Consider the following 72089-nt stretch of genomic DNA (forward strand, 5'->3'; position numbering starts at 1 on the left):
GATTTCCAAACACCAGTGTGATCCAGGGCAAACACGCCTGGAGTAAGCGTCTGCAGCTTGAGGAGCTTTGGCTTAGAGCTATTAAGCTGGAAGCTGAACTGCAGACACTAATGTGCATCAGGGTGGGGGAAAGTAGCCTGGACAATGGTCAGGGACAGGATGGTGCGATAGCGAGTCAGGCGGGTAAGAGGACCCAGCAGGTAGTGTTGGAGGAGCCTCAACCCTGACTTTGTCCAACGGGTATGAAGTGCTTGCTAACTGTGTGGATGAGGAGAAGGACTGCAAAATGGCTGGGCAGACTGGCCATGGTACTATGGTGAAGTTGGGAAAGCGAAGAAGAATGTGGTAGCATTAGGAGACAGAGGAGAAGCTTTGATAAGACACAAGCAGTCTTGAGTCACAGAGGCAAAGGCCCATGTGTACATGTCTCAATTCTGATTGGATAGTGTAACCATATATATGTGCCTGAATGTAATTGGCTAGTGTAATCATGTATAAGTGCTTTGAAAATGATTGGATAGTGTAATCATGTGTATATGAGCTCAATTGGGTAGAGATAGTAGAGTATGAAGTTTGTCCATTACTGATTTGGTGTATTCAAATGTACTGTGATAAGAAAATAGTACAAAAGTCGTGGAATGTAATCAATTGATGAGCTTGCATGCTATTTTGTGAATGGGTGTGGCTCCCCTGCATATGCTTCAATAAAACTGGTGAAAAGAAGTTTGAATCTCATGTGGTTGCTGCAGGATTGGAGGGTGTCTGAGCTCCCTTTTAAGGTGACGAGCCTCTGGACCCGGTCATGTCACGGTTGCTGGAGCTGCAAAGGCAAGCTAGGAAACATGTTTGCACACGAACAGGGTAGACAGCTCATCCTGAGTGAGGCACAGCCAGTGTGGGTATTGGCAATTTGGTAGAAAGTGGGAAATCGGTGCATTGGGGATGAGGTGCTCTTTGCATTTTTTCCGTACTATCCAACTTCTTAAATCTTCAGAGCATGGGTCTTGCCCTGCTGCAGCAGTAGAGGCTACAAGGGAAAGGAATCACTGGGAAGTAGTGGGTAAGGTATTAACTACTTTAATCGCTTATAGTTTAAGGTCTTTTTGTGGTTTATAGTTTGTATATTCTACAGTAACGAGGATCAGGAAAGGAGGGCCCTAGAGTAATTGACTTAAAAGGTTTAATTTAAAGGGATAAATCATGGCGGGAGCGCTCAAAGCCGTGGTGTGCTCCTCGTGCTCCATGTGGGAAGCCGGGGACATTTCCAGTGCCCGGGACCAGGAAGTGTGCCCAGCTGCAGCTCCTGGAACATCAGGTTTCAGAGCTGGAACAGCGGCTGGGGCACTGTGAAGCATCCGTGAGTCTGAGAGCATCGTGGATAGCATGTTTAGCCAAGTGGTCACACCGAAGATGAAGGGGCTTGAGGAAGGAAGGGAATGGGTGACCACCAGGCAGTCCAAGAGAAACTGGCAGGTAGTTCAGGAGTTCCCTGGGGTCCCGTTCACAAATCAGTATTCCATTTTGGAGGCTGATGAGGGCACTGGTTCCTCCAGGAAATGCGGACAGAGCCAAGCTTCTGGTACCACAAGCAGCCTGTCTGTTCAGGAGGGGAGGAAGGGAAGAAGAACAATCGTAATAGGGGATTCTATTGTCAGGGAGACAGATTGGCGCTACTTTGGCTGTCAACATGACTCCAGGATGGTATGTTGCCTCCCTCTTGCCAGGGTCCGGGATGTCACTGAACGGCTGCAGGGTATCCTGAAGTGGGAGGCAGAGGATGATAAGGCAGAGGTCATGGTACATGTTGGTACCAATGACATAGGTAGAAAGAGGGATGAGGTCTTGCATCAAGAATTTCATGCAGTTAGGCAATAGACTACAAAGCAAGACCTCTCGGGTTGTAATCTTTGGATCACTCCCAGTCCCACGTGCTAGCAAGCTCAATAATATGAGAATAGTGCAGATGAATATGTGGCTTAAGAGTTGGTGCAGGAGGGAGGGTTTTAGATTCCTGGATCACTGGGACCGTTGGTGGGGAAAGTGGGATCTGTACAAGCGGGACGGTCCACATCTGAACCAGAGCGGGACCAACATCCTTGTGGGAGGGTTTGCTAGTGCTGTTGGGAGGAGTTTAAACTAATTTGGCAGTGGAAGGGGACACAGAATGTAAGCAGAATAGGGACACATCATAATACAGTAAAACAATCAAGTCAGAGGGAGTACAGCTGCATTAAGTTTCAAGGGAGTAAGGCAAGGCTGGATGGCCTCTACTTTAATGCCAAGAGTACTGGATGAGTTAAGGTGGAGGATTGACACGTGGAATTGTGATATAGTAGCCATCGCTGAGTCATGGTTGAGGGAAGGGCAGGATTGGCAGCTCAGCATTCTGGGATATAGAATCTTCAGGTGAGACAGCGGAGGGGGTAAAAGAGGAGGAGGCATTGCATTATTAGTAAGGAGTCAGTTACTGCAGTAAGGAGAGATGATATCTTGGAGGAGGCATCGAATGAAGCTTTGTGCGTAGAGCTGAGGAATAAAAAAGGGGCAGCCACATTGTTAGGTGTTTATTATAGACCCCCAGATAGTCAGCGGGAAACTGAGGAGCAAATATGTGCACAATTTGTGGAGGTGTGTAAAATCAATAACAATAGGGTAATTATATTAGGTGATTTCAACTTTCCCAACATTAATTGGGGTAGCCATAGTGTTAAGTGCTTGGATGGAGTGGATTTCTTGAAATGTGTACAGGAGAATTTTTTAGGTCAATATGTAGAGGGTCGAAAAAGGGAGGGTGCAGTGCTGGACCTAATTCTGGGGAATGAAGCCGGACAGGTGGCTGAGGTGGTGCTGAACAAGCATTTTAGCAATAGCGACCACAACATGGTACAGTTTAAGTTTGTTATGGACAAAGAAAACAACAAGTTGCAAAAAAATGTTTTGGATTGAGGGAGAGTGGATTTTAGTAAATTAAGACAGGATCTGGCCAAGGTAGACTGGGAACAGTTACTTGTGGAGAAATCTACAGAGGAGAAATGGGGGGGTGTTCCAAAAGGAAATGGGGAGGGTACAGGCTCAACATGTTCCCTCTAGGATGATAGGAAGGAGGAACAAGCCCAGAGAACCATGGATGACCAGAGATATTCAGGTTATGATGCAAAGGAAAGGAGAGGCTTTTACCAGGTACAAGGGAAGCAAATCAGCAGAGGCATTAGTGGAGTACAGAAAGTGCAGGGTGGAGCTTAAGAAAGCAATTAGGAGAGCAAAGAGGGGATATGAGAAAGCTCTGGCTGGTAAAAGTAGGGAAAATTCCAAGATATTGTATAAGTATATCAATGGGAAGAGGATAACCAGGGAAAGAGTAGGGCCCATAAGGGACCAAGGGGGCAAACTATGGGTGGAGCCAGAGGACATCGTTAGAGTGTTGAATGAATACTTCACGTCCGTCTTCACCCAACAGAATGAGGATGAAAGTATCGAACTCGGGGAGAGAGACCGCGAGGTTCTTAAGCAAATCGATATAGGGAGTGACAAGGTATTGGAGGTGTTGGCATACTTAAAAGTGGACAAATCTCCAGGTCCGGATTATTTGTGTCCCAGACTGCTGAGGGAGGCAAGGGAGGAGATTGCAGGGGCTCTGACCCAAATTTTTAATTCCTCTCTGGCCATGGGGGAGATGCCAGAGGACTGGAGAACAGCTAATGTGGTTCCGCTATTTAAGAAGGGTTGTAGAGATTAGCCAGGGAACTACAGGCCAGTGAGTCTCACATCAGTGGTAGAGAAACTATTGGAGAAAGTCCTGAAGGAAAGTATCTATCTCCACTTGGTTTGATCAGAGATAGTCAGCATGGCTTTGTCAGAGGGAGGTCACATCTAACAAATTTGATTTAATTTTTTGAGGAGGTGACCAGGTGTGTAGATGAGGGCAGTGCAGTTGATGTAGTTTATCTGGATTTCAGCAAAGCCTTTGACAAGGTCCCACAAGGGAGACTTATAAAGAAGGCAAATACACATGGGATACAGGGTAATTTGATAAGGCGGATTCAAAATTGGCTCAGTTGTACGAGGCAGAAGGTGATGAGAGAGGGATGCTTTAGTGACTGGAAGCCAATGTCCAGTGGCGTACCACAGGGATCTGTGCTCGGTCCCCTATTATTTGTCGTTTATATAAACGACATAGATGACTATGTGGGCTGTAGGATTAGTCAGTTTGCAGATGACATAAAGATTGGCCTTGTGGTTAACAGTGAGGTTGAGTGTCTTGGGCTACAGGAAGATATAGACGGGATGGTCGAATGGGCAGATAAGTGTCAGATGGAATTTAATCCTGAAAATTGTGAGGTGATACACTTTGGAAGGAGTAATTTGACAAGGAAGTATTCATTAAACAGCATGACACTAGGAAGTTCTGAGGAACAAAGCGAATTTGGTGTGTGTGTGTCCATTGATCTCTGAAGGCAGAGGGGCATGTTAGCAGGGTGGTGAAAAAGGCATATGGGACACTTACCTTTACCAATCGAGGCGTAGATTACAAAAGTAGGGAGGTCTTGTTGGAGTTGTATAGAATCTTAGTGAGGCCACAGCTGGAGTACTGTGTGCAGTTCTGGTCGCCACATTAAAGGAAGGATGTGATTGCACTGGAGGGGGTGCAGAGGAGATTCACCAGGATGTTGCCTGGGATGAAACATTTAAGTTATGAAGAGAGGTTGGATAGACTTGGGTTGTTTCGTTGGAGCAGAGAAGACTGAGGGACGACCTGATCGAGGTGTACAAGATTATGAGGGGCATGACAGTGTGGACAGGGAGCAGCTGTTCCCCTTAGTTAAAGGGTCAGTCACAAGGGGGCATATGTTCAAGGTGAGGGGCAGGAGATTTAGGAGGGATGTGAAGAAAAACTTTTTTACCCAGAGGGTGGTGATGGTCTGGAATGCACTGCCTGGGAGGTTGGTGGAGGCAGGTGGCCTCACATCCTTTATAAAGCACCTGGATGGGCACTTGGCACGTCATAACATTCAAGGCTATGGGCCAAGTGCTGGTAAATGGGATTAGGTAGGTAGGTCAGGTGTTTCTCACGTGTCAGTGCAGACTCGATGGGCCAAATGGCCTCTTCTGCACTGTGAAGCTGTGATTCTGTGATTCTGTGAACATCAGGAAGGGATGTCCACTGCACTCCTCAGATTGCAAAGCACATTGGAGGAATCTTTCTGCCTTTAGGCTAAGACAATAGCACCTGTGATTCTGTGATTCTGTGAATGATTAAACTTCAGTGACAACCCTCTCCTTACTGGGAAATGAACCATCATAAGTTAAAAAGATGGCTTCATTTTCTTAACCCATTTTACAGTGCTTATCTATAAACTCACACTATTTCATTACCAGATGCATGCATTAACATAACTAATATATATAAGTCCTTGGTATCAACAGAAATCATTTTGATCCAGTGTCCAGGTTTTAAATGTCCAATTTTCCTTTGAGCTTCAAACTCTCGCCAATGCATCTGCAATTAGGCTTTCTCGTCCAGCCACATGTATAATCTGTAGATTAAATGGCTGCAGTAATAAACTCCATCTGAATAGTCTTGCACTTCAGCCTTAAAATTTATCAAGAAACTTTAAAGGATTGTGGTGTGTATAAACAATTATTTCTAACAAATTGTTTGCAATGTAAAGCTCAAAATGCTGCAACCCCAACACCAGGCCCAGAGTCTCCTTTTCGATTGTTGAATATTTTCTCTGTTGTACATTCAACTTCTACAAAAAATACCCTATCAGCTTCTCAATTCCAGTTTCATCTTCTTGTAACAGTAGAGCCCCAATGCCTCTATCGCTTGCGTCAACGGCCAACTTAAATTGCTTGGCAAAATTGGGTTCTGCCAAAACTGGTGTCATAGTCAATACAGTTTTCAAACTGTCAATGCCTCCTGAAACTTCTGTGTCCAAGGACACATCTTGTCCTTTTTCAATAGCTTAGTCAATGGATCAACCGTACTGCTAAAAGTTGGCACAAATTTCTGGTAAAACCCACTCATGCCCAGAAATCTCAAAACTTCTTGTTTTGTTGTAGGTATGGGGAATACATGATAGTCTTGACTTTCACATCTCTCAGAGCCACCTTAACATTTCCAATGATATGGCCTAGATATGTAACTTGCGCTTTTGCAAATTCAATTTTAGCCAAGTTCATCATTAGTGCTTAGCTCCTTGTAATGGGCTAAATAATTCTTCCAGGTGTTGTAAATGCTCCTCCCACGTTTGGTTGAAAACTATTTAGTCATCATTATAAACAGCACAATTGCTCAGTCCTGCAATTATTTTGTTTGTTAAAATGTTGCAGTGCATTTTTCATACCAAATGCACGACTTTAAACTGATATAGTTCATCTGGCATCACAGAACCGGTGTGTCCTTTGCACTGTCCGATAATGGTACTTGCCTATATCCTCTCAGCAAGTCAATCTTTATGATAAACTTTGATTGTCCTACTTTCTCAAAGCAATCTTCCAACTATGGCATAGGATATGAATCTGCTTTTATCACTGCATTCATATTTCCATAGTCAATATACAGTCTTTGTGTTGCATCCAGTTTCAGTACCATCACAATAGGCAAACTCCAGTTACTGCAACTAGACTCAATGATGTCATTTTGAAGTATGATTCCAATTTCTTTCTGTACTTGTGATAAATTTGCTAGATTTAATCTATAAGGATGTTGACTTATTGAAAATGAACCTTCTACATCACATCACATGTAGCTAAATTTGTCCTCCCCAGCTTATTCCCAGAAATAGCTTTGTGTGACTGCAATAGTATCTCCAAATCACTTTGACACTTCTCTGGAAGGTAACTCAATATTATATTTAAATTTTTAAGTACCCCCTCATTATCCAATTTTATTAGAGGAAGGTCAATTTCAGAATCCTTCATTTCTACCCCTTTCTCCTTATTTACCATCACTAATACTTCATTTTGATCTTCTTCCCTGTCAAAGTACTTATTATGCATATTTACATGGCACATCCTCTGCTTCTTTCTTCTATCTGAAATATTTATTAAATAATTTACTTCACTTAGTTTCTTTTCAATCCTGTAAGGCCCATTAAATCTTGCCTTTAATAAGTCACCCAATACTGGTAACAGAACTAATACTCTTTCTCTAGCAACAAAACCACGAGCTGTGGCTCTCCTATCTGCACTCACTTTCATCACTTGCTGCAATGTCTTTAAATGTTCCCTAGCTAACTCACATGCTCTGTCCAATTTTTCTCTGAAGTTTGATACATAATCTAGGGGAGTAGTTTCTGAATTTTGACCCACCAGTTTCTCATGAATCGATTTCAGTGGACCCCGTACCTCATGACCATAGACCAATTCAAAGGGACTAAATTCAGCCGATGCATTAGGAGCATCCCTAAAAGCAAATAACAGAAATATAATTCCCCTATTCCAACCCTGTGGATAGTGCTGACTCTATGCCCTTATCATAGTTTTTAAAGTTTGATGCCATATTTCCAATGCCCCTTGTGACTTGGGGTGGTAAGCTATTGACTTAAACTCTTTTATCCCCAAACTGTTCATTACTTCTTTAAACAGCTGTGACATGAAAATTGAACTCTGATCTGTTTGTATTTCTTTTGGTAAACCATATCGTGTAAAAAAAAATTAGCCAACTCTTCAACAATTCCCTTTGTTGTAATATTTCTCAAAGGTATTGCTTCAGGAAACCTTGTAGACACATATGTTATTGTCAGCAAGTATTGATTTCCGCTTTTAGTCTTAGGGAGACTTTAGTCTTTAGGGAGGGGCACTACACAATCAATCATGACCCTAGTAAAAGATCCTTCAAATGCTTGAATTGGAATTAAAGGTGCTGGCTTAATCATTATTTTTGGTTTCCCTATCATCTGACATGTGTGACATGTTCTACAGCATTTATCTACATCTCTATGCAATCCAGGCTAATAAAAATATTTTTGTATTGTCGTCTGTGTCTTTCTAATTCCTAAATGTCCCCCCAGTAGAATTTCATGAGCTATTCTCAGGATCTCATTTTTATATCCAAATTGTATAAACATCTAATGTACTTCCTTCCAGTTTTAATTTGCTGATACTTGATATGGCCACCATTTTCTCATTAACACATTACCCTTAAGGTAATACATTCTGCCTCTGTTTCTGAGTAAGCTGCCTGATATAACTGTTTTACTTTTGGACCCTTTTTCTATAACTCTACCAACTGTCTTGAGCTAAATAACTCAGCTGCATTATTTTCCATTCTTTCTTCCTGAACAATCTTATCAAATACAGTGTCAGCTAATTGAACTTCAAATATCTTTTCCTTGCCTTTTAACTTCCTGTTCGTCCTGTTTCAACCTGTGAGCTTGTGATCTTGAACCACAATCTGGAAATAACACAGGATTCTCTTTCTACAACACTTCTGATGAAAACTCCTCCACAAGCTGCTCAACTGCCATAGGCATCACCAACATCTGTGATCCAGCTATATCATTGCCTAAAATAAATTGAACCACTGCAATGGGCAATTTTTCGAATACTCCAACAACAACCTCACCTTGTTTTCCACTTACTCTTTGAATTTACCTTCCACAATTCAATAGGTTTAACATGTCCATGAACCCCACTTATTATCACCAGTTCCTGCAATACTCCCCTTGAACAACAAATATCATTATCCCACAACATCAATGATTGACTAGCCCCTGTCTCTCTTCAAATTTTAATAACTTTTTCTACTCTACCCTGTACACATGGAAAGTCTTTCCCTTCACATACAAAATCTATAAACATATCTGCAAACTGCTCCTCAGAACCCCCTTGGGTAAATTGTGAACACATCCCCACATCTTTACCTATCACTGATCCTTCCTATTTTATCTGCACACAAACCATTGTTTTTTTTTCTCATGTGCTGAACCTCAGAGCCCACAGTACTTTTACTTTCAGAACTTCCCTGCATCCCAATAATTCCAACAGATTTTCCCTGTCATTTCCAACACGCTGACTTTGTGTGCCCAACTTTATTACAATGAAAACACCTCATTTTTCGAATGCCACTTCTACCCTCAGCACCTTCCTTTTTATTCTGTGAAAAATCTTCCTGGGAATTTCCACCTACTCCTCTTCCCTGACTACCCGCCTTCCTTTTGCCTTCCCACTTTCTATGCTTCTCTGATTTAAAAAGGTGATGAAAAGATTTTAGACCTATGAACTAACTCATAATTATTAGCTATCTCTGCTGCTTGCCTTGCCGTTTGAACCCTCTGTTCCTCCACATGAGTTCTCACTGCTGAAGTAATTGAATCTTTAAATTCTTCCAAAAGAATTACTTTTCTTAGAGCTTCATATGTTGTCTCTATCTTTGATGCCCATATCCACCAGTCAAAATTACTTAGTTTTACTCTTTCAAATTTGATATAAGTTTGCCCAGGCTGTTTTCTTATAGTCCTAAATTTCTGCTTGTTTGCCGCAGGAACCAACTCATATGCACTCAAATTAGCTTCTTTTTAATCATCATAATCCACTGACATTTCTTCTGACAGTGAAGCATGAACCTCATGTGCTCTATCCACTAACCTGGATCATAACAACAATGTCCAGTTTTCTTGTGGCCATTTCACCTGTTCATATATCTTCTCAAATGAAATAAAGAACACATCCACACCTCTCTCTTCAACCTTCGGAAGAGCTTGCAAAAATTTAGCATCTCCCCACTGGATTTTAGGTTAACGGTTTTTTCATCATCAGGGCTTTTCTCTCCACCTGATGCCTCTTTTTTAAAGTCCAGCTTTTTAAGTTGGCACTCTGTCTCTTTCCTCCACTCTCTCCTCAATTGCTTACTTTTCCCTCTGGAGATCAAGTTTTCACATTTCCATTTCATTTTGAAATAATCTCTCTTTTTCTTTTGTCTCCAATTCAAGGTTTTTCTGCTCGCTTGCTTGTTCAAATTGAATCTTCTTCATTTGGAACTGAAGTCTCACCACCTCCAGCTGTGACTCACTAGTGTCAGGTATCACTTTCAACTTTGAATGCTGTGCTATCACTTCAACTATGTCTGCTTTCTTTACCCCTACAAGTGACCTCAACTGCAACTTGTCCAGCAACTAGGTTAACTTAGCCTTGGATACTTTTTGTAGCCCAATCAGTTATATCTTCTACTTCCAAAAAACGTTTTAGCAATGGATATAGCCATTTTTGTAGTCTCACCAGTTTAAAAATCGCTTACATCATCTCCTGAATTCATAGTGCTTCTCGAAGCCATAATCTTAAGATTCACCAACTCCAAACCGATCAAGAAATTTCAAATATCCTGCAAAGAGCCCCCAATTTGTTATGACGTGGTGGATGATGCATGCCAGGCGGATCAGATCCATGAGGGAAACTTGATCACGCAGTCACAGCAATTTTATAATTTATATTTTATTTCGAGATGCATGCCCTGAATTCAGTAGTAATATGTCCACCAAGACTCTAGAGATTTTTTACAAAACTGAATTAAACATTTATTAACAAAAGAAAATATTTCAAGCACATAGGTCTACAAATTACAACTATAATAACTCCTAAAACCCCTAATTAATCTGTCTTCCAGTTACACCCCTGTTAAGGCAACGGTAAATAAAAAAAAACTTTAAATATATTCCAACCAGTCAACACAATACCCTGGACAGTAGAATTCAAAATGACTTTTCCCAGCTTCGGTTTTTGAGGACAGCAACTTAATGCACAAATACTGGAGGCTTTTCACACTTTGTAGATCTTACAATGCCTTCATCTGACACAGTCTCAATCCTTTATACATGTTTCTCTGTTTTAATGCAAATTCCATTGTTCCCATATGTCTTTGGACCTTAACCTTTCTCATAACATAAATCATTTCATGATGTTAATATTATCACTAACCTTCGGGAAAAATAAACACACCAGCTTCTCTGGCTACCATTTCTTTGAAATTCAAACTACCTTGATTTATCTAAAAAGGCAAATTCTCTTCACCCCACGTTCTAAAAGTTTAGCTGTGTTTATGTATTTATCATTTCAAACAAGCTTATTTTGATGAGCTAAAGCCTCCAAACCAGCCACCTCCAATTCAATTAAATACCACACCCACAGACACACACACACACACACACACACACACACACACACACACACACACACACACACACACACACACACACAAACAAACTATCCAAACTCCACTATTAACCAACTTTTGCAATAAATCACAATAATATTCTAAGAATTATTATACTTTTGTGACACCAGCCTTATAATGATATGCTGATGTATTATAATGAGGCTTCCAAAGTGCAATGGCAGGAAACGTGGTCTGCCATCGATGGGTTGAGCAGATGGTCACAAATTGGTTTCATGACCTCGTGAAACTGATTTTTTGGCCTTCTCACCATATTGTTCGCTCTTGCCACCGAACATGTCTAACACCAGTGAGCATGGATGATTCCATCCATGGTTACAAGGTTGGGAAATCAATATTCCAGGGCACACGATATTTTGGAAAGAAGGACAGAATGACAAAATGGAAGAGTAGCCCTGATAGTAAAGGATGACATAAGGGCTTTAGAGAGAAGGAACCTCGTCTCAGAAAATCATGAAGTGGAATCAGTGTGTGTAGAAAATAGAAATAGCAAGTGTCAGAGAACACTGGTGGGAGTAATTTATATTCTAGGAAGCAGACTTAAGGGCTGGCTCATGTAAAACAAGAGTTATCCCCTTCAAACTAGACTCATTCCAGCTGTGAGGATTCCCACCAATGAGGTGCAGGAGCACTACAATTCATGTCATGTTACCATGAGGTATGTTATTGAGCAAGCCTTTGTCATTTTGAAGGTGCGCTTCCAGTGCATAGATATTCTGGCAGTGGCCTTCAGTCCTCACCAGCGAGGATGTCCAGAATCACAGTGGTGAGCTGTGTTCTGCACAACATTGCACAGCAGCAGGGGTTACAGATAGAGAAGGAACAATATGTCATCAAACTTCTTCAGATGAGCAAAACGTGGAACAAGAGGAGGAGGAAAATAAAGAGAAGGCACCGATCACTGGATCAGCTGCCTGTATTGCTGCCCACAATTTCAGGGAAACCCTCATAGCTAGAAGATGCAGTTAATTATTCGACTAGAACAAATAACAAATGATCCACCAATACTACACACCTCCTCTTCCCCCTCCACTGCCCTTTTCACAAAACAGTCCTTAAGCCACACAACTGCCCAAAGGGTCCTGACATCTATTGACATTCATCATGAAACAAGTGAAAGGCCAAACTGTCACTCAGAGCTGAATAATAGGCAAGATGCGGATATGGTGCCAATCAATAATTTTTACGAGGCGGTATATATACAAATAAAATTTAACAATGTAACAATTCATCAAACACTTGGGTGAATTCTAATTGCTTTAATTTGCACTTCCTGCCAATTCCACATACTGCATCCTGTGTGGTTTCAGCAGAGGTAGATGAAGGCTACTCAGATACCTGCTCTGACTAGAGCTTTTTGGTCTATATCCTCTGCCTTTTAGGAGCTCCTGAGATCCCACCAAAGACTGTTCCATGCGCATCTTTACAGGAGAAGACTCTGTCATTCACTGAGGTGAGAGGGTTACCTGGGCAAGGGGTGTGGGTGAATTGGTGAGAAGTTTTTTGTGGAGTTTGCATTTCCATGACGCCATTCATCACCACCCTTCTCCTGGCTCAGTATCACCCCTACCACTCTGCTGCAGATTCAATCGGTGATGATCAGAGGCATGCTGTAAGGCTGTGGATAAGGCACTTGTCATGGTCTATGTATCTGGACCCTCAAATCTCTTTAGGTCACCATTAGTTCTAGCTAATCACCATTTAAAAAGTACCCTGTTCTATCCTTTTTATGTCCAAAGTAGGATGACCTAGTAATAAAATCCATTTACCACAATTTTATCCAATTCAATCTATGTCTTTGTAATTTTATGCTTCCATCTACACTGCTAATCAGTAGCTTTCAATATGTTATTTTCTATCCCATCATCTAAGTCATAATGAATACCATGAATAGTTCAGTCCCAAACACTGACCCTCCTGGGAAGCTATTAGTTATATCCTCACAATTAGAGTTGCTGTCCATTATTCCCTGCTCTCTGTCCCTTTCCACTCAATCAATTCCCTAACCAGGTCAATAATTCACCTTCAATTTCATCAGCTTCAACTTTAGCTAACTATCACTTCTCTGGAAATTTATCAAATACCTTATGGAAGTCCATATAAATAACATCTATAGACATTCACCTGTCTATGCCTAAGAAACCTCATCAAAAAATTCAATAATTTCGACAGGCATGACCTACCCTTTACAAATCCATACTGGCTTTCTCTGATTAGCTGAAGATTTGCAAAAGCAGGTCAGAGGCTGGGTATTCTGCACCAAGTGACACACTTTCTGACTCCCCAAAGTCTTTTGATCATCAATAAGGCATAAGTAAGGGGATTGATGGGTTACTTTCCATTTCCCAGATGAGTGTAGCTCCAATAATAATCATGAAGAATGACACCATCCAAGACAAAGCAGCCCACTTAATTGTCACCCATTCAACACCTTAAATATTTGCTCCATCCACCACTGGCACAAGTCGGTCTATTTTGTACCTTCTACAAGAAACACTGCAGCAACTCAGCAAGGCTCCTTCAACAGCACCTCCCAAACATACAATCTCTACCATGATGAATGACAAGAGCAGTCTATGCATGGGATCACCACCACCAAAAAGATTCCCTTCAAGTCACACATCATCTCTCCCTAGCAACACTATCGGAGTACCTTCATGACATAGACTGCAGTAATTCAAGAAGGCAGCTCAACACCACCTCCTCAAGGGAAATAAATCCTGGCTTTGCTGGTGACGCTCACATCATGTGAATGAATAAAAATACACAACAAATATCAGTTTAATACCAGTGGGATGATGTAGAGATAGCTATTTTGTTAGCTGTCATCACTCTTTACTTAGGCAAGTAGAGCTCTGCACATATGAGTTCCATACTCTGCTTGCAATGTCCAATTGCTTTGTAATTTTTTAATCCTAGTGAACAGCTGATGGAACTCCTGCAGAATGTTGTCATTGTTGGTTATTAGAAGGGGATAAAGGAAAACATAAACACCTTGCATTAGAAACTAATGCGTGAAACAGCACAGTTGCAACAAACATTCAGCAGCAATATGGTCTGTTCTGGAATGAATGATGTAAGTATACTGTAGCTATATTGACCAACTATGGTCAGAATTTTCCAGCCCCATTGGCATCGGGCATCATGGCGGGCATGAGCGGACAATATGACGGGAAGGCTAAAAATCGGTTTCACGACGTCATGAAAATAGCTTGCGATAGTCAGCACCACCCATCAATGGCGGGCTGCGTTTCCCACCAGCAGACATCGGGAATTTCATTTTAATACATCTGCACTTCATTATAAGCCCTGCTCGCCTGAATCACAACCCCCACCCCCCACACGCTGGATCAGCCAGGCACATTAGTGGGATTGCACGGCGGCGTGTTTCACAACAGCATTTAAAAGGCGAGCTGAACTTTGAGGGGAACTTGGAGGTGAATGCGCAGTAACGCTGAGCAGCATTGGACTCCAAGGTTGAGGTGTTGCATGTTCAGGCGATGGCACAGGTAAGTCAATTTTCTCCAGCTGGCTGACACTGCATTGCTGGGGCAAGGGCTGCACTGTGGTTGGGGCTAGTTGGAGGGGGCAAGGTAGCACACTTTGAAGTGAGTTGGGGGGATACAAGGGCTGCACTGCATCTGATGCAAGTTGGTGGGGGGGGGAGGGGGCAAGGCAGCACGGTCTGATGGTGGTGCACAAGCACATGCAGGGGGAAGCGGCCACACATTAGGGAAACCTGATATAAAGTGACCATTCCTCCACAGCTGAGACAGTTCAGATGCAGCCACATTAATATGATTGGAGTCAGGCTTCTAGCTTATTTGCCCACTCAAGAAATGCAGAGGCATGAAATTGCCACCAAATGCTCCAGAGCTTTTCACCCCTTGGGCACAAAATGGAAACCAATGAGCATTTTAATGGACTGCAGAACAATTGGATGACTGGGAAAAATCTCCTTGCTAAAGCTGGCCATGGAGCAGTCACCGGTGGAGGTGCTCACAGCCCCTTGCAATGTTAGCATCCTGGTTTGGACCAGTCTCCCCCATGGTTCAAGCTAACAATGCAGCCTTGTAGTGCGGGTTAGGAGAATGCCTGTGCCTGAGCTGAGAGCAGAGCATGCAGTCCAATGGGCAAAGCTGCTGTCAATCGGATGGGTGGAGTGGGGTGGAGGTGGATGGGGCTTCAGGCAACCATTCTGTGCACTAAACTCTGGCCTCCAAGTGGTGGCCAGCATTCTCTGAGATGCATTAAGAGCTTTCAGACTTAACCAAGAGAGGTTCTTAATACACCTATGCTAACCAACACATCTCTCTCTTTCATCCTGCAGGAGGAGCACAGGACCATGGAGCCTGGTGACCGAGCTGTAGGCTAGGAGGTGCTGACTGGGCAGAGGTAGGAGCTGCATTCTCAAGAAAAGGGGCGGCTGGGACTCCTGCACATGCCGCTGAAGAACCACAATGAGCTGTTTACTGGTTGGTGCCTAGCTAGACACAGTGTCTATAGATAGCTCTTGTCATTCCTGCAGATGCCTGAGAACCAGTGTCACTGAAGACTGCGCATGTCTAGGGAACTCGTTGGTTACATCTACATCTGCAGGATTTGGTGCCACAGGGACATGGAGGGCATCCACTGCCAGGGGCCGTGAAAGTGAATGTGGCACTCAATCTTTATGCCAGTGGCTCCTTTCAGTCTCCACAGGTGACCTCTGTGGGATATCGCAAGCCTCCACCCACAAATGCATCCAGGAGGTCACAAACACCATATTTGCAAAGACACACAACTTTGAGCATTTTGCCCGGGATCAAGAAAGCCAGGAAGCAAGAGCACTGGGATTTGCACAGATCTCAGGTTTTCCACAGATGCAGGATGCCATTGACTGCACTCATGTGGCACTCAGACGTCTATGACAACATGGAGTTAACTACATCAACTGTAAGGGCTTTCACTCTCTGAATGTTCAACTGGTGTGTGACCACCACAAAAGTATTGTGCCAGTTTATGCAGGGAGTGTTCACAGCTCCTATATTCTCAGTAGGTCTCAGATCCCCGAGATGATCCCTGATATCTTCTAAGGTCCGCAGATGCTGCAGGGTTGACTCCTTGGGGACAAGGGCTACCCACAAAGGATGTGGCTGATAATACCCGTGCAGCAGCCCCAGACTGCAGCAGAGAGAAAGTACAATGAGGTGCATGCTGCAACGTGTTCTTTGGTGGAGCAAATCATTGAAATGTTGTAAATAAGGCCCCAGTGCCTGGACCAATCTGGTGTACCCTTGGAATACAGTCCACAGAGGATGTCATGCGTCATCGTTACTTGCTGTGCCTTTCACAACCTGGTGCTGGAATGGGGAGAGGAGCTGGCTGAGGAGGAGATGGAGGATCTGCATGTCTCCTCCAATGAGGAGGACATCAATAGGGATCAGGATGAGGAGGTCCTTGAAGGCAAGGACGATGGCGATGATGCCATTGCACTCCCAGATGAGGCAGGCACAATTAAGAGGCCCTCATAGCTGCTAGATTCATGGCAGATGATGACGGCATGTAGTGAAGGGACACCATAGATCCTCACATTGCATCTATGAACATTTTCCTCCAGTCTGGCTGATAGTAACACACATACCTTCTGCTATAAGGCTGCTGTCATGGAGACCCAGCAGATGCCCATCATCCCTACATTCTAGGAGGATGATAATGACATGCAATGGAGACACTCGATAGATCCTCACATAGCTTACGTGAATGTTTGACTCCTGTCTGGCTGATGGCACCACGCTTGCTCTCTGTGAACAGGGTCATATCATGGAGATGCAGTGGGGAAACTTTAAATTCTCCTGACACTATGGCATCCTTCGTGAACTCTTCAGGAACACACTGTCACCAGGCACAGATGCTGATGAGATGGGTGGCCAGCCGCATCTCAACGGTGCTGGGAGCACACAGAGAGAATGACAGAACACTGTGCCACCAGCCCAGGACAATCTGGCAGCAATGACAAGCCCCACTGAGGTGCAGGCATGACTGATGTGGCCAGTGACTGTGAAGACACACAATCAGTGTGCTGGGAAGGTTGAACAAAGCAAAGAGTAGAGGTCCTGGACCGAGACCGCTGTCTTCATCTTGTGCAGGGCCCAGTGTTTCACATCTGAGTGTAAGTGGAGGTGGAAGCAGCCTGCTGCTCCGCCCTGTCTATGATTACCGTTGTGGGTGTCCTCTGAATGGCTGAGGCCTAAAGAGCTCTGGCTTGCTTTTGGGGTCCTGCTGTGTGGAGTGGCACCCTCCTCGGCCTGTGGAGCTGGAGTTGCTGGGGTCACAGGAAGAGGGAATTCTGATGGGCAGGCCAATCCCCGAGTCACTTGGGTGGATGGCCCTGGCATGTGCACCTGCTGATCCTCCTCCCTATGGGCCCCTGGCTGACTCCTTGAGGAGAAAGGGAAGCTGGAGTGAGAATAAGCTACCCCGCATCCCTCTAGCATACACAGTGTTGGAGGCCAACTATGGCGTCAACGATGGACTTCAGCCCACTCAATAGTGCAGGACCAATGTCTTGTATCAAGATCTCCATGGCGCTGGCCATCCTACCAGTGTTGACCTCGGTGCATTGGCATGCCGGCTCTATCACCTCAGACTGAAGGTGGACGGACTCCTCCATCATACCTTGCAATCTGAGGAGTGCAGTGGACATCCCTCCGTGATGTTCCTGAGCTTGTCTTTGCATGAGGTATGGCCCGAGTCCAGAGGCTCGTCATCTGACTCAGGCTCAGCAGATTTCTGGTCTCCAGAAGTCCTCAGAATGCTGGAAACCTGGGAAGAACCTGCCGCCGCCTGCTGTGGATCAGGCAGTGCGATGTGTTCACCAGGTTGTGAGCCTGGGGCTACTTTAGATCTAGGTCCCACCGAGGAGTTTGTCTCTGTGCTGGTGGAGGGTGTGTGTAAGCATTGTGATTGGACTTCAATGAGGATGTCATCAGGTTCTTCTTCTGAGGTTTCTTTGGGTCTTGAGTTGAGAACCTGTGTCATGGAACCCCCTTGGCTAATTCCCAAATGTACCTGCAAAAGCAGGGGACTCTGGAACAGGGGACGTGACAGGGGGCATGGATGTCTGATGGATGTAGCACTGCTGGGTCCTCATTTGGTTGAGCACCACTGACCTCACTGTCAGCACAGGAATGGTCCAGATCTTTGCCAGCCAGCTGGATGGCTTTGTTTTCAAAGTCCATGAGGACCTAGATTTCAGGAAATCCTCCACCGGTTAGTTGTGTGCCATCTTGCCCTGCATAAATACAGAAGGAGAGAGTGTAAGCAGGATGCCTGCCAGGCCAGGTGAGAATGATGCCTGGCATGTGTGGGTGGTGAGTGCTGCCATGGATGGGATGAGGACATAATCTGCAGGGAAAATAAAGGTTCATGTGAGGGAGTGAATGGTGATATCCCTTGAACTGGCAGTAAATTAGATCTCTGTGGATGTGTGATGGGTTTTTGAATGTGTGAGTTGAGAGTGATGAGAAGAGTGACTTACCCTGGCGGAACGGAGGATTTCATTCATCCTCTTTTGGAACTGGTGGCTGTTCTCTTTTGCAAGGCATTGGTGCTGACCACCACTGCCATCACCTCCCATTCAGGATTGGTGATCTTTCTTGCTGGCCTTCTCCCAGACCAGTGTCCAGTGGATGCTCGAGGGAGACGCACTAAATCTAGGGGCAGCATGTTTCCTCCCTTTAGCAACCACCAGTTCCCAACAGATTCCTATCCCTTGAAGAGTGTGAGCCCTGTGCAGGGACGGCTTTCAAATATGGTGCCCGGTTTACTGAAAGCCTGGGGTGACAGCCAGTACATAAAACACCCTTTTGCCTGCCTGCTGCTGCACTTAGTGAAAATCTGGGACGATTCCACCCTTTGTCTTTTTTGCACAAGATCAAGTCATTTTTGTTTATATATTATGATATAGACAACTAGCCACAGTTTCATTTAATTTGAAATAGAAATCTAATGCCTTGAGCAGTTGCTTTTATTAACCTGAGCGTGCTGGTGTGTAATATGTTTACTGCTAGGTATCCCTTGTGTGTTGCGCATTAGCAGGCCATGTACTTTCTTGTATCTTATTCTATTGAAAGAAGGCTAACTGAGAGGGTTTCTGAATATCTGTTGCTGATCATGCTGGTTGGTTATCTTTGTGTGTTGCAAGAAACTGTAGGGTCCTATTTGTAATGTTGCCAATTGTAGATTCCAGAAAGAAATACTTGAGCCCACATTTAAAAAAATTATTTCATGGGATGTGAGTCTCATTGACAAGACCAGCATTTTGTGCTCATAACAAATTGCCCTTGAGGATGGGTTGGTGATCCGCCTTCCTGAATTGCTATAGTCCATCTAGTGTAGATTCACTCAAAGTGTTGTTAGGAAGGGAGCTCCAGCATTTTGACCCAGCGACTGTTAGAGAATGGAGATATAGTTCCAAGTCAGGATGGTGTGTGGCTTGGAGCGGAACTTGCAGTTGTGCCTATTGCCCTGGTCCTTCTATGTGGTAGAGGTCGTGGATTTGGAAGGTGCCATTGAAAGAATCTTGGCAAGTTGCTGCAGTGCATCTTGTATATAGTACACACTACTGCCACTCTGCATCAGCGGTGGAGGGTGCGAATGTTTAAGGTGATGGATAGGGTTTGGTCAAGCATGCTACTTTGCCCTGGATGGTGTTAAGCTTCTTGAGTGCCTTTGGAGCTGCACTCATCCAGGCAAGTAGGGAGCATCATATGAAATGTTAATGTTAAATATGTCAATATACAGTCCACATCATCAGTGATGTAATATCGCATGACAACAGAGTATTATGAGAGATAGTTCTATGTGAAGCCTCGTGTTCAGCATTATACTATACGTAGTTAATATGATGATCAATAAAAGATAAAGTTTACCAACGGCTTTGCCTCCAGCAGTGCCTATATATCCAGACCATGGACAACCTCATCTCAGACCCACAACAATGATAAAAAATTGTGGCAGCAGAGAACACAATAAAAAAAGCAACAGGTAAAGACCCCAGCAACTGGAAAAAAACAGCAAGAGAAATGACTGCAGGACAAGAAAAACATGGGAAATTTGCTGACAGAATGTGAGAAAAGGCTACAATGAAAAGAAGCCATGAGAAAATGCTACCTTTCCCAGAGTTCTCTGACCAAGTGGAAGCTCGAGGGAGACGCACTAAATCTAGGGGCAGCATGTTTCCTCCCTTTAGCAACCACCAGTTCCCAGCAGATTCCTATCCCTTGAAGAGTGTGAGCCCTGTGCAGGGACGGCTTTCAAATATGGTTTTGGGGAGTCAGAGGGTGAGTTACTTGCTGTAGAATTCCTAGCCTCTGACCTGCTCTTGTAGCCACAGTATTTATAGTTAAATTTCTGGTCAACGGTACCCCCCAGGACGTTGATGGTTGGGAATTCAGCAATGACCGTGCTGTTGAATGTCAAGCTGATAAGTGGCTGAATTGGCATCATGGGTTTACAAGGTGCAGAACAGTTTCGGGACTAGCAGAGACTAGCAAGGAATAGATAAGTACTCTTCTTCATGCAATAGGCAAGAGTGCAGAAGACATAATGGTCAGACAGGACATACACAAAGAGATGGCGACATACAAAGAGGCTATAAGAGCCTTTGATACCTATTTTAGCTTTAGAAGGAACATTATTATAGAACGTGTGAAGTTCAATAGATATACCCAAAGACCAGGGGAGACCATAGATTTCTTTGATTAACAATTTATATCAACTAGCTGAGAATTGCAAATATGGAGCACTGAAAGGTGAATTAATTTGGGATCATGTTCTTGTTGGAGTCTTGGAGGAGACTTTACCAGGTTTTCTGCAGTCGAGGGAAGATTTGATCATATCGAAGGCTGCGCAGTTAACAAGACAGGCAGAAGTGAGAAAGCAAAATCAAATATTTATTTGAGGCAACAAAGCAATGTCATGGAGACAAATGACTGACACTGCAGTTTGTAGATGACAGAAGTAGCAACGCATCTAATCCAAAACAGGGAAGGAGTGAAGAGGGTACAGCAGCCACCATTACTCATTGTTCTCACTGTGGCGGAGAAAGGCTACATAGGCATTAAGAATATGCCACCAAAAGTGCAGAGTGCCATTCCTGTAAGAGGAGAGGACATTTTAAATCTGTATGCCGTAACAAAAATCGCCTAACACAAAAATTAAAGGAGAAACAACTAATTTCATGCAGCATTCAAGAAGCTGAAGAAAAAAAAGACAATGAAGTGCTATTCTTGGGAGAAATTACAGGATCAAATAGGAACTATTAGAGCGCAGACATTATAGTCAATGGACATAAAACAAACTTCAAATTAGACACTGGAGCAGGAATTTCAAATCTTTCAGGCACAGAACAATGGCTAAAACAAGATTTCCTCTGGCCATTGACCATATGAATCTATATTCCAGGCGGCATTCAACTGAAGTCAATGGACAGTTGCCTGCTAAACTTCAGTACAAAGGAAGATAAATCACTTAAACATTGTATGTGACCCATGGCCAAAGGTTTTCACTGTTAAATCAAAAAGCTTGCACAGATCTACAGCCCATCCATAAAGGAGGCAAATAGGTAAGACAAGAAAAACTATCCAGAGGTCTAGAGAAGCTGAAAACAGCCTATTGCATCACATTGAGACCAGATGCAAAACCAATGGGATTGTTCACCCCAAGGAAGGCTCCACACTGACTTTTACAAATGGCGAAACAAGAAATTCAGTCAATACTTTGGCAGATATAGAGAGATCCAGGGAGAAGGAGGATAAGTATCATGCAAAATCAAACCAGAAACAACCTCATCTAAGACCAAAACAAAGATCACACCCCTGGCTTGGGTCTTGTGAATGGTGGACAGGCTTTGGGGAGTCAGAGGGTGAGTTACCTGCTGTAGAATTCCTAGCCTCTGACCTGCTCTTGTAGCCACAGTATTTATAGTTAAATTTCTGGTCAACGGTACCCCCCAGGATGTTGATGGTTGGGAATTCAGCAATGACCGTGCTGTTGAATGTCAACGGGAAATGGTTAGATTCTGTCTTGTTGGAGATGGCCATTGCCTGGAACTTGTATTATTCAAATATTACTAGCCACTTATTAGCCCAAGCCTGAATGTTGTCAATGTCTTGTTGCATATGGTCATGGGCTGCCTCAGCATCTGAGTGCAAATGATATGAAACGTCATTGATGAAGCAGCTGAGTATGGCTTGGCCTAGGACACTATCCTGAGGAACTCCTGCAGTGATGCCCTGGAGCTGAGATGGTTGGCCTCCAACCATCACAACCACCTTCCTTTGTGCTAGGTATGACTCCAGCTAATGGGCAGTTTTCCCTCTGATTCCCATTGACTTCAGCTTTGTTAGGGATCCTTGAGACAAAACTCGGTCAAATGCTATCTTGATGTCAGGGGCAATTATTCTCACCTCACCTTTTGAGTTCAGCTCTTTTGCCCATTTTTGAATCAAGGCTATAATGAGCTCAGGAGCTGAGTGGCCTTGACGGAACCCAAACTGAGTGTCAGTGAGCTGGTTATTGCTGTGTAAATGCGGCTTGATGGCACTGTCGATGACATCTTCCATCACTTTGCTGAGTAGATTGATGGAGTGGTAATTTACCCTGCTTTACATGGACAGGATATACCACATTGTCAGGTAAGCGCCAGTGTTATAGCTGTACAGCTTGGCTGGCATGCGGCTAGTTCTGGAGCTCAAGTCTTAAGTATCACAAGGCAAATTGGTTCTTGAGCTCAGTCGTCCCTTTCTCTATAAGAACTTATAACAGGAGTTTGATGAATGGATGAAGCTATGCACTCAGGATGGGCCTATTGATTATTTTAATGTACTGGAATAGTTTTTAACCTTTAACTCAATTAAATTTAGACTTTTTACAGTAGTGTAATTTATTTATTTTTATTATTATTTTTCATTTATAAGTAATTTTTAATGAACCAGCAATTTACCTGAAATGAATTTCAGTATGAATAAATTGAAATTGAAATTAATTACTACTGCCGGGATGTTGTCAGGATCCATAGCCTTTGCCATACCCTGTGTTTTCAGCTGCTCCTTGATATCACATTGAGTAAATCGAATGCAGTATAAAGAAACAAAATCTTAACTTTACAATTACCAGTTTTTAACTGTTCAGTACATAATTCCTCACAAGATCACAAAACAGATACGGATGGATGACTATTAGATTTATCTTATTTCAGCTATCCACAGTCTCTCTCTCACAACATTTTTTCAATGATTCAAAGGTTTTCATTTCCATTATCGCAACCAGAAATCCATTCCCTATATTGATTGGTCTTTTTGAGATAGAAGATTTGCTGATATTACTCTAAATTTTTTACAAGCTTTTCTCATTGTTTGGTTTCAAGTGCTCTCCCACATCTGCACTGCTTTACTATAGTACCTTGCAACTTCATAATTTTCCATTTAATATCACATTTAAGCTCTGCAGTTTGGTGCCTAAGCGAAAAATAACGATGACAAATGATGATTGGCATCAACATTTCCTCAGAAACCTAAATATAATTATATTTTGTGCATGTGAATGGCAGGCAAAATGTAAAGAGACCAATTGGCTGTCATGCAGCCTGATCTCTTTTTAAATTGGATAAAAAAATTCCCAGTTCATTTTTCTCAGCTATTCAAAAATATTATGATGGAAAGAAATCAAATGAAGAAAGTAAGCGTGACTTTTAATCCACTGTTTGCATTATTATTCCCAAACTCTGTTCTCCTCTTCAGTTCACAAGATGGGGATTATTTAGGCTGGAATAGGCTGTTATTAATGTGGAAAGTTTAAGCTATATGAATAATAGCTATTAAGCATTCTAATTCATTAAATGAATACGGGTAGTAAAGACCTCAGTGTATCTCTGACATTGCACACAATGGGCACTTGTTCTGTAAGCACAAAAATGATTAAATCACAGGAAGAAGGCTGCTGCCTTCCTGTGCAATTTTACTCCCAGTTCATTTGTTGTCTTCTCCGATATAACTGCAATTCTCTTCTGCTGGGCTCAAACCCTTGTATTGCAGCTGGAGACAGTATAATTAAAGATTGGACTGGCTCCCAAATCTCAACCATCAGCCATTCATCAGAGAGAAAGTGCACATGGGAAAGAGAGAGAGAAAGAGAAAGGAGAAAGTACAAAACAGAAGGTCTGCTGATCATTTCCCAATAACACAAAAAGGCATTTTCCAATCAACATTGTTGGTGACAAATTGGGTTTCCATTAATCTGTAAAATAATTTGCATCAAAATGTATAGGTCATCACAATGATCAGTTTGTTTCAAAAAGCTACAGGGAAAATTCAGGTATGTGAAGCAAGAGTAAGGTAAATTTGGTAATTCATTTCATAGCTTAGTAATCATCTTGTATAGAATCATAAGAGGTACAATAGTGTTGTTGAATTATCAGTGCTGTATTAATAATATAAACCAATAATTAAAGAACAGCAGTTCCTGCAGAGTGTGAGTGAGGCAAACAGGGGAACTGGAGAGTTTATCAATAATTGTTGAGGTATTATATGATTAGTGCAACTGAGGGATTAACATATTAATGGGTCTGCTTTGATAAAGGTAAGTTTTATTATTTTTAAACTTACGTTAATTTTTTCAAAATTATATTGATGAAAACTGAGAAGTAATATACATTACATGGGTGGGATTTTCCAGCCCCGCCCACCGCCAGGATCGTCTGGTCCCGCTAAAAGTCAATGGACTTTAGACTGGGCCGCCGAAACTCCCCCGACGGGTTTTACCACGGTGCGGCTGGAAAATCCCAGCCTCTATCATTGCTTGTAGGTTGGTGTTTTACAGCATACATCAAAACATATACAGACCTTTATATTTTCACTTCAGAAATATGCTTGCTCTGAATGCAATATTTTAATCATTGGAGTCCCATTTTTGGCATTTTTCTTGTGCAAAATCAGGACATCCTTATGTTTTGAGCAGCCAAGTAGAGTGGAAGCAATTTTCATCAGTTTTTTGCACCAAAATCAGTTTTCCTGTGTTTTCTGATGTTATTTAACCCTTGTTGTTATCTGTCCGTTGACTCCTGAAAGTACTTATTCTAATATTTGATAATGAGTGAAATAGCTGCAGCTCCACATGTCCTAATTTTATGTTCACAATGCATTAGCGGTAAGTTACAATGAGAGAAACAAGGTGCAATTGTTGCCAGGGTCAGCTGAGACAGATGGGAAAGAGAAATCTCTTAGACCGAAGAGTTTTAAAAAGTGAGAGGCAATTTATGAATCTGGCAGTGAATTTTCCGTGATAATATTTTGGTATTCTGCGTTTACATCCTTAGATTTGCTTCTCACTAATTTTGGAAATCTGAGATGACTGGGAAATGTTGATCCTTACCAACATCTCTGGAGCTTTAAAGGCAGCCCCTGTGGCCAAACCCTATAACCTGCCAAGATATTTACCTCATGCAATTGTGGCATCTTGAAACTCCCCAATTTTAATCTCTCCTCCGCTGGTGGCTGTGTTTTCAACTGTCTAGACATTAAGCTCTGTAATTCCCTCTCTATATCCCTCCGCCTCACTACCTCATTCCGCTTCTTTAATACTCTTCTTAAAACCTACCTTTTTAAGCATTTGGTAATCTGACCTAATATTCTCTTAGGTGGCAAGCTAACATTTTTTGTTTTATAATGCTCCATTGAAGCACCATTGGATGTTTTATTATGTTAAAGATGCCATATAAATACAAGTTGTTGTTGGGCATAAAAACAAAAAAACTGCGGATGCTGGAAATCCAAAACAAAAACAGAATTACCTGGAAAAACTCAGCAGGTCTGGCAGCATCGGCGGAGAAGAAAAGAGTTGACGTTTCGAGTCCTCATGACCCTTCAACAGAACTGATAGTGCAATTTCTGATAGTGCAGTTCTGTCGAAGGGTCATGAGGACTCGAAACGTCAACTCTTTTCTTCTCCGCCGATGCTGCCAGACCTGCTGAGTTTTTCCAGGTAATTCTGTTTTTGTTGTTGGGCATAGTGTGCTATTACAATGGATCATGAGGAAGAACAGAATAGAGTGGAGGAAAGAGAAGTTAGTCAATATTTGAAAAGGCCCCATCCCACCAGCCATTATTGTCTCCCAAAGGATATACAGACAACATAATTCTAATGAGGGGCCTAGTGAGGAAATGTGAATTAGAAGGGTGCACTTCATCAAAGGGACAATAGGGAGCACTGCCGCCTACTGTATGTGGATCTATCACTACCAGCATCTGCTCAGATTGCTCTCTCTGTAGCTATGAAAGTTACCATCCTTTTCAACCATTATGGCACAGTTTCCTTTCAAGTAGCCATAGGGGTCTCTTTAGCCAGGGTGCCATAGGTAACTCTTTCATCAAGTTAGTGATGCATTTTACAGGAGAGCTACAGAATTAATTAACATTGGCAATATGTCAAGGTAACAATGGGGTAGGACCATCCAATTTTATGGGGTTCCTGGCTTTCCAAGGATTAAAGTACAATGAGACCCAGGTTCTTTGCAAACACCTACTCACAACCGCTCCTGACATCCTTAATAGGAAGAACTTAAATCTGATGAAAGCACAGAATGCATATGACTGTTTGCCAAGTACGAGGCAATGAAAGATATCCCAGAAGTTATCATGATGCATTCATACTTTGAAAGACCCTCCTTGTACTCTCCAAGGAAGAAAGCACACCCCCAAATGGCTGGTGAGTGACTTGGCATAGCACCTGTTTCCATTGGTAATGGCTGCACTAGGAGTGGCCTGAACAGCAGCAGAAAGGCATTACAATGAAGCACTTATCTTTACAAAATTGTTCATTAAGAGTCTTAAGGAAGCACTTTCATTGCCTTGATAGATGGGGCGGGGCTCTGCAAAATGTTGTCGATCATGTAGAGTTTGATGTGCCCTGCACAACTTGCCATTCAAAAAGTGCAGAATTGTTTCTTCCAGTTGAAGTAGCCCCAGTAATTGTAGAGACAGAATTATGTGTAGGAGAGGATCATGATATCCTTCACCCAAAGGGTTCCTTATTGGCTGCTGCATAAGGGAAGTAGAGCACAGATGGTCAGTGCAATCTTTTTGGTTTAACACAGTTGTCTTTATTGGAACTGCTTATTGTCCTTGTCTCCCACCTTCAAATAAACAACTAAACATCAAGCCAATACTTTAGAGCATGAAGACATCAGCCTTCAATCCTTTTATCTGACCATGCAAATAAGAACCCCCTAAATGAATAAATCAGCAGGAAATGAATGCACAATTTTTCATGGAGAACAAAGCATGGTGTAAGTATAGATTCTATTTTAGTACCTGCCAAATTGTATCCTGCATTTAAAACTCCAGCTCATATTCATGGTCACTCCCTTGACCTCACCATCTCTTGGCTTTTCAACTCTCATGGCTTTGCTCAGAGACAAGGCCATTTTCTACTACCTCTTTTATCCCTCACCACGTACATCCTCCTATCCATTGCAACCCTACTTCCTTCTGCAACAGTCCCTGGAATAAAATATCCAAGTTACTTCAAATTGCACTTTCAAACTGCCAACTGCCCAGTTTTAGCCTTCCACTCAGATTTCTCTGTTAAATGCCCAGCTGCTGTGTTGTGTGATTGCTCAGAAGAGCATGTTTCCATGACAATACTGTCAGCCACTGCGTTGCTGTCACACTCTCTGACTTGGAAAATATTCCTGTCTGGGATTTTGAACCTATTGGGCATTTATTGGTGAACCTGTACCATAGGCTTGCCCTATGAGAGAGAAAAAAACAGTCAATGCCTTATTGCAGATCTTCATAAGAAAGAAATATCTAATTTTGCTCTAATGAGAAGTGGATCTGTTCGTACTCCTTGATTATTATCATTGAGTATAAGGCATTTATATCCAGGAGTATCCTTCCTACTGGCAGGTTTTGCATAATTGGGGTCTGTGAATTGCTTGCTGATCTATCCTTCTGATTTCTTTCTCAGTTCACATTCCCTTTGATTTCCCAAGTGTCATTTCAGGTGGGTGGATAGTGCAAGAACTTAAGTGCTATCTGAAACATGATGCTAATGAAATTATCAAATTTTGTGATGCTAACCTCTGATTTGAATTTGATTTGATTTGAACATCTGATTTATCCAGGCCACATAACACATGATTAAAGACCAGTTATGTCCTTACTTTTCAGAGTGTAGCTTCTTAAAGATAAAGGTAATTTTTGATTTCTGTGTAAATTGGGCCAGGAGTGAGCAGGGAGAACATTGCACCCTCCCTACCCACCACTTCACTGAAGGAGTCATCCTGGGGCACTGGCTATTTTGATCATCAGGCCTTCAACTCATTTATTTGCTGAGCCAACATAAAATTCACACCTCAGAGGCAACTTTCAATCTGGCCTTATGGAACCTGGCTGGGTGGTTAATTTTGAAGGGTCTGCATAAGTATTTTAAAGAGAAAGGGTGTAAGTGTCAGGAGTGAAATGAATTGACAGTTTTGAGCAGCAGGTAAGATTTTTCCAGCATGTTCAGCAACAAGGAAGTTGAAAATGGAAGCCTTTACAACACAAAAACTACAAGCAATTGCAAAAAAAATCAATTGCCAAATCTACTTCCAGGATTCTCTGACTGACTGTAACTGACTGAAGATTTCTTTAATATACACTCAAAATAACCACCCCCTGACTTCTTCTGCCCACATGTTTGGAAGCAGGAGCTGGTGGTGGAGTAATCAGATGGGAAGAGACAAAAATAGAGTGTTGGATAGTAATTACATCATTTGACTCTGATTGACATGCCTTTATGAGGCTCTTGCCTATTTCCGATGGATGGTCCAACTGCCAGGATTGAAGTTGTTTCGAGAATTTAAATGAATGGGATCTTGGCTGTATGTCAGTGCTTCAATTATGCATGCTACGTTGGTCCCACTCTTATCCTGCTTTCAGGCACAAAGGGATCATAGGAACATGAAAAAATGCTTGAATTTTGATTGCTGCAACCAGATTTGTGGCAGTGCCTGTAGCACTCAGTGCTCCTGTACCATTAAGGATGAATTTTGGGATACCAGGCAGGTCTTCCTCACAGCAATCAATTTGTCTGTATTCACCTTTATCTATTCAAACACTTTTCCAAATGCAAGTGAAAAGTAGAAGGCTAAGCTACATCGGAGAGACAATGAAGAGTTCATTGTCTCTCTGTTTTGGTTAGCCATCTACTGTTTTGATTTACAGACAATCTCAACACAGGGACTGCAGTGTGATTTGTAACAATGGCTTTTAACTTGCAGCCTACCAGAAGGAAATATAGAAGGAGGCCATTGTATCTCTGCTACACTTTGCTAGAGCAAACCAAAACTAATTCCACTGTGCTCTCCTCACAGTCTTGCTTCTTCCGTTGCTTCATATATTTATTAAATTTCTCCATAAAAGAAGCAACATTTTCTGCCTTCAACACTTGCTATAAAGCATTCCATATTCCAACAACCCCCTGTGTAGTAAAACGTTCCTCATATATTAGTGATAACTTTAAACTAATGAATCCTTGTCACTTAATCCTACCAACCAGAGGAAATAGCTTTTAAGCATTTTATCAAAATTGTTCATAATTTTAAATAAAACCCCATTAAATCTTCTCTGAGTCTTCTCTCGTTCAATGGAAATAGCCCCAGTATTTAAAATCACTTCTGATTACTGTGGATGTCTATCCATGATATCATCTTGGTGCAAAACAAAAGCAAAATACTGAAGAGAAACAGAGTTAACTTTTCAGGTCAATGACCCAAGGGTGACTTTGGGCTTATCAAGGCTCTTAAGTGGCCAATCAATAGCTACATAAGGGCCTCATCCCACTCCCATTGGTGTTGTAATATGAGGTACGCATACCATGAAGGGTTCATATCTTAAACTGCTGTCAATCAATGCCTCCTTGGCGAGATATGATTTAGAGGTCCCATGACTTGTAGTCAATCTTCAAGCAGTAGCTGTAGAGATCAGATGTATGATACATAGTCTCTCAGTTAGCTCTTCAAATAAAGAACACATAATTTTGTTTCACCAATCCTTGTCATGTCATTGGTTTGGTTACATCAAAGAGAGGAATGTAACATGGTGGCAGCATGGTTTTTGAAGATTTGACTGAAAAATATACAATGTGTGGAGCCTCAATGCTCCACACATTGCAGAAGAAAATAACTAGTGTAAAAGTGATACAAGTATCAAGACCCATCAAGTGTAAGTAATTCTACAGATCTCTAGGAATCCTATACTTTGTACCTTGATTCTGGGCCATTGTCACACCTTATCACTAACAGGCTGCTCCTGGTAAGGTTGTTTGAATTTGGGAGAGCTTAATCAGTATCAGTATACCTGCTACAAAGGTTAAGTAGGAACAGAAATTAAATAGCTAACCCTGGAAAGTCTAACATTTAGTAGAACTCACAGACAGGAGAGATTCTATTACTGCTGCTTATGTCCTACAGGAGGTCAGGGGAGGTTAAAACACTGAACATTGGGCTGGGAAGAACAAGCCCATTCAGTAATAGCTCCTAACAGTCATAAGCAGCCATTCTTGCACCTAAATTACTGTTTTGTGGGTGGAGCTTAGAGCTAACCCAGGGGAAAAAAAAAATCAGAAAAATCTCTGCAGTGCCACTATTGCAGTCAAGCAGTAATCTATAACCAGCTAAGGCAAAGGCCATTAAAGGTATTGCAACTCAGGACGACATTAAGTTCCGATTCTTATATTAGCAAAAGTTTGGTACTAGCTGCAATTGCGTAAAAGTTTCTCCAATTATTTGGAGCATGCCTTTAAACCAGAGTCTAAAGAAAGTTCTTAAATCTAGCCTTTTGTCGCTTCTACTAACATGTTTATTTACACTATTTATAGAATTTGCAGATCATTAGGTCTGCTGAAATGGGAAATGTAGTAATGCTCTTGGTAGCATTTATACTTCACTTAAAGGTATGTTCGGCATTGATATAAAGACTGAGGTTTTGCTTTTGATCCCATTACTGTCTGAAAATAGGATATAGGGTTCACAAGACAAACAACTTCAACAAATGCATGAATTTCAACATTGTTCTTGTGATTAATTAATAATTGAGTCTAATGCAGTCCAAATTGGAAGGTATTTTCACTTTATTGTAATAAACCAAATCATGTTCCTTAGTAGCAGAATTCACTTTTCCAATTCTGAATTGATGCAGAATTGTATGTCTAATTAAGTAATATGTTGACGGTTTTCTGGTTAAGTATGCATTTTAATTGCAATAATAAAACACTTTCATATTAATAGTTGTGAGCATTCAAATCAGCAAACGTGGCATTCATTATTGGCTCAGAAAAATTAATTTAAGCTTTATTCACATTCTCTGCCAAAAGCTGACACTTCAGGGGATAACCATCCTGCCGAGTACAGTGTCCTTCAATCTTGCAGTCAAGGTCCTGCATATCCTGCCAACATGGTAGAAGTAAAAGTTCCCACGTTACTCTTCATAAAGTGGTTATTTGCCCTGACTCCCTGCTCATATTTGGTCCAGACAGGGTGGTGTATGAAGTAAATGAGGTCTAAAAGAGAATTGGGAAGCCTTTTTAAAAAAAATCCTAAATATATTTTTTCTAAGATTAATGTAGCATATTTATCTGGGTATTTATGGGACAAATCAAGGTGGTTGACTCTTAGCTGCCCTCTGAAGTGGCCTAGCAAATCATTCAGTTATATGGAACTGCTACAAAGAATAAGAAAAATAAAACTAGGCAGACAACTCGGCTGTGACCTAAGAGTTGAATCAAGACAAAATGAAGGCCTAATTGACCCTGAAAAGTTCTCCTTACTAAAGCTGAGGGCTTGAACCAAAGCTGGGAGAGCTTCAAGCAATAGCTAGTCATAATCAAGATTTTGCCAACACCACCCATGGGTATATCCTGTTTTATTAGCAGGATAGAGCCACCAGGTATGGTATGCAGTTGAAAGTGGACAGGAAGTCTGCAACATTAGGTTTGCAACCTATGAAATCTCCTGGCTTCAGGTCAACCATAGAAAAGGGACCCCCTGCCAATTACAAACAACTGACCTTTATCAGCTGATAGGATGTTGAACTCACTTGCAGAAAGAGCTGAGGGTAGCCAAAGTGCAGGAAATACTCTAGGTGGAACACTGATTTGATTTGGTAATACTACCACTGACCAAGCTAGCGAAGACTTAAAGGACATAGATTCCAAATGGGACTTGCAACTAGAGATAATTAGCATGAGGGAATAACCTACAGTGACCACAAGAGAAGGCCAGAGACTGGGAATTCAGCAGGCAGTAACTCACATCCTGACTCCCCAAAGCCTGTTTACTATCTATAAGGCACAAGTCAATAGTGTGATGGAACACTCTTCACTTGCCTGGATGAGTGCTGCTCCAATAATACTCAAGAAGCTTGACACCATCCAGGACAAAGAAGCCCGCTTGATTGACACCCCATCCACCACCATCAACATTCACCCCTTCCACCACCGATGTACTCCCTCTACCACCAATGCACAGTGGCAGCAGTGTGTACCATCAACAAGATGCACTGCATCAACTCACTAAGGGTCCTTCGACAGCACCTTCCAAATCCATGACCTCTGCCACCAAGAAGGACAAGGGCAGCAGATGTATGGGAACATGACCACCTGCAGGTTCCCCCGAAAGCCACACACCATCCTGATTTGGAAATATATCGCTGTTCCTTCACTGTCGCTAGATCAACAACCTGGAACTCCCTCCCTAACAGCACTGTGGGTGTACCTACATCACATGGACTGCAGCGGTTCAAGAAGGCAGCTCAACACTACCTTCTCAAGGGCAATTAGGGATGGACAATTAAGGCTCGCTAGCCAGTGATGCCCACAACCTATGAATGAATAAAACAAAACTTGATCTCATCCTCATCCATCCATTTGTTGCAGATGCATCTGTCCTTGACAGCATTGATAGTAGTGACCACCTCATAACACTTGTGGAGGCCAGTTCCTGTCTTTACATGTAAGACTCCCTGCATTGTGTCAGCTGGTAGTATAGGCTAGATTATAGGCTAGATTAAGAACACAGCTATTAGCTGAAGGTGGAATTCACGGGGTTCTGTTGGCCATCAGGAGAATCAGGAGAATGATAGACTGCCACAACACAACTTCATGGCCTGGCATATTCCTCACTCCTCCATCACAATCAAGCCATATTCTATGAGAAACACTAAAAAGCATGCCTTGAGCAAGTAACAACAAACTGAAGCTGCAACTTAGGACTACCTGTATATGAAAAAGTGGAAGCAGCATGCTACAGGCAGTACTAAATGACCCCAAAAGTAATGGGCAGAATTTTATGGCCCCCTCCAACCGGCAGGATCTTCTGGTCCCGCCAAAGTCAATTTTTCAAAGTTTTGGATAACTTGTCGCATTTTCCAGCCCCAGCCCCGCCCCCATGCGATGAGGCCATAAGTTTCCGCCCATTGGAGCAGGTCAAAGCTCTGTGGTCCTGCTACATCCAGTCAAGTGGAAGGCAATTAAGCACCTACTGCACGGAGGAAGCTCCACATGACTTAAGCATTTTCAACCACCTTCAGCCAGAAGTGTGAGATAGGTGATCCTTTACAACCTCCTCCTGTAGTCCTGGCCATCATAGATTTGAGTCTTCAACAATTTGATTTGCTCCATGTGATGTCAAGAAATGGCTAAGCTCACTGGGCATGGAAAAGGTTATGAATCCCAACAACATGCCAGCTACAATGCTGAAGATCTATGCTCTAGAACTGGCTGCGCCTCTAGCCAAGCTGTTCCAGGAAACTGCAATATTGGTATCTCCCTGACAATGTTAAAAATGGTTCAGATACACCTTGTGCGTTAAAACTAGGACAACTCTAACATGACCAATTCTGACCCTATCAGCTTGTTCCCAATCATCACCAAAGTGATGAAAGAAGTGCTGTCAAGCAGCACTTAATCAACAATAACCTGATCACAAAGACTCAGCTTGGATTCTGCCAGGACCCCTCAGTTCCAGACCTCAGTAGGAGTAAGGGTGACTGCTTTTGACTTTGAGACAGCATTTGACAGTTTGGCACCAAGGAATCTTAGTAAAACTGGTCAATGAAAATGAGGAGGAAAGCACTCAAATGCTATTATAAAGGAAAATGGTTGGAGATGTTGGAAATTGATCATTTCAGATCCAGGGCATCACTTCAGGAGCTCTTCAGGGTCGTGTCCTAGGTCCAAACATCTTCAACTGCTTCATCAATGACCTTCCCTCTATCATAAGCTCAGAGTGGCTATTGAAATGTAGTATTCAGCTCCATTGCAATTCCCCAGATAGGGATGCAGTCCAGTCCCAACATACAGCAATTCCTGGTCCACATCCAGGCTTGGGCTGATAGGTGGTCAATAATATCTATGTCACACAATGAGCAAGCAATGGCCAGTTCCAATAAGAGAGTGCCTAGGTACCTCTTTTGACATTCAACAGCATTACTATCACTGAATCCCCCTCAATCAACTTCCTGAATGTTACCATTTACCTGAAACTCAATTGCATCCACCACATAAATGCTGTAGCTACTAGAACATATTGGAGGATGGGTATTGGAAGCCACCTGCTGACTCCACAAAATCTCTCCACCACCCAAAAGGCATGAGGTGGTGAGATGAAAAAGCTCTCCACTTGCGTAGGCTAGTACAGCTGCAACAATACTCATGCTTAATACTATCGAGGGCAGAGAAGTTCACTTGATCAGCATCCTATTTACAGGCTCCAATATCCACTACCTGAACTACTGATGCATTGCCACAGGCCACACTATAGCAACTCACCATGATTTCTTCATCAGCACCTTTAAAACCTGTGATATTCACTACCAGAAAGACAATGGCAACAGCTGCATGGGGAACAGCATCCAGTTCCCATGCATTTTACACCATCCTGACTTGGAAATGTATATTCATTGCCTCAATGTCACTGGGTCACAATTCTGGAAGTGGCTGCCAACAATATGTGGGAGCGCCTTCACTACATAGATTATGGCATTTTAAGAAGAATGACCTCTTTTTCAAGACAGATAGTAATGGACAAAAGATGTCAACCTTTTCAGCAACAACAACAATTCCAGCTCCAAGAGAATCCTGCCTCCACAGCACACAAACTGGAAATTCTTGTGTATGCTGCACATGTTTTTCCTGACTGAAATCGTTGGAAAACCATGCATGGGTTGTGATGGAATACCTAATGCATGTTTTATCAGGCAAGGGTGTGCACCTGGAACTTGAACTTGGTCAATTACCTATATGAGTTGTGCTGAAAATAAGGGCGGGATCAGTGCATTAGTCAGGGAGGATCTCAGAACATAAGAAACATAGGTGGAATTGGTTTGGGTGGACCTAAGAAACAGCAAGGGGTAGCAGACATTGGTTGGAGTTTTAATATAGGTCACCAAATAGTAATGGTAATGTAGGGCATGGTATTAGTCAGGAGGTGAGAGAAGCATGTAGCATGGGCAATACAGTAATCATGGGTGACTTCATTCTGCATATAGACTGGGTAAACCAATTGAGCACTAATGCTATGGAAGACCAGTTTCTGGATTGTGTCAGGGATGGTTTTCTAGAGTAGTATGATGGGGAGCTGACTAGAGGACAGGCTATGTTAGATCTAGTATTTTGTAATGAAAAAGAGCTAATTAATAATCTTTAGGGATGAGTGACCACAATATGATTGAATTTTACATGATGTTTGAAAGTGAGATAGTTCACTCTGAGGCAAGGGTGCTAAAGTTGAATAAAGAAAATTGTGAAGGCATGAAGGACAAATTGGCTGAGGTGGATTGGGAAAATACATTAAAAGGTATGACTATACATAGGCAATGGATAGTATTACATAGCTTCCAGCACATATGCATTCTTTCAAGGTGCAAAAATCCTAAAAAAAGTCAGTCAAATGTGGCAAACAAAGGAAGTTAAGGATTGTATAGGATTAAAAGAAAAGGCGTATAAAGTTGCCAGAAGTAGTAATAAACCTGAAGATTGGGAGGATTTTAAAATACAGCAAAGGAAGAACAAGAAACTGGTAAAGAAAGGGAGAATAGAATATGAATACAATCTAACAAAAAACATAAAAACGGACTGTAAAAACTTCTATGGGTATATAAAAAGGAAGCGTTTGGTTAAGGCAAATGTGGGTCCATTACAGGCAGAGTCAGGAGAATTCATAATGGGGAATAGAGAAATGGCAGAGAGGCTAAATGATTACTTTATATTTCACTGAGGAAGATACAGGAAATCTCCCAGATTTAAAGATCCAAGGGACTAGGAAGAATGAGGAGTTGAAGGAAATTAGTATAAGTAAGAAGATTGTATTGGAGAAATTAATGGGACTGAAAGTTGTTAAGTCCCCGGGACCGGATATTCTGCATCTCAAAGTATTGAAAGACATTGCTATAGAGATAGTGGATGCATTGGTGATCATTTTCCAAAATTCTATAGATTCTGGAATGGTTCCTGAAGATTGGAAGGTAGCAAATGTCACCCCATTATTTCAGAAGGGAGGGAGAGAGAAAACAGGGAACTACAGACCTGTTGACCTTACATCAGTAGTAGGGAAAATGCTAGAATCTATTATAAAGGATGTGATAAATGGATATTTGGATAATCATGATCTGATTGGGCATAGTCAGCATGGATTTGCGAATGGGAAATCATGTTTGATGAACTTGTTGGAGCTTTTTGAGGATGTAACTAACAGAATTGATAAAGGAGAGTCGTTGGACGTAATATACTTGGAGTTCCAGGGGGCTTTTGATGAAGCCCCCCCACAGGAGGTTGATAAACAAAATAAAACCCATGGGCTAGGAGGCAATATACTGGCATGGATTAAGGATTGGCTAACAGGCAGAAAACAGAGTAGGAATAAGTAATTCTCACATTGGCAGGATGTGACTAGTTGGGTACTGCAAGGATCAGTACTTGAGCCCCAACTGTTCACAATACATATCAATGACTTGGCTGTGAGGACCAAATGTAATATTTCCAAGTTCACAGATGATACAAAGCTAGGCGGGAATATGTATTGTGAGGAAGGTGTAAAGTGGCTCCAGGAGGATTTGGACAGACTTAGTCAGTAGGCAAGAACATGGCAGATGGAATATAATATGGAAAAATGTGAGGTTATTCACTTTGGTAGAAGGCACAGATGTGCAGAGTATTTCCTAAATGGTAAGAGATTACAAAATGTAGATATACAAAGGGACTTGGGTGACCTTGTCCATAAGTCACTGAAAACTAACATGCAGGTGCAGCAAGCAATGAGGGAGGCTAATGGAGTACAGGAGTAATGAAGTCTTGCTTCAATTTTATAGACTGCACCTGGAGTACTGTGCGCAGTTTTGGTCCCCTTATCTCAGAAAGGATATTATAGCTATAGAGGGATTCAATGAAGGTTCACCAGACTTGTTCTGGGGATGGTGGGACTGCCAGGTTGGGCAAACTGGGCCTTTATTCTCTAGAGTTTCAAAGAATGAGAGGTGATCTCATTGAAACCTACAAAATACTTAAAGGAATAGACAGGGTAGATGCAGGTAAGGTGAGATTGGAGAGTCTAGAACCAGGGGACAGAATTTCAAAATAAGGGCGACACCACTTAGGAGTGAAATGAGGAGAAATGTCTTTACTCAGAAAGTTGTGAATCTTTAGAATTCTCTACCCCAGATGGCCATGGAAGCTCAGTCATTGGGTAGGTTTAAGGTAGAGAATGATAGATTGTTGATTAAAAATAGCTTAAAGGGTTGTAGGCATAGTGTGAGTAAAAGGCATTGAAGTGTTCGATCAGCCATGATCGCATTGAATGGCGGAGCAGTCTCAACGGGCTGAATGACTTTCTCCTGTTCTGATGTTCCTAACATAATGTAAATATAAACATATGCTGGAAATTGAGGTCAAGAAGGTCAGAAATATTTTTAGTTTGTGACATGTCTGTCAAATATTTGAAGAATAGTGCATCTGATACTTTAAATGTAACAAAAATGCCTAAGAGGTTCATAATGCATTAGGTAGGAGCAAAAAATAGACTTCATAGATGCAATGTAGTCTTCACATTGAATGTCCCTACTGTGCCTAACTTCCATTGCCTTGTATATTCAATCCTTGGTGACTTTTACTTGGTTACCGTTTAATTAATATCAAAATGTTTTTTGTTTTGCACATTCTAATTTAGCTGGAAAAAATAAATCTGCTGCGAGAACATATGTGACAGCGAGAACATATGTGACATTATATCTTCATTTATTGAAATGAAGCCTTTTCGATGTATTTTTCTAGTCCATTGGAATCTGCAGCATTTTTCACTTCTTGTGCCTTCATCCTGAACACACTGCAAACTCCAGAGCTGAGAAACCACAATTTTTACTTTTTGATCATGATTTTTATTTAAAAGCAAGAAGTGTTCCACTGGTACTTTCAACAATATATGGATAATTTTCTCAGTTCTCCCTTTGCCTCAGCATTGGATAAGAACAGTGCACCTGGACTCGGTACCTCAGTCTAGAATGAGTTGTGGCTGATTTCAGTGTCATGGCCTGGGTGAGCTCCTTCAGCAACAAGCAGGAAGCTCCAAGGCCAGATCCGATTGAGATTTTCCTTAAGGGTCCTTTTGAGCTCGTTATGAGGCCCCCTCTAATTCCCTGTTCTCAGGAATGTTCCAGTGCTAAACTCCTGCCAACTCCATAGCTGTTGCCTTTTATAAGAGTCCAAGTGCCCGCTCCTCTATCTGTTAACATTGGGTTAGGGCTGGCACACATTACAGTTGCAGATCCAGTTGTGTCCTGCCTCTGCTGTGCCCTGAGAAACCCCATAACCTTGGGGTAAGGACCTACCATAACTGTCTCTATCATCTTTATCTTGGTCTTTTCATCCATAAAGTGAGCATTCCTCGATGGCAATTGCACAAACAATCCACTCCTAGCTATCACATTCTCAAATTCACTCCCTGAACCCCTTTGTGTCTTTATCTTCTTCCCTCTTTCCTCTCTTAGGATCCCCTTTTAAAACCCACCTCTTTGACCAAGTTTTTGGTTACCCATCCTAATATCTTCTTCTTTGAATCGATGGTCATTTTATGGTTTTGTTTAAGTGAAACATCTTGGGATGATAAAGGCGCTACAGAAATGAAATTTGTTGTTGTATCTCTTAAACATATATTCTACTTATTTTTGCCTTGTTCACTATGAAACAAATAGAACAAAAAGTTTTCCAATAGTGTTAAAAATTTATTATACCGATAGATAAGTACCATTGGACACTTAAATTGACATGGCTAAGGCATTTACTACCTCAGATCATGTTTTTCTTCTGCTGAAGTCAACAGAGAAGCTTCTCAATAATGATCTTTTACAAAAGGTATAATACATAAATCTATCTAGTAAATGGACAAGTGAAGCTGTCAGAGATTATTACTTGAATACTAATATTACAACAGTTACTTCTTTATAGCAATCTAAAAATGATAATTGCCTTAGCATTATAAAGTTTACTGAGGACAGGTTGACTGCATATGAGAGTATGATGGACAGTATATGTGAAACACCTGTCAAAATGTGTGTGTCACTTTTGAATGGCCAGAAGCCAAGAAACTGCTTCATTTTTTGATTTTCTGGCTGGATTTCTATTATAATTGTACTTGGAATAGTATGTAATTTTTGGGCTCTTGCACTTGCCTTGGCAGTAGTCCTGATGGTATTCAACATCTTCGTCATTTGCTCATAAGTGCAGTAGACCTGAGAGACTGTATTCAGTTTGTTAATGATCATTACCCTTGCAGCTTGCATGCACTATCCACAGGATGCATTACAATTCCTATAGCAACACCTCTACCAAGCTATTACATAAGATAGGAGTGTTTAGTGCCACGCTTACTGAACACACAATGTTACCAAATCTGTTGCTTACTTCAGCTGAACAGTTGCAAATTTCTTCTTAAGGCCAAGTGGCAACCCTTTAAAGGTGACTGGTTTGCTCAATTGTCTGACTTGCAGTCAACCAACTTCTAGGCCTGGCTCTCTGTACAAGTCTTTCATGCAGAGTCTTTTCAGAAAGGGAGAATCTTGTCTTGCACAATTCATGGAGTCCACCTCCCTTAACTCTCAAGAAAGGAGTGAGAAAGAAAGCAGGAAACTATAGGCCAGTTAGCCTAATATCTGTCATTGGGAAAATGCTAGAATCTATTATTAAGGAGAATACAGCAGGGCATTTAAAATACCACAATACAATCAGGCAGGTTCAACACGGTTTCGTGAAAGGGAAATCATATTTGACAAATATATTAGAGGATGTAACAAACAGAGTGGATAAAGGGGAACCGGTGGATGCAGTGTGTTTGGATTTCCAAAAGGCATTGGATAGGGTGCCACATAAAAGGTTACTGCACCAGGCAAGTGCTCATGGTTTTGCAGATGATATATTAAGCAGGGATAGATAATTGGTTAACTAACAGGAAAAACAGAGTTGGGATAAATGGGACCCATTCAGGTTGGCAAAGTGTAGCTAGTGTCATTTCACAAGGATCAGTGCTGGCACATCAACTATTTACAATCTATATTCATGGCTTGGATGAAAGGACCAACTGCATTGTAGCCAAAATTGCAGGTAATGCAAAGATAGATAGGCAAACAAGTTGTGAGGAGGATAGAAAAAGCATGCAAAGGGATATGGATCAGTTAAATGAGTGGGCAAAAATTTAGCAGATGGAGTATAATGTGGGGAAATGTGTGGTTTGTAGTATAAGAGTGTTCAGCATAGCAAGAGTTAATGTAGTACTGGAGAAAGTACCACCCACAGTGTGATGTAGAGAGACGCAGGATAGTAGACAGGAGACAGAGCTGTACGGAGTTAAAGAGAAGTCAGCATGGAGTTAGCTCCCAGTTTGGGCTATACTTTGTATAAATGTAAATAGTTATGTCTTACCAATAAATACTACTGTTCAAGCTTACATGCTTAGTAAATCCTATTGGTCAAACCCTTGCAATATGGTGGGCACTCATGAATGAACCCAGACTGGAGAAGCTGGCGAAGACTGAAAAACTAAAGAAACAGCATCCTGACCTGACTGAAGTGCACCTGAATGGAAGACACAGCTGGCGATAGCCTAAGAAGGAATTCCATTGCAAAAAGGAGGCTGAATGGCAGAAAAAATATACACTGTGCAGCTAAAGGACTCCACCAGAGCACGCTGAGGTCCATTATGAATCCCCATCAGTTGCAGAGTCAAAGGGCCTAGCATAGGTGTGCAAAAATTCAGTTCTGAGGCTGAAAGAATCTTTAAAAGTCTTCAGGCCATTAATTAGCCAGAGCAGTCAGTTTCATTAATCACCACAGCCAGCCAGAGTTCAGAGTCGGTGTATCAAGCTCCATTAAAAAAAAACTAAGCTCTAAAAATTCAGCCAAAGCTGGGAATTGCCTTTTAATTGCCCTAACATGTTCTGAAAATGTTCTAAAGGGGCCCAAATCTTTGATTAAAGAATTCACTGCAAGAAATTGATCCCTTTGAAGTCGGGTGCACAATCACCACGGGAGCCCGTCAAAACCTGACAAGAAAAGGATGAAGCATTAATAAAAACAGTTACTGCAGTGCCATCTTTAAAAGCAAAACAGTATTTAAAGCTGTAGTCCCCGAGCTGAAAAGCAACTATGGATAATACATCAACCCTACCAGATCAATTTGGGCTGATATAAGAGCCGGACCAGGTGCAGAATTAGGGGGTTTGGTGAAAAAGATTTTCAAGATACATGATAGCTTCAGGTTAAGTTAAGAAGACAGAGGCTAACAAAAGAATGGACTACTGTGCTGCTCAGTAGGTCCTAAAGCCGATGACATCATTGTGAGGCATGGAATAAATGAATCTTCAGATAAATTTGAAGATGTTCTGAAATCCTTTGAGACTTACTTTAACTTAAGAAGTAATAAAATTTTAGAACGAGCAAATAAGTATGTCCTACAGCCTGGAAAACCCGCTGACCCTTACAAATTATACTGATTTCCTGAAGGCTGTGTCTATGGCAACTTTAAGTCAGAGCTCATATGAGACCAATTGGTAGTCAGGGTGGCTAATGATCCCCTTTCGCACATACTACAGGCAAAAGGAGATCTGACTCTAGAAAAGGCCATCCAAATAGTCAGGCAGTCTGAAGTTCACCAACAATACCAGTCCATTTTTCATGGCAAAGTTAAGCCATGGAATATAGCAACCCCAACTGTCCAGCTAATAAAGCAACAAAAGGCCAGGGAGACTCCAGGTCAAGGAAGACAATACCCAAACAGATCACTGGATGGTGGGAGACCATGTCAGCGCTATGAAGCCAAAAGACCTCACAGGCAAGCGCAATGTTCAGCAATCTTTGCGCAGTGTTTCAACTGCAACCGGCTGGGATACTTTGTAATACTGTGCAAGTCGAAGACATCAAGACGTGCTGAGGATCCCAAAACAGTTCACAAAATTGAGGTACCACGCCAAGGAGAATTATAACCATGTTTCTTGGGTGAGATCAAGGATCCCGGGTTCTCCTTTTGAATTATAACCATGTTTCTTGGGTGAGATCAAGGATCCCAGGTTCTCCTTTTGGAATTCTGACATCTCCTATAAACAGTCACCTCACTAATTTCAAATTAGACATGGGAGCCAGTGTTGTAATCCTCTCGGATAAAGAACCATGCTGAAAGACCTCTGGCTATGAGTGATAGACACACCAATCTATAGCACTGGAGGAATCTGACTTTTGGTCATAGGCATGATCCTAGGACTACTCCGGTATGGTGACAAGCAAATATTCAAGACTACACATCATTCAAAACCAATCCTTTTCTCTCTTGAGCAGGGATAACTGTATTGCCCTTAACCTCCTCAAAATGGCAGAGGATGTCAAAGCAACCTCAGTCATCAACAACACGGAACTGCAATTTCCCAAAAGGTCCACTAGTGAAGAGACTCTTGACTGGGGCTTCACCTCTGAATTGTCTTCGCTCTTTGCAGAACCGCTTTATTCAACTCTCTTGCAGGTAGCAGAAGCTCCTCTTTGATCAGACCAGCTAAACCTTCAGATAAGTATCACCATGCTTTGAATGGATGACACACATGAGAATGGCCAGCACCAAATCAATGAGCCCCAACCTCAGGCTTCAATGGCTGCTGTCACACAATATGGCAATGAAATTGCAATTTCCAGCAGAAAGGTGATACTGCGGCAGGAGAGTAGTGACCATCAACTGACCAGAGCACACCTTAGTAAGGTACAATGGCACAGGGAAGAATACAATGTGATGATAAAAGCCAAACTGCAGGTTGAGCTCATAGATGAGGAACATCCAAATGGAATGGAGATACACTGTCAACTCCCAGAAACCACAGAAATAGCAGACCTCATGAGAAAATAAAACCTGTGTTCATAACCTGAAAGAACAAAGTGAACACCACCCCTGGAAGGAATGGAACAAGCCTATGGTGTGCAAACAAAGCAGATGCGTTGTTGAGAAGGAAAAGTACAACTTCAAGGAGCGCAGAAAGTGAATCGGATGGAGAGAACCAAGTGCTGGAAAACAGAATACTACGAGTTCAACTCCAAGCCAACAATGCTTGCCCACATGTGATCATAATAAAATCTGGAAGAATTGTCACGCCTCCAATCCTGTCTAAATTTATAAAGTAATTGACTTGAGGGGGTGAGAAGGGGTAGCATATAAAGAAATATTGTACCGTAAATATGTTGGGCAAAGACTTGGGGGAGGTGTGGCATAAGGGTGTTCAGCATACCAAGGGTTAATGTGGGTCTGGAGTACTGTCCACAATTTGATGTAGAGACTCAAATGACAGTAGATAGGAGATGGCATTGTAGAGAGTCACATGACAGTAGACAGGAGATAGAGTTGTATGGAGAGAGTTAAGGAGAAGTCAGCATGGAGTTAGCTCATAGTTTGGACTATAGTTTGTACAAATGTGAATGGTTATGTGTTACTATTCAACCTTACAAGCTTCTGAACCTCTTAGTGAGACATACTGAACAAACCCTTGCAATATGGTTGTCCAATTTGACAGGAAGAATAGAAAAGCAGAATGTTATTTAAATGGAGAGAGACTGCAGAATGCTGCAATACAGAGGGATCTAGGCGTCCTTGTACATGATTCACAAATGGTTAGCATGTAGGGACAGGAAATAATTAGGAAGCCAAATGAAATGTTGATCTTTATTGCAAGGAGGATGGAGCATAAAAGTAGAGAAGCCATGTTACCATTGTACAGGGCATTGGTGAGACCACACCAAGAGTACTGTGCACTGCTTTGGTCTCCAAAGAGGAGAATATGTTTCCCGTCATGTGGGGTTGTGGGGTGGGGGGAGGTGGCGGAGGTGGGAACAGTTTTTCCCAATCTACTCTTTCCAGACTCATTTGAGCACCTCTAACAAATTCCTCTTAACCTTCTCTTCTCCAAGGAGTACAGCCTCTAAACATCTTGCAGTGAACTGAATGGGCAGAACAGCCTTGTTTCTACCTTTTTTGTGTTCTGAAAATTGCAATGAATTTTATTTTGGCTTAACATAAGAAAAAAACATTGAATTAAAACAGCTAGTGCCAATACTGATGCTACAGAACCAATATCAAAGTTACAACAGAAATTTCCGTGCTGATCTCAGGGAAATAATTGAATGAAATGTTAGATTTGTGCTAAAATAAAGCTGAGTAACGCAAAGGTACAAAGAATCAACACTGGAGCATTGTGCAATTTACAGGCAGCACTGAGGTGAGACTGAGCTACACAAATCTAATTCATTGGATTAGAGATGTGTTACTATGAAGAATTTTTCATAATTATATAAAAATACCATGAGCATGGCAACAAGACAAACTGTTACTTAGCCCTCCAGCGTGATGGAAGCAGCAGGACAGCAGTATTTCATCTGGTCCTAAACTACACAGGCAAAATGACATTAAGTGAGTTTTCACTCTATCCTACAGCCAACAGCATGAGGTTTAATCTTTCTTGCTCACCTCTCTCTCTTGCCCCTCATTTTACCAGAAATTTGAGTATCTTTGGACAGAATCAGGAAGGGAAAATGTAATGGTTGTTCAGTTCTAAATACAATGCAACACCAATTTGCATTTACAAAGCACCCCCTGCTTACAAGTTGTCTCTCATAGCATTTTACAATAAGGGAGAAAAGAATGAGCTGAACACTGAGAATGGGAAAATGGGGGGTGGGGGGGGGGGGGACAACAAAGAGGCTAGGAAGGAGATTGGGATAGCATGGTCAAAAAAGAGGAATTAAAAGGCAGATAGCAAGCTGGTGAGGTGCAAAGAGATGGGCTGTAAGTCCAAGAAAGTGGTGCAAAGGCTGAAAAATGCGACCAATAGGTCAAGTGGAGGGAGAGAGGGGCAAGCAAAAATACATAGTTGGAGAATGACGGCTAATGGGAGCCTGGGATACAGAGAAGATAGGGTGTGGTTATGGCATTTCAGTTGCAGAATGGAATACAGTGGTTGTAGGAGAAAAAGCAAAGTCAAAGATCAGACAAAACATCAATTTTCTACATCTTAAATATGAGATGGCTGCCAAAGAGAATGAAATATAGGGTACATCCAGTCAGAGGTTCAAACCTGCAAATAGGGACTAAAGAGAATGGTCTTAGTTTTGCTGACATTTGTTGGCAACAATGGTCTGAATTTTACCCTTGGCAGGCGCGCGCAATCGGTGGGCCCAGGAGATGTAAGGAAACAAATCGCCGACCACAATTAGCCCCCGGCCGTGATTTCACATTGGCTGGCCAATTAACGGGCAGCCAGCGTGAAACGCACACTGAAAAGCTCAGCACTGCCAGGGTGTGGGCAGGAAGAGGGCAGGTGATGACATCACCACGGGCATGGATGAGAACTGCGAGAAAGCTCCCTGAAGGCAGACAGCTGTCGTCTTGCGTGGTTTTACACCCGATCGGGTCTAGCATGTGCTCACCCGTGGACATAAAATTTAAACCAATATCTGCACTGAGTCAGTTAGGATCAAAACCAAAACAGAGCAGTACCCTGAGATGTGTGGGTTGGATCTTACAGCACCCCTCACCCCAACCCTGGCCCTACTAGAGGCGTTTTCGGCAGTGGAGGAAAAGAAATACAAGGGTTGTCTAGCCTACCACTTTTTTGCCCACCCCCAAGCTGTATCTTATGATACAACAGGAATTTGGTGGGTGCCAGAATCGGCAGCCCACCCACCATATTCCCTCCACTTGACCATTGGTCCCATTTACAAGTCAATTGACTCCACCAATAAACTGCCCACGCCATAACACGGTGAAATAAATCAGTGCTTGCAATTTCAATAGATGTTTATTGACATAAGCCTAAGTACCATAATTACAGCATTATTTCTCTTTGACTGCTTCCACAATCTATCATTGTCACAGTGGGCGAGGTGGGACGGTGGTAGGGGGAAGAGGGCTGTAAGTTCTCAGTTTGATTGACAGCTTCAAGTGGTTATAAGGAGATTAACTGCCTTTAACTGTCATTGATGTAGGACTATGAATACAAATGTTTGATTTTATTTGGGATTAAGTACTTGAAGGGGTTTAAATGTATTAAATGGGATTTTATCAACAAGTCTGTTATAGATTCTTAGAAGAATGTTGTATTTCATCTCACTATGACTCCTGAGTATGAGTTGTATGAGTTGGCATGGAGGGTGCAAAGGAAAAAGATGGTGGATAAGGGGCATTGGTTGGCATGAGTTGGCCCAAAATTGACATAATGGCTATAAAGAGCAAAGGCCATGAGTGGGGGGGTCATGGGTTGACACGGAGGACATGAGGATACATGGGGTGGGTACAGAGACATAGATTGGCATGGAGGGTGTGAAGTGGCCATGGAGGAGCGGGTGGGGGCATTGTTTGGCATGTGGGGGAGGGGATGGGGGGGCTTGGTGAGGGAGATGAGGGATGAAGGCTAGAGGACTGTTTTTTTGTTGTACTGTTTTTATTGTAACTGGGATGAAATCCCAGAGCACTGGGGCAGGCTTTATAAAAAGCTCACCTCGGCACCTAGCAGCCTCTGCGACTGCCTTCAAACTGTTCCTGGGGTGCAGTGGGCCAAGCTCCAGTTAGTACCCCTCACCTCCCAACCCTCGAATTAAAATCTGGCAGGTGCAGCAGCTCCTCTAAACTCGGGAGCAAAAATTTGTGCTATTATGTTGCCAACCTTCTACCAGAAATCTTTTGCAGTTATTTCTGTAGTCTATCTTTCAGATTTAATTTGTTTATTACAAGAACACACTTTCCACAATCTTTTCCTCTGATCCTCAACATGCGTTAATGCAAGCTAAGGAGAATTAGACTGACCTTAAATCAAGTTGCTATTTGCCACTCTAACGCCCCTTTCATGTAGGATAAAAAAAGTCTTGTAAACCTATGGATGCATGGATGCTGGTTCAATAACCCATAACTAATGCTGGTAAATGTACATATCTGTCTTCCCAACCAGTAAACTCTATGATGTTCAAGCCTAATGTCAAAGTGTAAGTAATAATCATAGTTCTTTTTGTCCTAACATTTTTAAAGCATCTTTTGGTATATTTCCCTTCTGCTTCAAGATTCAAATCTCCACACTAGTGTAAATGACCAGTCCCCTAACATCTTCCTGTAAATTCATTAACTAGAACTATCCATAGTTTCAGCTTCTTTATTAGGTGTAGCAAAAGCTTCAGGCCATTTGGGAAAGTAATCATGACAGACCAGAATGAAATAATTTCCTTTCTTAGATAAAGGCAATGGGCCCACAATGCCTGCAGCTATAATTTTGAAAGGTTTTGTTGTCTGGACTAGAACTAATGGTGTTTCCTCATGCTGACATGGAGATTTCTTACAAGTACTATCATTTTTTGCATTTCTCTCAGTCTACCTTTATACGCTTGTACATACTCGGGAACAAAACCTCTTGATTCTGCGTAATGTTTTTGCAGCACTGAACTATACAGCTATCAAATCCATGATGTAGATATTTACCTCAATGGAGTTGATAATGCAATCTTTTGCATTTTTGCTGTTGTGCATTAGGCACTGGCTTTCTACATTATGGAGCATTAAGTCCTAATGCCTATGGAGCACCCACATTTCTAGTTGACTATAAAATAGAGCATTTCAAGTCAAACTTTTTTCTTCTGTTTGGTTCCTGCTCTTAAAGATATGCTTTATTTTGGTGTTTCTGTTTGCAAGACACAAACCCAGGGTCTTTCACTGTTGTAGCAACATCAATCAGGCATTCAATAGAAGGACATGACTCCTGCTGAAACTCTGCCCAATATGTGCCATGATGTAGTTTCCTGGGGCTGTGGAGCAATGGCATTGCAAACATATGACTAAGCTAAGATAAAAGCAAAATACTGCTGGAAATCTAGAACAAAAACAAAAATACCTGGAAAAACTCAGCAGGTCTGACAGCATGTGCGGAGAGGGTACAGTTGACGTTTCAAGTCCGTATGACCCTTCATCAGAACTAAGACATATAGAAATGAGATGAAATATAAGCTAGTAGAAGGGGGTGGGACAGGAGAGCTTGATAGGGGGTCAGTGATAGGTGGAGGCCAACAAGAGACTGCCAAAGATGTCATAGACAAAAGGACAAAGTGGCGTTGATGGTGGTGATATTACCTGAAGTTCAACACAAACTGGAGGAACAGCACTTCATCTTCTGACTAGGCACTTTGCAGTCTTCCGGACTTAATATTGAGTTCAACAATTTCAGATCATGAACTCTCTCCACCATCCCCACCCCTTTTCCGATCCCCCTTTTACCAATCATTTATAATTTTTTTTACAACTATATTTTTTTCTTTTCCCTCTTATTTTAAAATTTATTTTGATCTATTGTTTCATCTCCACCTTTTAGACCATTTTGATTCCTTCCCCCCACCCCACCTGCACTAGGGCCAGATGCCACTATCTTGCTTCCCTTAATGTCCCCATTAGCACATCCTTTAGATAATATCTTTGGCAGTCTCTTCTTGACCTCTACCTATCACTGACCCCCTATCGAGCTCTCCTGTCCAGCCCCCTTCTATCAGCTTATATTTCATCTCGTTTCTATATGTCTTAGTTCTGATGAAGGGTCATACGGACATGAAACATCAACTGAACCCTCTCCGCAGATGCTGTCAGACCTGCTGAGTTTTTCCAGGTATTTTTGTTTTTGCTATTTGACTAAGCTAGTTGGGCACTTCATTTAAATATGTATTTAGCAGCTTATACACCTTATACACCATTTTCTAAGGTTCGAGCTTTCACAGCATCAACTCTGAAGGATGTCTAGAGTGACAAGTAATCTAGAATCAAAATTCTTTTGGAATTAACCTTGAAGAGCAAAACATGTAGTTATATCACAGCCATCGTTGGATTGCTCGAGTTTTTCTTTATTTTTATCTTCTTCTGGCACATAGGAGTGAATTTTAGCATCCAAAAATAGGTGGATTGAGGCCAGGTCAGGTTCTAAAATGTTTAAATCTCTGAAATCCAACCCTGACCCACCGACTGTCATATTTAACGAAGGTAGGACAAAGGGACAGCAGACAACCAGCACACAGGGGGCACTTTAAATATTTGAATAATGCTGGCAGCCCCTGACTTAACTTGCTTTAAAGATTTAACAGTGGCCAGCCAGGTTTCCCAGGCCTCAGGTAACCTAGTAGTTGAAGCAAAGTAAGAACAGACTTAGGGAGAAGGCCTATGCCTTTACTGTACTGCTTGTGGACCAGGAGCAGATGTGCTTCTCCCTCGTTCCCCAAATTCCCCCCAATTAGACCACCCATACAAAGAACACCAACATCGAGGCTTGGACCATGCCGCCCCAGCTTTAGACCTAGCCGGTCCCGCAGCCTGCTGCGGAATCATCCCCGCCCACCTGGAAACCAAGCCTACCAGTCACACACACTGTGGAATTAAACGTGGAGAACCTGGACTCCCAACCCAAGTTTTCCATCTGTAACTCCATACTGATGCCTTTTTAACCTGTCTGCCTAGGGGCAGATTTTGCTATCCTGATGTGGGGCAAACCCATGTTGGGCAAACACAAATGGAGGCCGGAAATCCGAAAGTGCAACCTTATTCCTGTTGACCACCAGTTTGACAGGTGTAGGAAATGAGGCAGGTCGAAATTGGACACACACACAAACCAAAAGCAGGTTTTCCATATATCTGCCTCCCTCAATTTTGTATTTCAGTGTGATTGAGATTTTCAGTGAGGCAGGTGGATTTCTGAAGCTCGTGTGAACTGTATCATGTCAGAGGGGTCATGATCTGTGGGGGATGCTGTTCTTGAGTTGGGAATCTTTTGACAGTTAAGTTCACGTATCATAATATAGTTCTGTATGACAATTTAAGTATGTTTTTCATGCAGTGTTTGATGATAGGGCTTTGTTCTTAAAAGGTAAGTGACCATTAAATTGGCCAGCATTGTGAAAGTATTCAGATGTGTTAGAATACTTTCTCAAATGGGTAAAATGCTCTCCTGCATTTAGCAGTATTGATATTCAGATTTTTGTCAATTAGGCCCTGTGCTTTGATCATTACACTGACTGACAGACCGGGTTTCTACTGAACCTTTGAAGCAATACAATAGTTGGCCATATTTTCATTAATTCAATGGCATTAATATATTCAACTCAGGAGGCTTTATTGATCCAGCTGTGCAAAGAAATCCCATTATGAATGTTTGGCTAAGCTCCAACTCCATTAAAGGATTCAGCTTAGCAGGGGTTGTTGATTGAACTGTCAGTTAGACTATGAGCTTTGTTTGGATTGACGGTTTTATCAGCTCCTAAGGGGCTTAAGCATTTTTCAAGTGGAGTTTGAATGGCCATTTGTTTGTTATTTTGACAGTTTCAAGAGTATGTCAAAGATTTCCCAAAGTTGCTATAATCCTCATAAGTTTTGTCTGTAGTGAACACTGGTTGAGTGGGCATGGTGGGGTGGGGGTGCGGTAAGGGGAGCATGGAAGGGCAATGGAGTGCATGGAGGATCAAGGGGTATGGAGGAGGCATGGGGTGTGAGTGTGGTTGTGAGGGTGATGAGGAATAGGGTGCCTAATGTTACATTATCCTTTTCTTCAACATAAACATACCAATCATGCATAAGGATTGGTGAAAAAATATTTGAAGCTGAGACTATGTACATATAGATTTAGTAGGAGGCTGAGTATAGCACATCTGACCTCTATGCTGCTGCTTGCAGACAGCCTACAAGTCAGGGGACAAATCTATTCTGTTGAAGGGTCATGAGGACTCAAAACGTCAACTCTTTTCTTCTCTGCCGATGCTGCCAGACCTGCTGAGTTTTTCCAGGTAATTCTGTTTTTGTGACAAATACACTACATTGTCTGGAGGAATGTAATGATTGCCAGAAGTTTAAAATATGCAGCCTTAAAGGTATATGCACATCATATCACATCGCTTTGGGTCTGGGGTCACATGTAGGCCAACCAGGTAAGGACGACAGATTTCCTTCCCTAAAGGGGTTTGGTGAACCAGATGTTTTTTTACAACTATCAGCAACCGTTAATTCCAAATTCTGCTTCTGCCGTGGCAGGATTTGAACCCGGGTTCCCCAGAGCAATACCCTGGGTCGCTGGATTATTAGTCCAGTCACAATACCACTACGCTGTCGCTTCCCCATATTGCATGAAATTGCATGAATCGTATTGGAGGCAGTTTCTGAGATCCATATTTTGTGGAATCAGCCTGAGAAGGGGTTATTTGGAACTTATTATGAGACAGGATTAATTAATAACCTCATATTAAGGGATCCTCTGGAAAAGATCGATAATAACATAATAGAGCAATGTGTTAAACATGACTCTGTTAGTAGCACTTCTGCCTCTGACTCAGATGGTTGCGGATTCAAGTCTCACTCCAGGATTTGAGCATATAAATCAAAGCTAACATTCCAGCTCAGTACTGAGGAAGTGCTGCACTGTCAGAGGTTCCATTTTTTGGATGAGACTTTAAAGCAAGACCCTGTCTACTCTCTCAGGTAGACATAAAAGATCCCACTGAACTATTTTGAAGAAGAGCAGAAGAGTTATCCCCGGTGTCCTGGTCAATACTTACACCTCAATCAACTTCACAAAAACAAACTATTTTGTCGTGATCACATTGCTGTTTGTGGGAGCTTGCTGTACACAAGTTGGTTGCTGTGGTTCCTATTCATAACAGTGACTCCATGTGCTCTAAGGTGCTTTGGGATGCCCTGTGGTTGTATAAGATGCTATATAAATGCAAACCTTTTTTAAATTTAGAACTACACATTGAGTTTGACAGTGGCGTGCCTAAGTGGGAAACTAGAGATTGAACTTAAATAGTGCCAATTACATAGTTACGAGGGCTGAGTTGGTAAATTGGAAAATTAAATTAAAATGTATGATGGTAGGTGAGCACTGGTGAACATTTAAAGAAATGTTTCTTAATTCTCAATAGATCTGCATTTCATTGAGGAATAAAAATCCCACAGGAAAATAAATTCATCCCTGGCTAACTAAAGAGGTTCAAGACAACATTAGATTGAAAATCAAAGCTTATGGTATTGCCAAGAATAGTAGTAAGCCCAAGGATTCAGGGAGTTTTAGATACCTACAAAACACAACCAAAGCATTGATGAGAAAGGAGAAATAGAATGTGAGTAAACCAGCCAGAAATAATAAACAGTGTAAGAGTAAAAATAAAGATAGTAGCAAAAGTAAACATGGGTCCCTTGGAGGCTGAGACAGGAGAAATTATAATAGGAAATGAAAATATGGCAAAGATGTTGAACAAGTATTTTGTTTGTCTTCATAGTAAAATAGTGGGAAGCAAGGGGCAAATGAGAGCAAGAAACTTATCTTTACATTAGTAAAGAAAAAGTACTGGAGAAATTAATGGGGTTGAAAACTAACAATTTCCCTGGACCTGATTGCTTACATCCTGGGGTTCTAAAAGAGGGGACTGAAGGGATAATGGATGCACTTGGTGTGATTTTCCAAAATTCCCCAAATGCTGAAATAGCCGCGGTAGATTAGAATGCAACAAATGCAACACTGCTATTCAAGAACGGAGGGTGAGGTAAAATGTGGAACAGTTAATCTTATATCAGTCATTGGAAAATGCTGGAATCCACTATTAAGAAACTGATAACAGGGTATTTAAGAAATCATAATATGATTAGGCCGAGTCAATGTGGTTTTATGAAAAGAAATCATGTTTAACAAATCAATTAGTTTTTTTGAGGATGTAATTAGCAGGTTAGATAAAAGTTAACTATAATTTCCTACATTACAACAGTGACTACTCTTGAAAAAGTACTTCACGTAAAGAACTTTGACACCCTGAGCTTGTGAAAAGTGTTTCTTTACTATATGTAAATTTTAAAAAGGCATTCAATAAGGTGCCACAAGAAAGATCGTTGCAGAAGAAAGGAGCTCATGCTGTTGGGGGTAATATATTGGACTGGATAGAGGATTGGTTAAAAGACAGAAAACAGAGAGTGGGACTAAGTACGTCATTTACAAGTTGACAGGCAGTTACTAGGGGTGCCACAAGGTTCAGTGTTGGGGTCTCAGCAAGTTACAATTTATTTGTCAGTGACTTTAGATGAAGCGACTGATTGTAATGTGTTTATATTTGCTGACAATACAAAGCTAGGTGGGAAGTAAACTGTGAGGACAAAAATAATCTGCAAAGGGATATAGGTAGGGGTTAAATGACTGGTCAAAAAGGTGACACATGGAGTATAATGTGAGGAAAATGTGAGGTTATTCACTTTGGTACGAAAAATATTTTCTAAATGGTGAGGAACTATTAAATGTTGGTAATAAATGCAGAAAATGCTGGAAAAACTCAGCAGGTTTGGCAGCACTTGTGGAGAGAGAAACTGTGTTAACATTTCAGAGCTGAAGAAGTGTCATATGCACTCGAAATGTTAACTCTGTTTCTCTTTCCACTGATGCTGCTAGACCTGCGGAGCTTTTCCAGCATTTTCTGTTTTTATTTCAGATTTCCAGCATCTGCAATATTTTGCTTTATCTTATTAAATGTTAGAGTTTGGAGGGATTTGGCTATCCTTGTACAAGAAACCCAAAGAGTTAACATGCAGGTACAACAAGCAATTAGGAAGGAAAATGTTAGTTTGCCCTTTATTGCAAGAGGTTTGGAATACAAGTGTAAGTCAGTCTTGCTACAATTGTACAAGGCTTTAGTGAGACCATAGCCTCTAGAGTGTTTGTAGTTTTGGTCTCTGTACATAAGGAAGGGTATACTTGCCTTAGAGGGAGAGCAACAAAGGTTCACTAGGTTTATTCCTGGAATGATAGGCTTGTCTTTTGAGGAGAGATTGAGTAGAATGGGCCTATACCCTGTGCATTTAAGAAGAATGCAAGGTATTCTTATTGAAACATAAGATTCTTAGAGATAGCCACTGAGAGGCTGTTTTTCGTAGCTGGAGAATCTAGAACTGGGGGCTAGTCTCAGGATAAGGGGACAATCATTTAAGACTAAAATGAGGAGAAACTTCTTCACTCAGCTTTGGAATTCTCTACTCCAGAAGGCTGGGGATGCTTAGCCATTGAGCAACTTCAAGGCTGAAATCGATAGATTTTGGGGTTGTAAAAGAATCAAATATGGTGATTGTATGGGAAAGTGGACTTGCAGATCAGCCATGATCTTTTAAAATGGCATCAGGCCTACTCCTGCTCCTATTTCTCATGGTCTTTATGTAGAAAGGATGCCAGGCAGGGTGATTCTCTGTGCCTCTCTTCCAGAGAAAAGGAATGCAAATATTTGCAGTGTTGTCATCAACTCCAGGTCACACTGTGCGGTGTTGATTCTTTCCTGGATATTGGCACTGAGGGTGTCCTTGAACTTAGCCATGACCCATGTAAGCCAGGACTTCTCATAACTGGATTCCAGCCAATTGTGCCTATGCTCCACCTTACTCCAACCTGAAATCTGATGTGACTCCACTAAAAAATGCAGGGCCATAACTATATATGTAGAACAACCTGCAGCTTAGAATGGTTTAATCAAAAATAAACAAAGCAATTTGATGAAGGTTGGATGGCATCAGAAAAAAAGTAGAGCTGACAATACAGCCTGGGTGTCTGTGCAAAGGTGGGTTACGCTCGCTGGATAATACCCCTTTCCATAACCTATAAGCAGGCAAGCTACCTCTCATAATAAACAAAGAGAAAAAAGGCTACACTGCTGAGCTCCATCAGCAATAAAGAGCAAATAAACAGTGGGCTCATCAGGCATGGGAACACTGATAGCAGTGGCTAGGGCAGCCTAAGGTAGAGGTGTCCACATTTTAAAAATAAATTTAAAGGCAGCCTTACTTTCAGCACCTATTCAAAATGGGAGCTGTATAAGTGGAACACTTCACATACTCCAGGGTGAGCCTCTACTGACATGGAAATCTGGGTCTGAATGAGCCAAGTGCATGGCTTTTGTGCTGGTTATCAACTCAGCTTGATATATATTGGTTTCAGTAACCTAGGTGAGGCTTAAAAAATAATCCAACATCTAATTAATTCCCTGTTCAGTATATGTGTTTGTTGAGTTGAAATGGGGGTGGCGGGAGTGGAGGGTGTGATGCAGGAATGGCATACAGTAAAAATCATCCAATCAATAATTTAGAGAAGCACCCATGCTTTTTATTGCCGGCTTTAATGCAATATATCCTTATAGCTCTGTATTTATTAAAAGCTGCAGTGTCAAAAATGATCACTGGCTTGGAGGACATACAGGATCTGTACAGTTACACATATTGATGATTAAGTGTTACCAACACTCTCTTTTCTAAAAGGATCAATAGAGCTTCCCTGCAAGTTTAATGGGCAGTGTTGAGCTTTTGAATCCTAAAAAACAAACATAATGGACTTTTCAGAATTCATTGATTGCTCAATCAATTGGCATTTGATCTTGATGTACCACTAAATAAATAACATCTAAAACTGGACAAGGCACTCCTGTAGTTTGCAATACCATCTCTCTCACTTTCTTTCTCATACGTATCTTGCTATTTAACTTGAAAAGCTGTTTATTACCCCACTGATTATCATACAAATCACATGGCAATCCAACCTTAAATAATTTTTTGAAACTGAACTGGAACAGACATATAAAAAATGCGGTCACTAGATCAGAGGTTGGAAATTCATTCATATCTACAGAATTCTTCATTCAAAGGTCTTGCAGAGAGGGTATTTTGGAGTCTTGTGGACTAATTTCATCCTTATCTAAGTAATGTTACTGGTTGGAATGTTCCTCTTTTGTGATTGCTGACTCATGATTTTCCATCCACTACAGTGAACGGGCAGAGCTCAGAGACTGGCAAACGAGGAAGTGGAAAACCCAGGTGCTTTGTCTTGCTGCATCTGCAGATTATGTTACTTACAAATAAATTGGCTATTAGCTTTAACATATATACATAGGATATGGATATTGATTACCATTTATGTATATTGATAACCTTTCCAGTAGACTGAGGAAGGTGTTACTTTCCTGTTCATGGCAAAGGACCTAGATTTTGATCATAGAAAAAGGTAGGCTTTGTCATAGTGTGAAAATATGAGGGATAACAAATTAGCAGCTTGATTTACATCTCTCTTGTTTTTTTTTTAATTCCATTCTTCACACAATTGCATCTTCTGCGATAGAATAACTGTAAAGTTGGTTGAAGGCTTGACATGGGGCCAGCAGCAAATGTGTAGCAGACTGACCACTGATGTTAAGCAACATGCATCTTTCAGCAATGTACCACTGTGTAGCCTTAACTTAACTAAAAGGCTGATTGTATCTGTTCCTAGGATCACATATGTAACACTGATCTTAGCCACCAACTTCTCCTGTTCCTCCTCCATGTTGAACACAACTTGGACTAATTACTGAGGGTGGCAAGGGCACAGAGTGTACTCTGGGGGACTTCAATGTCCATCTCCAAGAGTGGCTCAGTTGCACTACCATAGACCGAACTGGCCAAGTCCGTAAGGACATAGCTGATAGGCTGGGTCTACAGCAGGTGGTGAGGGAACCAACAAGAGGGAAAAACATGTTTGACCTCACCCTCGCCAACCTGCCTGTTGCCGATGCATCTATCCATGACAGTATTTTTAGGAGTGACCAATGCACAGTCCTTGTCGAGACAAAATCCTATCTTCACATTGAAGATAACCTCCATCATGTTGTGTGGCACTACCACCGTGCTTAGTGGGATAGGTGTTGAACAAATCTAGCAAATCAATAGTGGGCAACCATGAGACACTCTGGGCCATCAGCAGCAGCTGAATTGTACTCAAACACAATCTGTAACCTCATGGGCCAACATATAGCTCTCTACCATTAACACTAAGCCAGGGGATCAAGCCAGGGGATCAACCGTGGTTCAATGAAGACTGCAGGAGGGCATGCCAGGAGCAGCAGCAGGCATACCTAAAAATGAGGTGTCAACCTGGTGAAGCTACAACACAAGACTACTTATGTGCCAATCAACATATGCAGCAAGCGATATACAGAGCTAAGCGATTCCACAACCAACAGATTAGACCTAAGCTCTGCAGTCCTATCATATCCAGCCATGAATGGTGGTGGACAAGTACCGAGTGGATGATCCATTTTGGCTTCCTCACGAGGTTCCCAGCATTACAGATGTCAGTCTTCAGTCAATTTGGTTCACCCCACACAATATCAAGAAACAGCTGGAGGTACTGGATACTGCAAAGGCTATAGGCCCTGACAATATGCTCGCAATAGTACTGAAGACTTGTATTCCAGAACTTGCCCCACTCCCAGCCAAGCTGTTCCAGTACAGCTACATCACTGGCATCTACCCAGCTAGGTGGAAAATTGCCCAGGTATTCCCTTTACATAAAAAGCAGGACAAATCGAACCCAGCCAATTACCGCCCCTCAGTCTACTCTTGATCATCAGTAAAGTGATGGAAGGGGTCATCAACAGTGTTATCAGGCTGCACTTGCTTAGCAATAACCTGCTCACTGATACCCAGTTTGGGTTCCGTCAGGCTCTCTCAGATCCTGACCTCATTACAGCCTTAGTTCAACCATGGACAAAAGAGCTGAACTCCTGAGGTGAGGTGAGTGTGACTGCCCTTGACATCAAGGTAGCATTTGGCATCAAGGAACCCTAGCAAGACTGGAGTTAATGGGAATCAGGAGCAAAACTCTCCACTGGTCGAAGTCATACCTAGCACAAAGGAAGATGGTTATGATTGTTGGAGGTCAATCATCTTAGTTCCAGGATATCACTGCAGGAGTTCCTCAGGGTAGTGTTCTCGGCCCAATCATCTTCGGCTGCTTCATCAATGACTTTCCTTCCACTATAAGGTCAGAATTGGGGATGTTCGCTGATGATTGTACAATGTTCAGCACCACTCGCAATTTCTCAGATAATGAAGCAGTCCATGTCCAAATTCAGCAAGACCTGCACAATATCCAGGCTTGGGCTGATGAGTGGCAAAGTAACAGTTGCTCCACACAAGCGCCAGGCAATGACCATCTCCAACAAGAGAGAATCTAACTATCGCCCCTTGATGTTCAATGGCATTACCATTGCTGAATCCCCTGCTATCAACAACCTGGGGCTACTATTGACCAGAAGCTGAACTGGACTAGCTATATAAATACTGTCCTCCTACTTCGAGGGATCTCACTGCCTAACTGCGTGGTCAAGGTCAGGTTTAAGAAATGGTGCATTTCACCTTCCAGACTCGAACCACCACCTTCTACCCACCCCTGTCACCCATCAACTTCCCTCCCATCACCTTGACCAGCCCAATATCAGAGGCTAGAAATCCTGTGATGAGTAATTCACCTCCTGACTGCCCAAAGCCTGTCTACCATCCACAAGGCACAAGTCAGGAGTGTGATGGAATACTCCCCACTTGCCTGGATGAGTGCAGTTCCCACAACACTCAAGAAGCTTGACACCATCTAGGACAAAGTGCCTGCTTGATTGGCACCCCATCCACAAGCAATTACCCTCTCCACCACCAATGCACAGTGGCAGTAGTGTGTACCATCTACAAGATGCACTGCATAAACTCACCAAGATTCCTTAAGCAGCACCTTCTAAATCCATGATCACTACCACTTAGAAGGACAGGGGCAGCAGATATTTGGGAACACCACCACTTGGAATTTCCCCTCCAAGTCACTCACCATCCTGACTTGGAAATATATCAGCCACTCCTTCAATGTCGATGGGACAAAATCCTGAAACTCCCTAACAGCACTATGGGTGTACCTACACCATGGAGACTGCAGTTGTTCAAGAAGGTAACTCATCATCACCTTCACAAGGGCAATTAGGGTTGGGCAATAAATGCTGGCCTAGCCATCAATGCCCATATCCTGTAACTTAATTTAAAAAAGGCAGATCCTGATAGGGGCTAGTGTAGCGGGCAGAGACTCAAAGATGACAGCGGAAGATAAGGGTGATATTGGGCTGGTCAAGGTGATGGGAGGGAAGCTGGTGGGTGACAGGGGTGGGTAGAAGGTGGTGGATCGAGTCTGGAAGGTGAAATGCACCATTTCTTAAACCTGACCTTGACAACGCAGTTAGGCAGTGAGATCCCTCCAAGTAGGAGGACAGTAATTTTATGTGGGTGGAGTTCAAGGTCAGTGCAAGTAGAAAATTAAAGGGACATCCTAATAATTGAAGCATCTGAATGCCAAAGTTTCTCAGTTGTGTTTTCCTGTCTGTGGTGAAACCCACATGGCAGCAGGTGTGTTCAGGTCTCATGTGTCTCATATCATCGAGATCCCAGCAAGGTGTGTAGCTGCCATTCATTCTGTGTGATTTGCCATTGGCTGCAGTCAGAGGCAGGGAGGGAGGGAGGGAGGGAAGTGAATGCTTCCAGGGGGCAAGGCGGGTGGAGGGCAGCCAACTCGTGATTCCAAACCTCCATCTTCCCGGGTGAATGGTCATGGCTGACAAGGGATCATGTGGTTAGTCTTTCCATGCTACTGGGCAATGGTCTTTCGATAGAGCCTGTCAGGTAAAGGAGGCAAGTGGAATACTGTCAGAGGGAGGCTTCATGCACATTGCTCTCAGCACCCTGGTCAAAGAGCAATGCCTTCATGCGCAATCATTTGTGAATGAGAGGAGCACCCATCTCTGGTCCTCCAGGATGCCCTTCACTTAGAAGGGATGAGGTGGGGATGCCAGGTCTAGGCGAAGCCAAGCAAAGGGCTTAGCATTGGCCTGCTGGCATTGAGTTGGAGGGAAACCTGTAAAGGACATGTTCACTAAATGTATTACTTCAATTTGTTCACACATCCACTGAGGTTTCGATGATACAGGCTGTGGGCAACCCTGCCTTGATAATGGCTCTCATGCAGGTGAAAAGGAGATCTCATTGCAGTTTGGCACAGGGCGACGAGGAGTAATGGCCTGAGCAGCACCACGAGAGTTATCGAGTTCCTCAGGGATTCATAGTTATTGAGCTGAACAGTGGAATGTCAAGCGTGCTCAGCAATCGCACCGCCAAACGCCAACTTTTTCGCCCACCAATTGTCCCATTTTTGCACAAAGTGCGGTACTGGATGTGAAAAAAGATGTTTTACCAGCCAGCTGCAATAGTGGGTTTTTGTGTTATCTTGTCCCCTTCCCGCCTCATAAATTATGCAGTCACAGGAAATATGCCGGATCGCTGGTTGCAGGCCTTCGATTGGCCCACCAATCAGTTAACTCACCATTTCCTCATACCGAGCACCATGTGTAAAATGCAGCCGAGCACACTTCTCGATGCTTGCAGTCCAGTATTCTCCGGTGAAGACATGCCTCCAAAAGCCAGGAAGATTGCAGTTCCCCTGACTCAGTGACACCTTCTAGACGCTGTGGGGGCCTGCCGCGGAGTCTTCTACTCCCGTTCTGGCCACAGGGGGCCCATCAGTTTCATCACTCCAGCTTGGGAGGCGGTGGCAGAATTGGTCAGTGCCAACACTGGACACAAGAGGTCGGCCTTGCAGTGCAGAAAATAAAGAATGATCTCATCTGTGCCGCCAGGGTAAGTCAACTATCTCATCACTCTCGACCCATCCACTCACAAACCCATCACACATTCACTGGCATCTCACTCACTGCCAGCTCGAGGGACATCACCACTCACTCACAAACACCCTCACATCTCCATCTGGCATTATCTCCGCTGGAGATCGCCTCCTCATCCCATCCATGGCTCCACTGAGCACACACTCTTGCCTGGCATCCTTCTCATTTGGCCTGGCACTCATACTATCTCCATCTGTCTTTATGCAGGACAAGATCACACACAATCAGCGGGAAAGGTCTCAGACCCAGGGGTGGAGTGCCAGACATCAAGGTCCTCACTCCGTTTGAGAGCCGAGAGTTGGAGCTGACTGGAGAGGACATTGACCATTCCTGTGGCGACAGTGAGGTTAGCAGCAAGCACCCACATGAGGATCCTGCACCACATCATCCCTCTGTTAATACTACTCTGAGTCCACTGTGCTGTGTTCAATGTGGCTGCCAAGCACTAATCAGCTCCACTTTCTAGCCCTCAGGCGACTTTGAACCTGACCCCAGGATGGAGATCACCTCAGATATGGACCCTAAGGCAGCACCATTGAAGACCCGTCATGGTGCTCACCCATACCCTCCACCAGTGCAGCGACACACACTTTGGTCAGACTTAGATATAGAGCATCCCGGGGATCACAATCCCATGAGCGCAGTACACAATCTGTTACACAGCAGACAGAGGCAGGGATATCCGAGGTCGCTGGCACTTGGAGGATTGCTGGAAGCAAGGAATCTGCTGAATCTGAGCCAGATGATGAGCCTCTGGACTCGGTCCTCGATCAGCTGGTGTAGCTGCAAAGACAATCACGGACCATCAGGAAGAGATGCCAGGTACACTCCTCAGATTGCAAAGGGCAATGGAGGAATCTGTCCACCTTCAGTCTGAGTTAAATGTGCCAGCATGTCGACACGTTGAGGTCAAAACTGGCAGCGTGGCGGCTGCCATGGAGACCTTGGTCCAGACATCTGTCCTGCACTGCTGTGCGGGCTGAACTCCATTGCTGATGCCATAGTTGGCCTCCAACGGTGTCAACATGGTGGGGGAGCTGTGGGACAACTCAATCTTACTCCAGTTTCCCCTTCTCCTCAAGGAGTCAGCAGGCGGCTGTCGGGCACCCATTAGGAGGATCAGCAGCTCAACACCCTGGGGCCATCCACGCAGGTGACTCTGGGAATGTCCAGCCCATCCAAATCCTGTCTTTATGTGACCCCTGCAGTTCCAGCTCCACAGGCCGAGGAGGATGCAGCTGGCCTGTAGCAGGACACCCTAAGCAGGTTAGGGCCCTCCAGGCCTGGGCCCTCCAGAGGACATGTGTCGAGGTTATTACAGCCATCTACCTTGTCTGTGGATGTCGGAGGAGCACCAAAATGTAATGACAAGGTTCGGAAGGTTAAGAAGATCTAACTCATTTTGTTATAAAACAAATGAAGTAAATTTACAAATCAAGGAACAAAGTAAAAGGCAGCCCCTTAAAGGGAAACTGCAAAAACAAAAGACAATTGCAAAGGAAACTTACTAACATCAAATCAAAATGTGATTAAAGGGGTTGATAAAACGCCCCAGTCCCTACCGTGCCCACCGAGCATGGAAGGCCTTGATGGTGCCAGTAGACACTGCATGATCCCTCTCCAGGGTCACCCTGCCATTAACATAGCCACAGAAGAGGGGCAGACAGTTGGGTCAGAAAACCCCCACACTTGCCCACAGCCTAGACCTGTTAATGGCCAACTTGGCCAGGCCCAGGAGCAGCTTCATGAGGAGGTCCTCCTCCCTCCCGGCCCCCCCCCCACTCCGCACCGGGTGCCTGTAGGATCAGGACCATGGGGTTGAAGTGCAAACAAAACAACAGTTAAAAGTTTTTCAAGAAGCCAAAAAAGGGGTATAGCCTACAATAACCAACATACACATGGTCCACGGACTCCACGAGGCCGCAAAAGGCACAGGTATCTTGGGAGTCCGTGAACTGACACATCCTAAAATTGTATGGGACTGCTGCTTACAATACCTTCCAGCCCAGATCCCCAATGGAAAATGGGAGGACACCTCCATAGAGGAGCCCCCACTGGGGAGCTCCAGCATCAGACGGCAACAAGGCATGCCAGGGCATGTCCAAGCAGGTGAGAGTGAGGGCAAGGACATGAAGAGTGTGCAGCAGCAGCCAATACAGGGCATGGAGAACATTTCCGCAAGGTGACTCAGGTGGTGGGGTGTTATGACCGATGCAGTTGGTAAAGTGGAGTTATTTTTTAAAATCCCAGAGGGAAACTTTATACAACTGTCATAACCTAAAACTTTAAGTGTTAAGTTTGAGATGCGGCTCTAAATTCAGGAATCAGCCCATCAGTTCTTGAGGTTTTACATGAATCTAAATTAAACATTTTATTAATTTACACAGGTTAAAATATATATACACATGGCTACAAATTACTACTATCATAGCTTTTAACAAATTCCCTAACTAATCTCCATTAAGGCAACAACAACCCATAGACTTAACCAGGCAAAGCATTTTCACCTTATGAATTCAAAATGAGATTCTTTTTACTTTGGTTCCTGTGGAGACAGTTGGAGGCTTTTGATCTCAAATTACCTCTGCCCTGTACACCCAAAATTGTTGTCTTGTAATACCTACCATTCCCATTGAATATTAATTCTCATTGTACCAACAACCTCTGAACTAAATCTCTCTAACAATAAAACCCCTTTCATTGTACCAACTTTATTAGTAATATAAACAAATTGCTTGGTGTCTGTTAGATAGGCATCAGTTTTCACCCCACTTCATGAATGCTCAATTCAAGAAATGTAAATGCACGCTATCTCTCTTACAAATCAAAACTAGTACATCAAAGCACCCAGACTAGCTGGCGAAAATCCAATTAAGACACACTCACAGACTAAACCTATATCTTAAAAGAAAAATATTTTCCAAAATATTATATACATTAATAGCTTCATGACAGGGGCACCGGCTCCCGAGGGAGGGTTCGGGGCCAATGTGGAATTCCGTCCAAGCAGGGGTGCACTTGGACGGAAGACCACCACGCACCTGCGCCATCTTGAGTCCCAGTACAACGTTGGGACCGAGCACGACCATGTTAAAGTTTTGAATGGCATTGGCCAAGAGCTGGACGTCCACCAATGCACATTGCGCAAACTCTTGGGAGTCATCCAGCCCACTCCTCAGCCACCCAGCATATCCCTGATCCTGGTCATCCCGGAGGCCACAGTCCTTCTCTCCGCCAGCCACTGAAAATGGCGGAGGGGGAGATTCCTGAGCAGCAGCTCTCTGAATATAGCCACTACCCCTGAAGGCAGAGAGCTGCGTCGCGAGGCGAACTTGTTCCAGGCTTTGGTCGGGTTCTGGTAAAAGATGGGCAATGCCTGCAAGGAGCCATGAAGGCCCCTCAGGTCTATAAACAGGAGCTGCATGTCATAGTTCAGGTCGTGTAACTGGTGGAAGAAATACATCGCAGAGCACACCACTTCAGAGGGGGTTCGATGTAAAGGTATCACTGTAGAGTCTGAAGGCAGAAAGTAGCCACCTTGGGTGTAGTCATACCAGTGATTGACCACTCTCCCTAAGCAGCAGACTCAGAACCTCAGCAGTGACCCAATGCAGCCTTTTATCCCAGAAGTCGATGAGCATTCTCTGGATTTTTGTGACAAAGTCCAGAGGAGGGGTCAAAGTGACCAGCCAGGACCACAACATGGCGGCAATCAGCTGGTTTAAGACCAGCACTCGACCCCGGTAAGACAGCACTCAGAGCAGTCCTGTCAAGCGTTGCAAGCAAGTGGTCACTTTGGCCTCCAGCTCCTGCCATTTCACCAGCTAGGATTTCTCAGCAGGGCAGAGGTAGACCTCCAGGTAGAGGAGGCTGGTCCTGCTCCAAGTGAAAGGTCCAAACTCCTCCGGTAGGGGGATCCATCTGCCACTGACCAACCAGGAGTCCAGAACACTTGTTCCAGTTGATCCTGGCAGAGGACGCGGCAGAGTAGAATTCCTGGCACTCAGGCGTCCTCTGCAGGTTAGCCGGGTCGGTGAACATGAGGAGCACATCATCGGCATAAGCTGAGAGGACCACCCTGATGCCCGGCCCATGCAGAACCAATCCTGACAACCTCCTCCGCAAGGGGCGCTGGATAGGCTCCACGCAGATAGAGTACAATTGGCCAGATAGGGGGCAGCCCTGATGCACCCCTCTCCCAAAGCGAAGGGGCACCATCAGGGACCCTTTAACCTTAACTAGACAGTCTGCGGCAGCATTCGGAAGTCAAATCTGGGCGACGAAGTCAAATGCTCACAGAGTCCCGAATAAATATTTGTGATCCACCCTGTCAAATGCCTTCTCCTGGTCAAGAGACAGGAAGGCACTCGACAGGTCAGTCCTCTGAGAAAAGTGGATAATGTCCCGGACCAGATGGACATCATCAAAAATAGTATAGCCCGGGACTGTGTAGGACTGGTCAGGATAGATCATGTGGTCCAGCATGAGAAGACATTGCCTTGGCAAAGATCTTGTAATCCATGCTGAGGAGGGAGACCGAGCACCAGTTCTTAAGTTGGCGGAGATCCCCCTTCTTAGGCAGCAGGGCAATGACTGCCTTGCGCCACGAGACGGCATCTCCTTGGTAGCGATACTCTCCTGCAGGACCCCCGTGTAGTCGTTCCCCAGGATGTCCCAGAACGCCCTGAAGAACTCCACGGTCAGCCCGTCTAGTCCCGGGGATTTGCCCCTGGAGAGACCGTCGAGTGCGCCGGTCAGCTCCCCCAGACTTATAGGGGAGTCAAACTTTCTGGTGCCCTCCGGGTCGACCTGCAGCAGGTCCTCCCACAAAACTCTGCAAGCATCCTTGCTGGACGGATCCGGAGAGAACAGGGCAGTGTAATAGTCTCGGGCAATGGCCCTGATGCCCTCCGGGTCCGAGACAAGGGATCCGTCGTCGGCCAGCAGCGTAAGAGCTGCTGACGGACCCCGTGCCTTTTTTCCAGCGAGTAGAAGAAGGGGAAGCCACGGTCCAGGTCCTTGAGGAACCGGATCCGTGACCTCACGTGCACGACATGGGGCCCGAGTAGTTGCAGGTCCCGCAGCGCGTCCTTTCTCTCTTCATACGCCAGCCGCAGGGCCGGGTCCGTGTTGGGCTAACGGAGACGTGCCTCCAGGTCGAGCACCTCCTTCTCCAACTCCTCGACTCTGGATTTCCGCCTCTTTGTCGACCCCCTCGTATACTCCTGACAGAAAACGCGGATGTGAGTCTTGCCCACATCCCACCATAGCCTCAAAGAGGGGAAGCTTTTCCGCTTCCTTCTCCAGTTGGCCCAGAAACGGCAGATTGAGTCCAGGAACTGCTCGTCCTCCAGCAGCAGGTTGTTAAAGGGCCAGTACGCGGACCCCATCCGAGTGCAAAATGAAGCGAGCTCCGCCCACACCAGACAGTGGTCCATGCACGGCGCCCACCACACAGAAGCCAACGGAACGCAGGACAAGTGTGCCTTGGGAATGTAAAGGTGGTCGAGTTGGGACGCTCCAACTCCAGGTGACATGAAAGTGAAAATGCTGGAGTCAGGATGGAGATTTCGCCAGAAGTCCACCATGTTGAAGGGCCTGACCAGGTCTCTCAACTTACTCACACCCAGCGAGCGGTGCTGGGTACCGTGACGGTTCCGGGCCTCAAGGGTACGGTTGAAATCCCTCCCGAGGATGATGACTTGGCCATGTCGATGGAGCCCAGATGAGTGGACACTTCTTCAAAGAAGCTCATTTGCTGCTACATGCCCAGGGGAGCGTACACATTCACAAAGTGAAGCGCTGCGCCCCCCCAGGCGCACAGTCAGGTGCAGCAACCAGCCTGGCACCGGCTCCTTGACCCCCAAGATCTCCAGCTGAAAATGTGGGCCAACAAGATAGCCACCCCGCCAGAATTGGAGGCCAGGTGACTCATGTAGACCCCCCTCTCGCCACTCCAGGAGCCAAGTAGCTTTGTCTCCTGGAATGGTATGGGTTTTGTGCAGGAAGCACAACGTATACTTCCCGTCCCTGAGGACTGAGAAGTTCTGGAACCTGCGCTGTGAGTCCCATTGCTGTTGAGGCTAGCTATGGTAGCCTTCATTGTGAGAAGTATGTGCTACCATCACCTTGCCTAGTGTAAGAAGGAGAGGACTATTTTAATCCTTCCTCTCCATCAGGAGCCCAGCGAGAAACGTGTGGACCCTCCTCTTAGCATTCCTGTCCAGTCCAGGGGAGGCGACTGTGGTTACTCGCTAAAAAATCCTGGAGCTCCCATAAAGGGATGAGGGGAGAATCAACGGGGGGCACCAGGGGATCCACCGCCTCACCTGACAATGACTCTAAGTTGCACCCGGTGCTCACCACCGAAATTCCGCCCTCCTCCAGTCGTCACCTCCGGCTCCCAACCCCTCCCCCGTGTTGAGTACTGGGGCTGGTTAGGAGCTGCCAGTCGGCTCCACCTCCACCTTGATCTTACCCCCAGGATCAAGGACAGAGGGCTCCTCTCTGGTCCCCTCCTGGAGATATGAGCCAAAGGGTGGCAGCAGCTCAGAGTGTCACCCTCCTCAGGCACTGGGTCACCCGGCGAGTCTGGAAAAAGCTCCGGACCTAGGATGGAGCCGGCTGGTGCTGAAGGTTTGGAGAGAGCCAGGGGGCCCTCCTCACTACCGCCACCCGATGACCCAGTTGTCGGGGGCATGAAGGGACTGCCGCAGTCGCCTGGCAGGCCAGGTGGCATCTCGGGGGTACAAGGTGGGTTGGGGTGGGGCACCACTGCAAGGGTGATACCCTTGCCAATCCCTGAGGGGCCCTGCTCAGGGGACTGCAGCAAGGGAATGGGGGTTTGGGCTACCCTCAGAGGGCAGAGCGAGAACTTATGGGGCTGAGACGCCACTGTCTTTTCATTGAGGGAGGGGGCATATCCAACCGCACAAGTTGCGAGATCCTCCCCTTCTGAGGGGTGTCGTCTCTTCCAGGTTAGGCTGGGGGCTGGGGAGACCTCCATCTGTGAGGCCCCCACTGCTTCGTCCAGCACCCCCCCACCCCGGACGCTCCACCCTCTGGGGTTTTGTCTGGTCTATACTTTTCAGGACAACCACTGGCTCGGGGTCACGTATCCCATTGCTACTGGACCCAGGAACCTGTGCATGAACTACACCGGGCCCAACACATGGCGCTGAGGCACACACGGGCCCAGGAGCATGCGCAGACACATCGCCGAGGCCAGGTGTTGTTTTTCTCCCCGAGCCAGTGTCCCTGGGTGATAAGGGATCAGGTTTGGTTTGGGGAGTTCAGGGGGTTTGGGAGAGGCTGCCTCCACATGGCGGGTCTTCCGATGCGCCTTATTCCGGCGCAGGGTCACCCTCCCACCCAGCCTCGCCAGCAGCCGAGATTGCAGTGGCAGCTGGCGGTACTCGCCTTGCGGGGACAAAGATGGAGCAGTGCCAGGGGAAGGGGCAGCAGTGCCAGCTGAGTCCACCTGAGTGACATTGGCAGCCTTGGAGGTAGGGCAGTTCTGTCGGATGTGACCCGCCTCTTAACAGGCAGGGCACCACACACCATCCGCTGACCAGAAGACCGGGTAGGCAGCCCCCTAAAAGGTGACATCAAACCAGCCCCTCCATGCACTCCTCCTGGGCCTGGCGAACAAAGACCTAGTGCCGGAAGAAGTACACATGGTGGAGACTGGGCTCCCTGAGGCCGATTGGGATTGGCACGACCCCAGACCTGACCTCCCCCAATTGATGAAGGTGGGGGAGGAGGAGCTCACCAGGAACAAAGGGCAGGACGTTGGATAAAACAAGCCTTGTGGATCCACCGCCAGATTGGTCCTGCTTACGGTTGGCCAGGTGGACTGCCCGCTCGGACCTCAGGAAGAACACTGCCTTCCCATACACACGTGAGGCTGCAACAATGGCCGAGGGGCTGATAACCCTGGCCAAAGCCTTCACACATGTCTCTACAATCATCTCGGGGTGTATGGAGCTCTTTACCCCATGGCCTGGTCAGGAGGCGGCATGTTACGGGCCCACGGGAGCAGCGGAGACCACAGAAGTAGTCACTCCCGCATAGGTCTTCTTGGCGGGCCCCGCAACTGGTAATAATGCTGCCTCCACTGCTGCTCCACAGGGCCCAGCCACCGGTGACCCCGCGGCAGCCATTCTGGGATGGGCCACACCCACCTTGGGCTCTCAGTCGTAGCAACAGCGTTTAGAAAAGGGGAAAAGAAGGATTACCCTCTCCCTCCTGATGGTGTGTTATGCCAGAAGGGGAGGAAAGAGAGAGGGAAATAGGGCAGGGAGGCACAGAAGGGGAAAGGATAATGGGTGCAGGGTGGGTGGGTGGAGTGGAGCAGTGTGGTGGGGGCCTGGCTGTTCTTCCTATAGGGGGAGGGCGGTGTCTTCGCCAGGCAGTAGGTACTGCCTGGCACACTGAGGCCAGGTCCGTCTCTGTTCACCAGCAGCACCTGCTACCTGGGCTTGGACACGGGCAGGGCGAGAAGTGGTGGGGGGAGCAAGATGTTAAATGGACACACGCACGCTCCCCTTCTCCCTGTAGTCTTCTTCCTCCCCCTACAAAGCAACACGGTCCTCACAGCCCCCAGCAGACAAAAGCACAGACACCCACCGCAAAAGTACTGAAAAGGGTCCTTGTCTCCTGGCCTCCCTGTCTTGCAGCACCTCCTCTCTCTCTCCTCCAATTCTTCAAACCTCAGACCTTGCAGGCTCCAGGCCCCTGCAGCCCTGGCAACACTGGCAGTCGGCTTCTAGTATTTCTTGGGCAGTGGCAAAACCAGAGCAGCTTGTAAAAGTCCAGAGGAGTATGTTGGAAAAAGTAGCAGGGTGTACCTCTCCCGGGAGCAGCAGCCACAGCCAGCGCACAGCAACAGCTCCCACTCAGGCAGGAGCGAGCGACACCTACACCTAGTCAGGAAGCTGCAACTCTTGAATCAACCAAGGAAACTAAATTAACAAAACTAGGGAAAGTAAAAGGCAGCTCCTTAAAGGAAACTACAAAAACAAAGACAAAATTTCAAGGAAACTTGCAAACATTAAACCAAAATATGATTAACAGGGTCAATAAAAAACCCCATTCCCCGTGGTGCCCATTGTGCATGGAAGGCCTCAACAGGGCCGGCAGACACTGCGTGCTCCCTCTCCAGGGACATACAGCTACGAACATAGCCGCGGAAGAGGGGCAGGCAGTCGGGTCAGACGACCCCCTCAATTGCCCGCTGCCTGGACCTGTTAGTGGCTAACTTGGCCAGGCCCCAGGAAGCTGTAAGCTCCACCGCCTGGGCATGGGTATTATTACTTTTACAGAATGCCACTGTTGTAAATAAACTCCCAAGAATGTCTCCTTGCCCATGGCTCTTTGTTATGATGAGCAGTATTTGTGTCACTCACATGTGAAACCTTGGTTCCTGCACAAGATAAATGCAGGTGTCTCAGTCCAGGGTCTCTTCCCTGTGCAATGTGTAACCTTCAGACTAAAGTGATGGTCTGGCTTCACACTCCCTGAACACGTTACTGATGCCTGCACCTCAATAGTGCTTGTTATTGCTGTCTGAATGCCGTGGACAGGCATCACAGAGTTCCGTCATTCTCTCTGTGTGCTCTCAGCACCTTTAAGGTGCAGATGGCCCCCCGTCTCTTCAGCATCTGTGACCAGTGACTCTGTACTTCTGAAGGGGGTCAGTTGCTGAAAGCGGGCAAAGGATCAGGTGCATTTAAAGTTTCAAGGCTGTGTTTCCATGATACAACCCCAATTACAGAGCTCAAGCGAGCTGCCCTTGGCAGAAGTCAGACATTCACAGAGACCATGTGAAGATCTATGGAGTGTCCACAATGCATGGCGTCATCATCCTCCTGGAATCTGGTGACTATTTGGGCCTCCACTGTGCCTTGATGACATGAGCCTGAGCACTGAGGGTATGTGCACTGATATTAGCCACACAGGAGCCAAATGTTCACAGATGTGAGATGAGATGTCAGGACCAGTCTCACTGCATCTCATCATCATCCTGTATGCATCTTGCGGCTATGAGTGCCTGCCTCATCTGGCCAGTGCGGTGGCCTATCGTTGGCATCCTCGCCTTCGAGGACCTCATCACCATCATCCCCTTTGATGTCCTCCTCATCAGAGGAGATGTGCAGCTCTTCCATCTCCTCCTCAGCCAGGTCCTACCTCCGTTACAGCGCCAGATTTTGTAGCATGCAGCAAACTACGATGACATGCAACACCCTCGGTGGACTGTATTGCAGAGCTCCACCGGATCTGCTGAGGCTAAGTCACCAGGTTCCATGATCCTGATGTTCTCCTCCTTGAGGATCAAAGAGAGAGATGTGTGGGCTAGCATATGTATACTCACAGAATCATAGAATCACAGAATTGTTAAGGTGTAGAAGGAGGCCATTCGGTCCATTGTGTCTTCACCGGCTCTCTGAACATTTTAACCTGGTTCCAATCTCCTGCCTTTTTCCCATAACCCTGCACATTGTTTCTATTTAAATAACCATCCAATGCCCTCTTAAATACCTCGATTGAACCTGCCTCCACCACACTTCCAGGCAGTACATTCCAAACCCCAACTACTTATTGTGTGAAATAGTTATTTCTCACCTCGCATTTGCTTCTTTCAAAAAACTCTTTAAATCTGTGCCCTCTGGTTCTTAATCTGATTACGAGTGGGAACAGTTTCTCCCTATCTACTCTGTCCAGATCCCTCATGATTTTGAACACTTCTATCAAGTCTCCTCTTAGCCTTCTCCTTTCCAAA

This window comes from Carcharodon carcharias, chromosome 3, assembly GCF_017639515.1.
Source record: "Carcharodon carcharias isolate sCarCar2 chromosome 3, sCarCar2.pri, whole genome shotgun sequence".
NCBI classification, from domain to species: domain Eukaryota; kingdom Metazoa; phylum Chordata; class Chondrichthyes; order Lamniformes; family Lamnidae; genus Carcharodon; species Carcharodon carcharias.